The sequence below is a fragment of the Bos mutus genome, chromosome 6 (assembly GCF_027580195.1).
Source record: "Bos mutus isolate GX-2022 chromosome 6, NWIPB_WYAK_1.1, whole genome shotgun sequence".
NCBI classification, from domain to species: Eukaryota; Metazoa; Chordata; class Mammalia; order Artiodactyla; family Bovidae; genus Bos; species Bos mutus.
In genome coordinates, this window is record NC_091622.1 from 69,694,139 (window position 1) to 69,765,456 (window position 71,318).

General features: G+C 44.9%; 1 protein-coding gene across 4 annotated transcripts; it reads left to right on the top strand.

The window, feature by feature from the left end:
• Window positions 1-6,190: 6,190 nt before the first annotated feature.
• PDGFRA (platelet derived growth factor receptor alpha) lies at window positions 6,191-53,698 on the top strand. 4 transcript variants are annotated; one of them, XM_005907633.3, is made up of 23 exons: window positions 6,191-6,373; window positions 15,649-15,709; window positions 17,185-17,502; window positions 21,394-21,654; window positions 22,981-23,111; window positions 24,950-25,121; window positions 25,214-25,403; window positions 27,917-28,032; window positions 28,952-29,078; window positions 30,304-30,497; window positions 31,193-31,287; window positions 31,498-31,630; window positions 33,808-33,912; window positions 34,289-34,399; window positions 34,655-34,808; window positions 35,823-35,989; window positions 38,836-38,951; window positions 39,305-39,427; window positions 40,520-40,631; window positions 42,269-42,368; window positions 42,479-42,584; window positions 43,833-44,074; window positions 50,639-53,698. In XM_005907633.3, the coding sequence occupies exons 2-23, from the start codon at window positions 15,661-15,663 to the stop codon at window positions 50,784-50,786; spliced, it is 3,270 nt and encodes a 1,089-aa protein (XP_005907695.2). In that variant the 5' UTR covers window positions 6,191-6,373; window positions 15,649-15,660; the 3' UTR covers window positions 50,787-53,698. The 4 variants fall into 4 exon arrangements, with proteins under 4 accessions (XP_005907695.2, XP_070228516.1, XP_070228515.1 ...); XM_070372415.1 differs by lacking the exon at window positions 6,191-6,373 and adding an exon at window positions 7,075-7,539; XM_070372414.1 differs by lacking the exon at window positions 6,191-6,373 and adding an exon at window positions 9,723-9,996.
• The last annotated feature ends 17,620 nt before the right edge of the window (window positions 53,699-71,318 follow it).

The following is a 71,318-nucleotide window of genomic DNA, read 5'->3' on the forward strand; positions in this document are numbered from 1 at the left end:
TGTTCCAGCCCTGGGTCAGGAAGATCCCCTGGAGAAGGAAACAACAACTGCATTCCAGTATTCTTGCCTGGAGAATCCCATGGACAGAGGAGCCTGGTGGGCTACAGTCCATGGGGTCTGAAAGAGTGGGACACGACAACAAGCGACTATCACACACACACACACACACACACACAAGCTCAGGCCAGGCTGGAGATCCCAGTTGTACACATTGTGGAGAGTTCGGGGGTGGGGTGGGGTGGGGTTCTGTGACCCATGACTCAAGAGGTCTGCCTTCTTTAACCTTCTTCGGAACAGTCTCATGAAAATAATGAGTGCTATACTAATGGGGCCCCTCTCAACACCCAGCAGTGAGGCTGCAGCGGTTGGGGTGGGGAGCACTGGTAGCTAGACAAGAGTATTGTAGCAAATTCCCTCATGGCAAAGACCATATCCATTCTGTTTGCTACTGTAACCCTAATGCCTAATAGAGAGCCAGACACAAGGCATATGTTCATTAAATGTTTTTTCAATCAATGAATCAACTCTTTCTCTCTCTTTTTTTTTTTTGGCAGGGGAGGGGGGCGGGGGTCACATGGCTTGGATCTTAGTTCCCTGACCAAGAATTGAAACTGGTCCCACAGCAGTGGAAGTGCTGAGTCCTAACCACTGGATCACCAGCGTGCGTGTCAAGTTGCTCAGTCATTTCCGACTCTTTGTGACCCTATGGAACTGCAGCCAGCCAGGCTTATCTGTCCATGGGGATTCTCCAGGCAAGAATACTGGAGTGGGTTCCCCTGCCGTCCTCCAGGGGATTGTCCCGACCCAGGGATCAAACCCATGTCTCATGTCTCCTGCAATGGCAGGCAAGTTCTTTACCACTAGTGCCACCCAGGAAGGCAAACCAGGGAATTCCCTGAATCAACTCTCTAAAGTGGAGAGCAAACTCTGACTGGCACATGCCACCGTTTTTATAACTTACTTAAATTTTTAAAAAATATAGTTTATTTACAATGTTGTGTGAGTTTTAGATGTGCCATAAGGTTTAATGAATTGAAAAACTGGAAGAGAAACTTCCAAAATCAAGGTTGGAGGATGTCTGGTGGAGGAATGTGACCATGTGTTAGATGCAGGCATGGCACACTTTGACCTACCAAGTGTATCCTCTCAAAGTCTGGGTGCCTGGTGCACAACCTTTCAAGACACCCCAGAGGCTCCCCCACGGATCCTCACTGCAGGTTCCCTGAGACTGAGGCCTCAGCATCCCTTCTACCTGACTTTCTTCCTGATCCTCTCTTGGAGGTGTCAGGCCTGTCTTCTCATTCTGGCTGCTTGTTCTGGTTCTTTCTGGCTCCCTGCTGCCTTCTGGCCTAGAACCCAGTTTTTGAGAGGGCCTGAGACATTGATGGGTAATAGCTAGGAATCAAGATAGCCCTGCCTCACCTTTAACTGAGACATGAACTAGAAAACTAGACTGGCATTCACCCAGTTCTTGAGGCCAATCCAGGGGAAGCAGGGACCTGGAGACGAGTATGTCAGTGACCCTGCCTGTGAAAAAGCCTGAGGAAAGAAGAGAAAGAGAAACTTTATCCAGTGCCTTCCTGGGCTTCTCCTGCCTCATATTGTTTAACCTTCTCAACAATCTGGGGACAAAGTGCAGACATGCCCATTCATACAGATGAGGAGACTGAGGCTCAGAGATGTGACCTGTCTTGACTAGATCACACTGGAACTGGAATCCAGGACATGGTTAGGCAGAAACTGGCACTGCTGTGCACAAACTGCTTAACCCCTCTGACTTTGTTTGCTCATCTGTTAATTGGGGGTAATCATGCTCAACCCACAGGGTTGTTCGGGGGATTAAATAAAATAATACCCTGATTAAATAATGTGGCTCACACTCAAACTTCTGTACTATAATTAATGTAGTTGTGGATCCCAGGTTCCACTGGCTTTGCACCGCACAGTTTCTGCTGGAAGCCTTTCGCTTTTTTTTTTTAAACATCATTAGCCCTTGCCTTACTCCTGGGACTTCCTGAGGACAAGGCCCTTTCTTCAGTCAAGCTGACCTAAACAGAGCCAGCCCTCCTGCCCCTCCCAAGCCACAGCTGTGAGTTGGAAAGCTGGATGCTGAGGCCCCTAATAAAGAGCAGACCTCCCAATCTCCTCCATCCCTCCCCCTCCCCTCACATGGCTTTCAAATTAAAAGTAACTAAAAGCTAAGGTCTAACAGAAGAAAAGGGGAATAGGTGGAACAAAAACCTTTCCCTATTGGGAAAGCCAGGCTCTCTCCCTAGGAAGAGGGTATCCAAGAATCCAGACCCAGAGGGGTCTAGTCCCACCATGTCTTTCTCAGCTCTGAGGAGCTTAGTCCTTCCCTGCGCTTGTCAGGGTGGGAAACAGAGCTCACAGTCTATGGTCCTCGGGTCACCAAGCAGGCTGAAGTGTTAGGAACCCTAGCCCTAGCAGAGGCGCGTCTGGTCTCCAGCCACGGGGAACAGCTTTGGACTTCTCTTTGGAGACAAATCTTTGAAGAGAAAGCCTCTAGGAACCCAGAAGAGACGCTGCGCCCTTAGTCAGCCACCAGCCAGAAGACGAGGTGTGTAGGGGGTCCCGGAGAGAACTGTCGCCCCAAGTTACACGAGCCCGTCTGTACCCTCTTTCTCCTCTTTTAATAAGACTTGGGCCTCTGTATTCTGAGCTGCAGAGACTAGAGCAAGCTTCCAAACCTCAGCTGGGACAGACCCGAGGCAAGGGCGGGGACCCAACCATCCGCAAGCCTCCTCGGAGCCTTCCTCACTAAGGTCCCTTCGCCGGCCCAGGGAGGCGTCTCTTCCAGGATCAGACAAGAATTGAAAGAGGGTGGGGAAAGGGACAGTTAGCGCCTCCCCCCGCCCCCCAGCCACCAAATGGCCATTTATTTTCAATCCAGAAAGCTAGGGAAAAGAAAAAAAAAAAAAAGCTAGGCGTCCCCCCTCACCACACACCCCCAACTTCATTTGAAAAAACCAACTGCGACTTGGTTTAAAGGTGATTTTCGCTACTATCGGCTTTGATAAATGCTGTAATCAGAGGTCTTCCAAAGCGCAAGAACCTTCTGAATTCTCTGAGGAAAGCAGAATTGGGGGGTGGAGCTGGAGCGCCGGGAAGGAGAAGAGAAACAGAAAGCCAACTCAGCGGGGAAACGCCCACGAAACTCAAAGGTGTGACCCGGGGCTGCGGCCGGCCGCGGTCGCCCGGGAGTGGGGTGGGCGAGCCGGGGAGGCAGAGCAGGGAGAGATTTGGGTTTTGTTTTCAGGAATCATTTGGATTTGGTTTTAAAAACTTTGGGTAGGGGGCTCTTTTTGATGGCTGGCTTTGCTCCATCTTTTGCTTCCAATTTCCTTGTCGCTTGAGGGCCTAGATGCGCAAGGCCACGCCAGAACACCGCGCTCCCCTAACTTCCCCACGTGGCTCATCTCTCTAGTTGGGCCTCCTTCCCAGAGGGTCGCAGCCGCCCCGACTGCGGGTTTGGGGAAAAAACCCTCATTCGTAATTCCATGATGATCTCTCAAGGGAAAAACACAAGAGGTGAAAATCAAAATCCGGGTTGAGGCTGGGACATTCGCTCAACTACCCAAGCCGGCGAGGGTCACTCCTCCGGGAGCTCAGGGTGGTGGGTCCCCCGCAATGCCCCGGGCAGAAGCAGACAGAGAAGAGACCTCTCAGTTCGCCTCGGCCAGGAGGCATTTCTTGCCCGCTGCGGCTCCTGGACCACCCAGGACCCCGGGCATCAGGGGAGCAATCTGAAAGGATCTTAGAACAACACTGGGAGAGGGAAACGGCTCGCCCCACCTCCCCGTGACGCCCCTGTTGATAGACGCGCGCAGTCAATCCGCGGAACCTCGGCAGAGGGCGGACGGCAAGATTCAAACCCGCCTATGAGCAGTGGGAGGAGCGGGTGGGCAGAACTCGTTTTAAGGCACTAACCGCCTCTTTCCGTGGGCCTCCAGCCCCGAGGTTGCTCCCGACTAGTGGGTTTATTTTGCTTTTGCTGGGGAGGCAGATGTTGACCTCCCTCTATCTGCTCGGCCCAGGCTCGGGGCAATCTCCCAACCATTTGCTTCCCTTGCGCCACCCCCCACCGGTGTTCCATCCCCGGAGTCAGCTCCCCAAGCCTTTAAACCTTCTGGAATGTCACACATGGAAACCTTTAGCAAATGTTTGTTAATGATCATAACAAAGGCATCATTCAAATTAGGCAGGTAATTACTACCAGAAGGACAGCTGAGTGCTTACTTGCTCATCCGTTCTCTCTGTTTTAAACCCGCGAGGAGTTATGGCCCGAAGACACCCCTGCCCAGTCCGCTTTTCGGGTCCCTTTAAGCGTCTCTGAAAGGAATTGTGAAGTTACCATTTGTGGGCGGGGAGAGTAGAGGCCTGCGTCCTGGAGATCCCGGCTTGACCAGGCTGGCAATATCCTAGCAGCAAAGCAGGCCTTACCGGGTAGGCCCTGCGCTCTGCCTCGCCTCCTACCCTCTCGAGTCCTTGGTATAAAAATTTGTATCTCAGCTGGATTTTATTATTAGCATGAAAGCCAGCACCCGCTTTCCCCCTATTATTCCGCACTCCGATTTTGGGGGGTTCTTTAGTCCTCGTTCGTTATCTACAAACATTACGGTATCCTGTTAGCATTCCGAACAAGGGGCTGTTCATATATTTGCCTTCAATGATTTCCTGAAGGAACATGTGGAAGTAATAGTGAGCAGTGCAGTCACCCGAACTGAAGATGCACGGGAGGCGGTTGCGCAGAAGGACTTGGGGAATGAGGCCCCTAGCCCAGCCTCAGGCGTCTTCACGAACCTGACACCCCAGGAGCCGGTCGCAGTTCCATACAGCACCCCTTCGAGTACTTCTCTGTGAGCATCCCCTGCAGGCTGCTCCGTATCCACTCTCTTAAGTAAGGGAGAAGGTGATGGCTGTTCCACATTCCAGCCTAAACCAGGCCGCCCTGGCCACTGTCAAGTGTGTGTTGGGGGGTGGGGGTGGGGGGAGAGTCGGGGGTGGTGGTAAAGGTTGATCCCTCCACCCAACGAGAGAATTCGAAATTAGAAAAGGTTGGGAAGGCAAACGCGCTCCCCTCCCCCGCCCTCGCTGGGAAGCCCCACTCTGCCCAGGTCTGGTTCCTGGAGCGTCAGCGCCCCCTTTCCTTCGCGAGCAGGATCGTCCTCTCCCGGCTTAGTCTCCTGCCTGGCGCCCCAGGGCTAGGGTTGGGGGCTCCCCTCTTATCCCTAGTGTACCCGTACGGCCCGACCCACGCGGCGGGAGAGGGTGCGGGGAGAGTCAAAATTGTACCCTTCCCCTGAACGCGGAGGTGGCAGGCTGGTTGTAGAAGATTCCCCAGACGATCAAGTCTGAGCCTTTTTGTGTGCGTGATAGAAGCCAGGACAACCTCGCCCAGATAACCATGAAAACAAAGGCAAGACAAGATAAGTGCTTTAAGAGAGTAAAGGTCGTTCTGTTGGAGAAAGTTCCAAACCTACGGCAGACCCTCGACTCTGTACCCTACTTCAATTCTGTCTTTAGACAAAATCAAACCAAACTAAAGCAAACCCCCTCCCCGCCCAAGAAAAAAACCACCCATCATCTTCATATTAGACTCAACAGCTTGCCTAATCCCATTAAAGGATTAGCAACTATATGGCACTTTCCTTAAAAGACCCCAGGTTCAAAACAACGCAACAGCTCGGAGACCTCTCCCGACGGCCCGGATTCTAGGTGGGTTAGGAGTTTCTACAGAAAGAACACTTCTCGACTCCAGATTTATATTCTCTCTGGGCATTAACTGCAATTTTACGTGTTCCTTTTCTTCCTTTCAAAGAAAATACAAAGCAACGTAGCAGTGTAGGAAACTGTCCCCCGAAATCAAGAGGCAAACTCATTTTGGAAATGATGGGCAGTTTGTATTTTCACGAACCTCTTTCCCGGCAGAGCATCAACACCTCCCCCTCCCCCCCACCCCATCTGGTCGGCTTCTCTCCGCCCCCCAGTTGTTGTCGAAGTCTGGGGGTTGGGGCTGGACCCCCTGATTGCGTAAGAGCGAAAAGCGAAGGCGCAATCTGGAGGCTGGAAGATTCAGAGCGCATGGAGTTCGAGGGAAACTCTTATTTTGAAGAGGCCAAGGGGAGGGGGGGGCTTCATTTCCTGACAGCTATTTACTTAGAGCAAATGATTAGTTTTAGAAGGATGGACTATAACATTGAATCAATTACAAAACGCGGTTTTTGAGCCCATTACAGTTGGAGCTAGAGGGAGAGAAACAGAGGAGGGGACTGCAGGAGAGGGCTGCAGGCCGTGGACACACTTTTTCCTCCTCATGTAGGATTTTCATTGCGAATTGACATTGGAGGAGAAGGTAAGGGAGGAGAAAAAGGATTTTTGTTTCTAAAAGAAATCTCTAATCAGGCTCTTTGGGCTAGAAGTGAAGTAACTTCAAACTTTGGGCGATGAAAAAAAAATTGGAGTCGAATTCTAGTTGTATGTCCAGAGAGTAATTTATTTTGAATAAACTTCACTTGGAGGGAAGATAACCATAGAGTTCGAAAGTCTAGGGGTTTAAAAAAACACATTTTCCAGACCTATTTTTAAAAGCAGTATTTTTCTAACAACTCTATGGCCTCCCAAAGAAATTGTTGAGGCTTACATTTTTGAGGTTTCTTTTGGGGGTTGGGGGTGATATTCCTGTATACTGGGACGAGCACCAAGCAGTGTTGGGAGTGGGGGCAGAGGTGTTTGCCCTCTTCTTGGCATGGAGTCCTGGAAGGCTACAGGTTTTTAATGAGTATTTTCATTCCTCGCCCGCGGTTTGGCGGGACAGCACTGTAGCCGGCGGTGTGGAGCGCGACTGGTGGACCGAGGGAGGTGGGGAGAAACAAGCGCGGAGTGGGGAGCGGAAGAGGTTGAGGGGAGGGGAGGCGTGAAGGGCTCGGCTGGAGAGGGCCGGACCTGGGGTGCCCACCGGGTGCACATGGCGCCGACCCAGGACGCGTAATTACTGGACGGTGCTGCGCCCGGTAAGGGCCAGACTCAGTACAACCGTGGCGGCTGTGAGACGAGCGGAGGGGGCGCCGATTTGGGCGAAGGTTTGGGGATCAGTGGTTTGCGGGAATCAGTGAACTGCGAGGGAGAGAGGGCGCCAGCCCCGCAGCGCGCTCGGGTTGCGCGCTGTAGCGCGGGGGCGACGGCGGCGCGGGCTGGCGGGCAGGCAGGCGGTCTATGGAGTAATGACAAACACATTTGGCCCCGAGTGAAGAAGTCGTCGTCGCCTCGCATTCCAGCAACTGGGATTTGAGGAATTTCTAACTGCGCTCCAAGGGGCCCTCATTGTGCGCGGTGGTCTCCACCCCCAGCAATCTCTGCGCAGCCCCTTCCTCGGTGGAACCGTTTTTGCAAGCCCGGAGCTCTGCTGCTCCCAGTCCCGGCCGCAGGAAGGAAAGAAGGAAGGTCGCCAAAGAAAAAAAGTGGAGAACTTGTTGTGGGGGAAGTTAGGGACAACTCGGAACGGAGAAACTTGGTTCCCAGGTAAGACAGATACATGGGAGGCGAACCGCCCTCACTACTTGCCTCGGGGTACCCGTGCCCCTTTCCACACGGGCGTGCGGGGCACTCGCCTCCTGCACTGGCCCAGCGCTGCTTCACCCTCTCCAGTGTCCCTGTATCTATTTCACTCCCTGTGCCAGCCTCTGTTCGCCCCGGAGGGGTCTCCTCGCGCCCCACCTTCTTCCATCGTCTATCCCCATGGAAATAGGCTTTTATACATGAGATTAACTTCTCCAGATAGCGCCAAGGGAGCGGGCAGCTTCCCCTTGGCTCGGAAACGACTGGGATCAGCGGTTCAGTTCGGAAAGGGTCTCTGTCAGCTCAGAGCGAGAGGGAGTGTGGCTCGACCGCTGCCTAAAGGGACCAGGAACCTCGGCCTCCTGGCCAGGTGTGAAGTAGCCTGGCCAAGCGTCTCAGCCTTGTCTCTCCCGCAGCCAGAGTGCCCTCCCCACACTTTGTTCCCCCAAGCCCTGCTAGGACTCCAGGACGTGCAGAAAGAGTGCTTAGAAGAACTTGCCACTTACTCCATCTCCAAGGGTGAGAGACCAACGGAGGATGGAGAGGGAGCGCGAATGACCCTTATCAGGTCCGGACTGCCCCGCGCCCGGCCCGGCCGCCTAGAAAAGACCCGGGCTGCGCTGTGTGGGAAATGGCTTTTTGGCTCCTCAACCGAATTGCTCAACGTTTTGGACCGACTCGCCTCCGCACTGTCGCTCTCGAACAGAACTAGGCAGCTTTTTAGAGCGGGGAGAGACATCCGGGGCAAACGGGGAGCGACAATCAGCCGCCCAGCTCACCAGACTAACACCCCAGAGACCGGCGAGCCTGGGGACCCCTGGAGGGGAGGAAGGGACTCCCCGGACGTGCGCACCTCATTCGGTGACGCGCTGGCTCTGGTTCTAACATTCCCTCCCACCCCCAGCCCCACCTCCATCTGACCCAGCCGGGCCCTGATGCTGCTGCTTTGCTCTTTTACTTCTCTCTTTTTTCCTTTCCTTTTCCTTCTCTCTTGGTTTTCTCCTCTTCACAATCCTCTCGGGAAAAGGGGCCCTTACTCCACTCCCCAACAGGCTCACTGACACCCTTGTGAGTCCCTGCTGGGGGCTCTTGAACAGTCTTACTTTGGGTTTGACCCAAGTGTAGCTGGACTCCAAAGCGACGGGTCGTGGCGGGTGGAAGACAGAAAGACGAGGTGGGAGAAGGCACCGGGAAGCTCCAGTCTTTAGACCGAGAGGGGCTCGAAGCGGAGTCCCGGCTGCCGGCCCCAGGTCCGCTTTCCTCCCAGGGCGCGGACTGGGGAGGGGTGTAGGGGGAGGGGCATCGGGGCCAGGCTTTCCAGCTGCAAACGCGTCTGGCGCCGAGGCGGCCCGGTTTTGTGCCTCCTGGGGACCGGCCGTGGGCGGCGCGCAGTGCCGGGACGCGTTCTGGGGACGTGGTGGCCGGCGCCTTCCTGCAGAGCCCGGTGGGTGGGACTCCCTCTGGCCTCCAGGGAGCCGCGACTGTTACATGTTGTTGGTGGAGAAGTGGCAGTTCTAGGAGGAAAGCTAAAAGCCTGCTTAGTCGCCGAAAGGTGCGGCTCTCAATCTCCCTGGCCTCTAGTCTAATAGGGTCGGCGCGCAGCATCAGCCGTCGGGGTACGAGGGGAGAGGGGAAAGGTCTTGCGATCTTCTCTTCTGTGGGATGCAGAGCTGGGGCAGATTGCGTTTCCCCACAGTGCTCTAGGGCTCTGCTGGTGCTTGTATTTTGCTGAAATGGATCGGTGGCATTTTCCTTTTGTTTTCAGCTGAGCAGTGAACCAGGGGTCCGTTGGAAATATAGATTGAAAGGGATAGAGGACCTCGGAATTCCCCACCTATTGCAGTCTACCCCTTCCCCGCGAAAGAGGAGCGAGAGGCGCAGGCGGAGCGTGTGTGCCCAGGGCAACCCGGGCAAAGCGAGCGTCGGGCGAGGGGGACGCAGTGGGTGAGGCTGGGTTCTCTAAAGCGAAGGGAGCGCAGCCTCAGCTCCACGCAGCCTTCTCCGCGCAGCTGTCCGCGGCCGTGGCGCTTTCAGGCCCATAGGAGGCGCTGGCGTGCGACTGTAACCCTAAACCCCTCGATCCTTCTCCCTCCACCCCGTCCGGCCCCCGTCTCAGGTCTCAGTCGAAAACAATGCAAACGCCGAGCGTCGAGTCTAGGGCGCAGCGGCCGCCGCAGCTCTAAACTAGGAGTGCGGCGGATGAGGACGCTAAACCGGGGGGCGGGCGGTCGTTGTCCCCAGCCTCAAGGTGACTGAGCGGCCGAGGGCGTGGACCGCAGCCAGCTCGGGGTCTGTGGGGGCGTGGTGGGGCCGGACCGTGCCAGCGCAGATCCTCCCCTGCGAAGGTGGGCGAGGCGCGGTCCCCGCTGCGCTGTCGGGGACCCGGAGCCAGAGCGACCGGCGGAGGCGAGGAGTGAGCCGGTAAGATTCGCGCGGCTGCCGCGCCCTCTAGCGGGTGTCCGGCGCGCCGTCCGGCTCCCCGCCAGCCTCGGGAGGTCGGCGCCGCGGCGGGGTCGGAGCGCAGTGCTGGGACCCAGGACTCGACTAACCTCGCTCACCTTACCCACTCCTGGAGCCTCAAAGTGACGCCTTGCAGGCACTTTGTCTGCCCTGGAGGCGCTGGGTGTGCGAGAGGGGCGGAGGTTCCTGGGTTTGGTGATAAGGGTGGGGGTGTCATAATAGTGAAATGTGGGCGAAGCGGAGGATATAGGGTCCTGGGCACTCCTTTGGAGGGATGGGGCGACTTTTGTTTTCTGGCCCTTCGAAAATCCTTCTGCGCAGGCGGCCTGTTGCTGTTTGTTTGTTTTATGACCCCGCGTTATTGTGCAACGGGAACAGTCGTTTCCAATCAGCCCGCAATTCCCAGGCTGCGTGGCAGTCGCGGCCCCCGCCTCGGGGTTTACGAGGCGGTGACAGTGGCTTGCGAACAGACCCGACAGCTCGCGCCCGGCTGCGGCGTCGGGGACCCCACCTAGCGCGGCCCAGGTGGTCTGTCTCCCCTCAACGGGTGGAGACTGCGAGATGGGGAGAACATTGGCTAAACAAAACCCTGAACCACTCGAGCTACTCCCGAGTGGCTTTTCCTGCTGAACCTTCCAAACCTTTGCGACCTGGAATGGCAGCGCCATTTTCCTGGCTCCCGAAGCTCAGTCGCCCCGGACGACCCGCGGGCAGGGATGATGCTGACGGTGCTGGTGATGATGTCTGGCGAATTCTCTTGGGGCCCAGCGGAACGTTAAGCCTTTTCACCGGCAATTGCCCTGCTTCTATTCTACGGGCTTGGAACAGAGGGCACCACGAAACCCAAACGTGCCACCTAATTAAGTAGGAGATTGGAAGATTTGAGATATGTTAACACAGGACTTGTAGCAGCATTTACGTCCCCGCGAAACCAGAGGACTGCCTGTCTCTTGGACCAATACTGCCACCTGCTGGTTTTATATGAGAACTGCAACGATCCTTTGCTGGCATCGGCTTCGCGGAGATTTTAAGCAAGTCGTGGCATCAGGAAGACGCGTTTTTCGGTCCAGTAGGACCAAGTTTTAGTTTTCTGTGAAGCTACAAGAATCACTGGACTGACAGCCCTTGTTTTATGGACTTTTGGGGTAGTCTTTCGCCATAGTTGTTAATCCTTTGTATTTACCTAATAAGCCAAGTGTTGGCCCACCACATCGGGTTATCAGAGCAGACCTGTGAAGAAGATAGGCCAGTTTTTGCGTTTCCTTTTACAGTGAAGCCCTAATGTTGGGGATTTGGTGAGCCTCAAGTGTAGTACAAGCTGCTGCACCTAAGGTTGTCCCATTGGGTGTCACACCAGTTTGGTGACAATCAACAGGAAGTGACATTTTAGACTCCCCTGGTTAAATATCTGGTACAGGGGAGCAGAAAAGTTTATGAGCTCAGATTGTCCCATAAAATGTTCCCATGTAAAAATACTCCAGCTCCCACCCAGCACTGGAATGTCTAATGGAACTCAAGAAGATAAAAACAACAAAACAGGTTCTGGTGAGGTGCAGATCCCAGTAAACACTCCCTCGCTCAAGTTGCCACCAGGGTGAACCAGCTTTTGGAACGCCTGGACTGAAGTCACAGGAACGTTTGTCACAGGGAAGAAAAACAGCACATGTAATTTTCACAGTTAGAATTAACTAAGGAGACCTGAAATTAACTGAACCTCGGAAATCTGAATCTTGAAGTCGTCAGTGGCTTTTGGGACTGTGAGAGAGTCTTCAGTGGCCTCTAATCATGCCAGGGTGGGGTGAAATTCAATATTCAGCGGCTCTGCAGCGGGCTGCATTGAGCAGTTGGTGATCCGGAAGCCAGCCCTCTGGGTTTGTGAGAAGAATGCCATGCTCTCTCTTCTGGAAATAGTGCCCTTGCGTTGCTTGCCGTCTGTTTACTCTCTAGCTTAGCATGTTGGTTTTGATTGTAGAGTCATAGTTAATGGCTCTTCACTTCTGTTTGCAGGGACGGGCATGGCAGTGTGTTAAAGAGAAAGAATAGTGGCTGCAAACAGATTTTTTTCTCTGTTTACATGACTGTATATATATATGTATATTGGTTCAGCTGGGAACAGTCTTGATAGCTACATCAGGCTTCCCTGTATCAGAGTTCAGACCCAATTCTCCGCTAACACTGGTGGTGCAGAGCCAGTCAAGTGGCCTCTGGTTCCTGACTCTCTCAGTAAATAGATGTTGAAGTAGCCACTCTGATGTCCCTCTTGGCTAAGACATCTTTGGAACCTATAGAAAAAGAGGCAGCATGAAAACCAACAGCTGCAGTTTTTGCAGCCCTTTTAATTAAACTGTGTGGAATTTAGTCTTTATAATAATGCATTAAGGCAAGCCAGCAAATGAGGTATTCTTAGTGCTGATTTACAGAGAGAGACTGAGGTTCGGAGAGGTTAGACTGGGTGTCAGATGTGGGATCAGAGCCTAGCCCAATGCCATTTCTATCATATCAGCATCTATTGAGAGAAGAAATGAATGAGAATGAGGGGTGGAAGGGGAGGCCACAGCTACTTGCCTCAGAGTGAACACAGCAGAGATCTTTTTTTCTCCGATTGTTTCTCTAACCAGTGGCAGTAAGCTGTGATTATAGAGGATTGTGACAGAAGTCCAACATACAGTTGGCATGAGAGAAATGATTATGATTAAATTTTTTTTGGATGAAATCCATCATTCCACCTTGCAAAGTGATTTATTCTTGCTGACTCATAGCATGCCATGTTTGTCTGAATCTGCAACCTCAATTATATTTGCACGTCTGACTTTTGGATGAGCGCTGGGATAGGGGTTATTGATTCTGGAGGAGCATTTATTCCCAGAGTAGAAAAGCAGTGGAAACAGCAATACCACTCCTAGAGATTCTCACTCCAGGGCCAAGAGGCAGGGAAAGCTCCGTTCTTCCCAGTTGTTTTCCATCACCTCCCTGTAGGGCTCACAGTCTGCAATTATTCACGAGTAAATTGTCTGAGTCACAGATGAGTAATGACATGAAACTTCACAACTACGCCTGGGTTTCTAGCCAGGGAACCACTCTTATCAGAGATGGGAGTTTGAAATGGTGAGCAAACACATGTTGATTTTCAGTATTTGCACCGTTATCGCTTGCTCGGAGGTCCTGTTTTCATTGCCCACTTTGTATGTCAGTAAGTAATCCTCTCTGGCATTGGGTCCCCAGTATCTGGATGCACAGAAGGAAGTCTGGTGGGGCCTGGCCAGGGCAAAATGCCCTTCAGAGCCTGCCTTGTAAAAGCAGCGAGCCCCTCTGTCGAGCTTGGGAATGCTTTAAAAGTGCATCATTGGCAAGCCCCACTAGAGAAATGCAGCATATAAATGTGATAAAACCCAAGCTGGCTGTGGAGGGCTCCTTTGAAGTTCGCTAAGTGGATTATCAGTGGGAGGCTGATATTTATATGTACAAACACACAGGCCATGTGGTAAATCAGGTTGGCCAGCCTGGCTCTGGGGACCCTGTGCCTGTCATTGCAGCAGTGAGGAAACCCTGAAACCTCCAGCACATGCCAGGATCCTTGGAGACTGTCATCCAGCCAGCATTGTGCAGATTGCTCTCCGGTTCAGAGCGCCTTGTGCTTCTCTCGCTGTGGCAGTGAGCAGAGGAGGAAAGCAGGGCCCCAATTTGCATGAGGAAATAGTTGAGGGTGGGGGAAGCCCACAAGGCTGAAACACTGACCTTCCCTTGAGAGAGACCATATGGTGGCTTGGAGAGAGCGTGGTTTTTGCATTACACAGACTTGGTGTTAGAATCCTGGCTTTACTACCAGCTGTGTGATATTGGGTCATTTGCTAAGCCTCTCTGAGCCTCAAGTGGCACTTTAAAACATCAGATATTTCAAAGAGTTATTGTTAACAAGCATGGCATACACATGACCCTTTTAAGCAAATACTGGTTTCTTGTTCTGCTTTGGAGAAATCAGAATTATCATCATTTTTTTCCTGTCTAACTCCTCCCTCCCCATTATCAGCATTCCATCTTTCCCCTTTCTTCCTCCTCCATTTAACTGGTAGACTTTAATGAGGCAGAAATCTGATGTCTGTGAGTAGGCCAGTTCCCAGATTCAAGCGAAAATAAATGATCAGGCTCTACCCAAAACTACTAGGCTGTTATCTACTGGATCCTCTGCAACCGAAAAAAAAGGAGGAGGAAACAAGGACTAAACACAGGCATACATTGACTGTATTCTTCTGTTTTTTAGACAGTTTACTCAGGAATCATGCACACACATCTTCGTTTCCAGAGTCAGTTGTGGAACAAATTAAGTGCTATGAACTCGTTCCATTGCGTGAACTGGGGTTTTGAGCTGGGTGATCTTTTTAAGGATCATCTTGTAGCTTGTGCCACTGCCCACGACTCTCAGTGGAGCTTCTTTATTTGAAACTTGGGTGCTCAATGGCCCCAACCCCTGCAGGCTCCTTCGGGTGGACCTCAGGAAGATCATTTTCTCAGTTACTTCGTGTGGGAAGTGAAGGGGGAGATGATAAAATGTGTGAGGTGTACGTGGAAAGAAAAGGATAAAGGGACCTTCTCAGAAGGTGGACCAGAATAGACTTCCATGGTTTTACTTCAGGGCAGCACAGGTCCCTCTTCATTTTTCCCTCCCTTACTTTTCCTTATCCTCTCTTTCTTGGCCACTGCTTTTCCCTGTTTGTGTCTTAGGGACATTCGGTTTCAATCTCTCTCTCCACTGCTCTCCTGTTCCCCAGAATTTGCTGCAGGAGATCAGAGTGGAGAACTTGCTTTCTGAAGGTACAGGGACCTGTGTGATGAATTGTCCAAATTTTATCCTGTGCTTTACTGTATCCCTGAAACAGGAATTTAGCCACACTTTTCTCTCTCATTTCCTCTCACTTCTTTACTTCCTTTACTGTTTCGCCTTCTACGCCTGTGCCCTGGGCTTTCTGTGCCTCGTTTAGCCTGACTCTAAGTGTAGCAGGTCCTGGGAGAGCTTGGACTGGGGCCCCAGGCCTGAGCCTACAGATCGGCGTATGATATCCTCTAAGTGACACTGGGTGAGTGCAGCTTCTGGTACCCTCTGTACAGAATGGCTCTTAAGTATTAAGACATTCGTTGGCAGTCCAAGCATCTTTTCCAAAGGTTGCTGAGGATGCGACCGCATACTTTCTGTTAGCAAAGCACAAAGCAAATGACAACCCATTTTGAGTGAAAACAGCTCAGGTTTAGAAGTTGAGTAAATACACATGTTTATTTGTTTTTCGCAATCAATTTAAATGTTTTAAGAGGAACCGTTCTTCTGTACTTTTGGACATATTCCAAGACAATAAAGCGAGACGTTTTGGAATTTGAAAGCTGCAGGCAATCAAAAAGGGTTTCGACTTTAGCTGGCTCCTGTCATGGTCTTGGGCCCACACAAGGCTATATAACTCCTTCTTCTTAGGCATTTTACTGTTTTAACTGTGAATCTTACTTTAACCAGGATGTTGTTGACTGAAATGATGTCGTTAACATTTTCCATAGCACAAAGCACAAAGAGAACTAGGCTCATGACTAGTTGTTTTATTGACTAACATTGTTTCTGTTTGACTTTTTCAGTTTTCCAGAACAATGGGGACTTCCCATTGGGCACTCCTGGTCTTAGGCTGTCTCTTCACAGGTATGGATCTCAAGCCTCTCTGAGTTTGTTGTCGCAGGGGCAATCCCCGCCCCCCACCCGCCCACCTAAGTTCTGTGCTCTGGGGGTGTACTGCCTATATTCCTGCAAACAGTCCAAAAGAGTAAAGAGAAACAAGATGTTATCTAGAAGGACTACACACATTCAGTTCCCCTTGCTGTGTTGCGCTAATGCCAAAAAGAATGTTCTCTGGTGGCAATTTCAGTCTGTGTCATCATGGCATTGACATGCTGTTAGGAATAATAGTTTAAATTTGCCCGCCACCCTCTTCCGTTTCCTGGGTCATGGGTTTCCAGGAGAGGTGGGTCAGAGAAATTAATTCAAGAATGCTCAAAGGAAACAAAGAGAGGAAATTTTCATCCAGGAAATCATACGTGTCTTAAGTTACACCTGCCTTAAATGGAAGATGCTTTAATTGCTGCAAAATCTTTGAGTCACCTTTGGCCTTGAAACTGAATTACTCACTATCTCACGCTTGGGGAAGCTTACTAACTTTTCCACCAGGAGGATGCCAGCGGGGCCACGTGTTGAAATATTTATTGGACTTTCTTAGTTTTCATCCAGATAATCATGAATTGCAGATGTTCACCATGACACCAGTGTTTTTCTAGTCTGAGGAGTTAACTTAAGCCTATTAGTCTCTTTAGGTCTCACCTGGATGGATATGGCAACATTGAGCATGATCAGTGATTTAGGAGTTCTGAAGTCCATTCTGTATTCCTCACCTGAAGGACAATAGGGACTCAGGTGCACTTTTCACATCCCTCTTAACAAGCTGACCAATCAGAGTGCACACATACTGAAGTTGGGTGATTTCCTGCACCAGGCTTAGAAGGGGATTAGTGATCTTGAGTGCGTAATTTAGTCATAATATCACTTCTACCAGTTTTATAGACAGGGGAAGCTGAACTGACATTTTAGGTTCTAAGATGAACTCAAGAGTTTTCACTCTTGGGCTTGACTTATTCTTTTTGAATTGAAATCCACATCCTCCTACTTTGGTTTTGGAAGTCATTAGAGAGGAGGCACGCCAGAGTATTGTGAGAAACGGAAGACGCATGCTTCTTGAGCACAAAGCTGCCTTGTACTTTGTTCAGTCCGTTCCTCTGTCCATAGGGAACGCAGACAGTAAAGAGCCCATATGAGCTTGAGCTTATGCCATCTTGCGCTATTTCGTGGTCCCACATGAGAGTCTAAGATATGGAGCTGGAGTGAGAAGTCCTCTGTCCATTGGAGTGTTTGGAGGGGTGAGCCCAGCAGGGGCTGGACAGGGCTATTGAGGCTTTTGGAGCGTTTGCTGCTCTCAGCAGATGCGGTGCTGTTCATAATGGGGGGCCTTTCATGGGCATCCAGGCTAACGAATTTTTGCGTAGAAATGGTCATTGTTCACAGAAGCTGCTCTGGGTGAGACCGTCCTTTCGGGCTGCATCCTGTTCAGAGCGTGTTTCCTTTTACAGGGCCGAGCCTAATCCTCTGCCAGCTTTCATTACCCTCCATCCTGCCCAATGAAAATGAGAGGGTTGTGCAGCTGAATTCATCCTTTTCTCTGAGATGCTTTGGGGAGAGTGAAGTGAGCTGGCAGTACCCCATGTCTGAAGAAGAGTACCCCGACGTGGAAATCAGAAACGAGGAGAACAACAGTGGCCTTTTTGTGACAGTGCTGGAAGTGGTCAGCGCCTCGGCGGCCCACACTGGGCTGTACACTTGCTATTACAACCACACGCAGATGGACGAGAACGAGATCGAGGGCAGGCACATTTACATCTACGTGCCAGGTGAGTTGCCTGGGTCCCCCCGGACCAGGCTTGTCCTGTCTTGCCTGTTCATTGCATGAAAGTTTTTAGAAGTAGAAAAATAATAAATATTTATCAGAGAAAATTTGAAAACTACAAACACACAAGCTTAAATCAAGATCATTTGTCCTGTCATCATCCAGAAATATTCATTGTTAACATTTTAGAACTGTATTAAGTTTTGAAAACCATTTCATTGTGGCATCTTTTATTGGCATTGTGAGGAAAATCTGAAATGTACTCATTTCTATTCATTTTGATCTCTTACTTGCATGTACTGGGTATCAGGCACTGCTAAGTGTTGGGGACACAAAAATTAGTTAGATAGGCCTTATCTTAGAGTGGCTTATAGTTCATTATAATGGCTTCAAAATAACCATGATATTTTTCAAATTCAAGAAAACATATACAGGCACGCCTCAGAGAGACTGTGGGTTTGGTTCCCGACTCCCAACATGAAGTGAATATTGCAATAAATTGAGTCATACAAATTTTTATTTTTATTTTTGGTTTTCTAGTGCATTGGATGTTTACACTTCTGTACTCTTTTTTTTTTTTTTTTTGGCCATGTCATGTGGCATGCAGGATCTTAGTTCCCTGACCAAGGGATCAAACCTGTGCCTCCTGGATTGGGAACATAGAGACTTAACCACTGGGCCACCAGAGAAGTCCCACATTGTAGCCTGTTAAGTGTGCAATAGCATTATGTCTTAAAAAGCAATGTACATACCTTAATTTTAAAATATTTTATTGTTAAAAATACTAACCGTCATCTGAGCCTTCAGGGAGTTGTAATCTTTTTACAATAGTAGCATCAGAGACAGAGAAGGCAATGGCACCCCACTCCAGTACTCTTGCCTGGAAAATCCCATGGATGGAGGAGCCTGGTAGGCTGCAGTCCATGGGGTCTCTACGAGTCGGACACGACTGAGCGACTTCCCTTGCACTTTTCACTTTCATGCATTGGAGAAGGAAATGGCAACCCACTCCAGTGTTCTTGCCTGGAGAATCCCAGGGATGGGGGAGCCTGGTGGGCTTCCATCTATGGGGTCGCACAGAGTCGGACACGACTGAAGCGACTTAGCAGCAGCAGCAGCATCAGAGATCACCAATCACAGATCACTGTAACAAATGTAATGATAATGAAAACATTTGCAGTATTACAAGATTTACCCATATTTGACACAGAGTGAGTAAATGCTGTTGGGAAAATGGCACCAATAGATTTTCTTGATGCAGCATTCACAAACTTTGAATTTGTGAAAAATCCAGTATCCGTGAAGCACAATATAGCAAAGTGTAGTAAACCAAGGTGTGCCTGTATTTAACCTTGATGAGTTGGAATGGATTTTTTTCTTTCTAATAAAAATCTTGGTCAGTGTTGTGTTTTGTCCTCCAAGAAGCAAATGCCAGCATAGGAGTAAGGTGGAGTTAAATATGCAAGGGATATATTAAAGGAGAGGCTTATGAGAGAAGGGCTTCCCTGGTGGCTCAAATGGTAAAGCGTGGGAGACCTGGGTTCAATCCCTGAGTCGGGAAGATCCCCTGGAGAAGGAAATGGCAACCCACTCCAGTACTCTGGCCTGGAAAATTCCATGGATGGAGGAGCCTGGAAGGCTACCGTCCACGGGGTTGCAAAGAGTTGGACACGACTGAGCAACTTCACTGGTTCACTGGTTATGAGAGAAGATGAGGAGGGATCCGGCCGAGGCTGGGAGAGTTGTCTGCCTGCAGTGCAAGTGTGACCCTGAATGAAGGAGAGAAGGAAGGAAGTGGGGGTAGATGAGTCCTAGACCTCTGTGTAAAGAAGGTCTGGGAGTCCTCCAGTCTAGGGAGACCCGGTTCCACACAGTCTTTGTCTGGAAACATCTCTGGAGGGCATGGCTTAAGGTTGGGATGGATTTCAGAGTCAGGCAGAATGTGTGGTGCTTTCTGGCAGCAGCCACCCTAATCAACTAGACTTAGCCATGAGCTTGAGATGCAAGCTCATGCATCTCATTTGCTTTACCACCCACCTAGCATTCTCTGGGCATTCCTTTGTAATGATCTATGTTTATTTCTGTATCTGTGTCTGTATCTGTGAAAAGTGAAAGTCGCTCAGTCGTGTCCGACTCTTTGCGACCCCATGGACTGTAGCCCGCCAGCCTACTCTGTCCATGGAATTCTCCAGGCAAGAATACTGGAGTGGGTTGCCGTTCCCTTCTCCACAGGATCTTCCCAACCCAGGGATAGAACCTGGATCTTGCATTGCATAAGTAGTACTTGATGGTAGGGAAGACTTGAACTTTAAAGGAAACTCTGGCTGATGTGTTACAGATCAAACTGTATATTTTAACCTGAAGTTATTTTGTGGCTTTGTGTTTTGGAGTCTTTGCTAATAGAGTTCAGGAATTTGGAACTCTAAAAACAAATTCAAGTCATGGAAATTTTAGTATATAGATGGTTGAATTAAAGGGGAATGCAATTAGAATTTTGGTCTTGTCTTATTTAATCGCTAAGTTGTGTCTCTTTTGCGACCCTATGGATGGTAGCCCGCCAGGCTCTGTCCATGGGATTTTCCAGGAAAGAATACTGGAGTGGGTTGCCATTTCCTTCTCCAGGGGATCTTCCCGACCCAGGGATCGAACCCACATCTCCTGCACTGGCAGGCGGATTCTTTACCGCTGAGTCACATGGGAAGCCCCCAAACTAGAGTACTTGGCTTCAATAAACAAGCATATAAACCATTTATAGCTCTTGCCATCTGTGTTGTTTTAGCGGACATTGAGTAAGGGAGTTTCAGAAGTATATCTTCCTACCTTTCTGCTTTTTCAAGTTTTTAAAAATGGCTCCTTGGGACTTTCCTGGAGGTCTCTTGGTTAATACTGCGAGCTTCCACTTCTGGGGGCCTGGGTTTGATCCTTTGTCAGGGAACTAAATCCCTTATCTGCATGGAACAGCCAAAAAAAAAAAGTTTAAAATTGGCACCTTTCCCTGTCTTCTGTAACTATGGATCTAAACCCTCTTCACTTCTTTTCTGCCATTCTCATCTGTATCAACTTTCTTTCCTAACAATTGAAAAAAAATTGTTTCAAAAGGAATAGATATTTAGTATGTCACCCCTTGTCATTCTCACATAAATGCTCCCCTGCTTTGAAGACAGTGGTAGGAAGGTGGGTTTGTTAAACTGAGTCTTGATCTGCCTAAGATTGTCCAGAGATTTTTCCTATTTCTCCCTTGCCCCAGCACAAACATCATCCGGCCAGGCTCTGCATTGCTGGAGATTTTGTTTGCAATTATCTAGAGTTGTGTATCCTTTGTGAAACTGATGCTGGAAACTCTCAGTACTTATTACCAAGTAGTTTAAATAGCCGGTTGTCTTTTGAAAAGAAAAGTCTCAGGCTATTATACATTTGTGGAATTATACATTTTATTTATTATTTGAGAGGTTATTTTTTAGTAGATTTCTGTACTACTTTTCAAGTAATACAGCTATAGGTCATAGGCATTGTAAAAAGCATTTCATATTCAAAAATTATGAGTATTTTCTCATGTTTTGAGCAGACTTGATTTTTTTTCAGACTTGATTATTTTAATATCCATTTTGTTTTGTGTTTTGTAGTTTAAATTTTGACCTCCATTTCTGACAGTATTTATATTTGTTTTCAGTATTTTTTAAGAAGGCACGGGCAATTTGGTATTGTTCATACTTTAAAAAATCACCTTCTAGCTGTTAGGATGACAAATGTCAGTGGGGTGACACTTCTGGATTTATGAGTAAAGGTAAAATTCATACCTAATATGACTAATGCCAAAGAAGTAATTTTTCTGCATATATGTGTGAAGGTGAAATTAATCCTTAATGTGTTTTTCATTTTTTCCCCCAAATGTCAGACCCAGATGTAGCCTTCGTACCTCTAGGAATGACAGATTCCTTGGTCATCGTGGAGGACGAAGATTCGGTCATCATCCCATGCCGCACGACTGATCCTGAGACTCCAGTGACCTTACTCAGCAGTGAGGGGATAGTGCCTGCCTCCTATGACAGCAGACAAGGCTTTAAAGGAACCTTCAGTGTCGGGCTCTATATCTGTGAGGCCACGGTCAGAGGGAAGAAGTTCCAGACCATTCCATTCAATGTTTATGCTTACACAGGTACTTGTGTTCTCTCTTATCTTCTCTAAATAAGAGGTACAGGCAAAGTCATCAAATACATGTAGAATTTTCTTTTAAAATCCTAGTGCCTAGTGATGGAACCCCCAAATTCTGATATGGGGACTTGGCATTAACCTCCTAAAGGTAGATTAACCCCACCTTGAACCTACAATGTTAAGCTCATCTCTGTGGCTGTAATAATATGAAGCTTGGCATTACTAAAGGCAAAATCTTTCCTATCCATGTATGATCTCGTGTTTCAACTTCGTGTTTCAACTTCAGTATACTGTAAGGAATTTTTTTTTTCTTGCATAAGCCTCTTACTGTTTTAGTCGCATTCCTGACTACAAAGGCCGTAACTACAAACACACACCTGTGGGGGCTGGACTTCTAGGTTAATTTTTATAACTTCAGAAAAGTGATTTTGAGAAAAGCTGGTAGCTGCTGACTTCATCCCTTTGATGTGAGTGGCTAATGCAAATGGGAATGTATAAACCACGCTTGGGCCAACACATTTATAGAGCACTTACATGCAGTATGGTGTTAGTGAGAGTATACCGTTTAACTCTTGTGAAGGGCTTATTTTATGCCAGACTCCATGCTAGGTTGAGAAATGCTGAGAATAACTGGGAAGCAGAATGGGAGAGAAGAGGAGAATAAATAAATGATGGGATAGGAGCTAGTGGCTAGGAAAGTGAAGTCAGTAAAGCCTTGATCGGTCAATAAAAGTGATTGCAGTCATAATGCACCCAAATGCTTGAGGATGCGAATGTGGTCTTTTGGCGAATTGGAATTTATTATTACTATTGTTATTGTTTTGCATGTGCGTATATGTATATATGTGTATGTGTTTTCAGTTCAGTTCAGTTCAGCCGCTCAGTCATGTCCAACTCTTTGCCACCCCATGAACCGCAGCACGCCAGGCCTCCCTGTCCATCACCAACTCCCGGAGTTTACCCAAACCCATGCCATCCAGCCATCTCATCCTCTGTCATCCCCTTCTCCTCCTGCCCCCAATCCTTCCCAGCATCAGGGTCTTTTCCAATGAATCAACTCTTCGCATCGGGTGGCCAAAATACTGGAGTTTCAGCTTCAACATCAGTCCTTCCAATGAACACCCAAGAGTGATCTCCTTTAGAATGGAGTACTTTATACCAAATTATGTATGGCAGTGCAGATCAAGGCTTCTGAGATTTTCAAAATTTTGTCTTGATCAAAGTTGTTTGCAAATTATTTTTCAGAATCTTCTTTAAAAATTCAAACCTTGTAAGATCCTGACTATACTTTGGATATTTAGGTTCTTGTGTTTGTTCTTTTTTTAAATAGCAACATCAAAACTTGATCTGGAAATGGAATCTCCTAAGACTGTATATAAGGCAGGCGAATCGATTGTGGTCACCTGCACCGTCTTTAACAACGAGGTGGTTGACTTTCAGTGGACTTACCCTGGACAAATGGTAGGTACCCTTAAGGCCCCTGGTGGCAGGGAGTGGATCACAGTAGGGCTTCAAAGACCTATCGCTCATGGGGCAAAACACTGACCTCCTCTTGACCTTAGCTTTCCATCTCTGATACACACTCTGACAAGAGGACATTGTGGTTCTTAGAGCAGTGGGAGAGTCTGAGGTGATGATAGCTGAGCCAGGTCCTTCAGAATGCATAGAGATTTCACACTGAGTGCTCTTTTTTTCATCAGATAGGCAGGTTATATGGCTACAAGATAGTGACCAAAAAATTAGCAAAGCAAAACACAAATGAATTTTAAAAGTTTCTGATTGCTGAAAGTCATGAATTCTCCTTTTCTTGCCTCCCATGCCTTTGAATTTTAAGGCATTGGGTAATGTTTGCCTGCTTCCCTGCCTTGTGGACGCCCATGATACTCTGTTTCTTGCCTGCCTGGTCTTGCCTTTGTTTTAATATGAGCCAGAGTCGGACACGACTGAAGCGACTTAGCAGCAGCAGCAGCAGCAGGTCTTAATCTTTTAGTTGTGGCATGCAAACTGTTATTTGAAGCATGTGGGATCTAGCTCCCTGACCAGGATCCAACCTGGGCCCCCTGCATTGGGAGCACAGAGTCTTAGCCACTGGACCACCAGGGAAATTCCTTTATAAAAAAATTCATTTGTTTGTTATTTTGACTGTACCTCGCAGCCGCACTAGGGGTCGAACCCAGGCCCCTGGCAGTGGAAGCACAGATTCCTAACCACTGGACTGCCTGGGAATTCCCTGCCTGGTTTTTCTATGCATAACTTTCCTTCAGTGAACAGGCATAACTTGAATCATTCAGTAAAGATTTAGTGATCTTTGTTGAGTCCCAAGCACTCTGGTGGAAGCTGGCCCATCCACAGAAAGAAGAAGAAGGGAGGAGTGGAGGTGGGGAAGGGGAGCCGCTGTGTCATCTCTGGTCCCTGGGAATTTACACATAGGGTCTCATTCATCCTTTTGTTTATTTTATTGATGTATATTTAATTTACAAAGTTGTGTTAGTTTCAGGTGTACAGCAAAGTAATTCAGTTATATAAATATAAAATATATATATTCTTTTTTAGATTCTTTTTATTATAGATTATCATAAAATATTGAGTATAGTTCCCTGTGCTATATAGTAAGTCCTTGTTGTTTTCCTATTTTATATGTATTGGTGTGTGTATGTTACATCCAGTTCTCATTCATTCTAACCTATCATGGTAAGTGTGTATGAACTGTGTGTGAAAGGCTGTGATGGTCCCACGCAGAAACCATTTAACAGTATTTAATGCAGTGCCCTTATGGACAGCAAAAACCATCTATGTATAAGTAAATAAATAAATATATATGTATACACACACTCACACACATATAAACATATATGTGTATATATATATATGGTCTTTCCCCCTTCACTCCTAGTTTGCAAATTTCTGCTCCTTGCTCTTTTTTTGGCATCTGATAGTATCTCTCCTTTGTTCCATTTCTCTCCCCCATGCATGTGGGATCTAGTTCCCTGACCAAGGATTGAACCCAGGCCCCTGCATTGGTTGCATGGAGTCTTAGCCACTGGACCACCTGGGAAGTCCCTTTAGAGCAGCTTTAAATTCATAGCAAAACTGAGTAAAAAGTACAAAGATTTCCTGCATTGCCCCTTGGGCTCAGCACAGGAGCAGCCTCCCCCATCTATATCCCCACAGGGTGGTACACTTGTTACAATCCAGGAAGCCACATTGGTGTATCGTTATCACTGAGTCCATAACTTAGGCAGGGGTTCCCTCTTAGGAAGCATCTTGTTAGAGTCAGTTTTCCTCCTCTTCTGCTGTAGAAAGGCAAAGGCATCACGAGGCTGGAGGAAACCAAGTTCCCGTCCATCAAGTTGGTGTACACTCTGAGGGTTCCCGAGGCCACGGTGAAAGACAGTGGAGATTACGAATGTGCTGCCCACCAGGCCACCAAGGAGGTCAAAAAGATGAGGAACGTCACCATTTCTGTTCACGGTACACTCTGCTTCCTAAATTGCCCGTCAGCCATGCTGCTCGGGATCCACCATGAGGTGATCATTGTTTAATGGAAACTCTTCCCTGTACAGAGAAAGGATTTATTGAAATCAAACCCAACTTTAACCTGTTGGAAGCTGTCAACCTGCATGAAGTCAAGCATTTTGTGGTGGATGTGCAGGCCTATCCCCCTCCCAAGATAACCTGGCTAAAGGACAACCTGACTCTGATTGAGAATCTCACGGAGATCACCACTGACATAGAAAAGATTCAGGAAATAAGGTAAAGAAACACCCTTCTCAGGTTTGCCTTTTCTTTGTATTGTATATTCTTAGATAGACTGAGGTTTGTGTGTGTCTTATGACCCCAAACAAGAGTCAGTATAGAAAATTTAGCAATCAGAAATAGAAGATACCGGAAATCAGGTGCATTTCATGATAATGTTGCAATGCAATAATAGTATGTTGGTAAGTATGTAACAATGAAATGAGAAGAAAGAACTGAAAAATCTCTGCTCCCAATGAAAGACAGGTTCCTGGATTCAGAAAGGGGTGGAGGAAAGAAAGTAAAATTGGACCCACTTGGGTTTCATATATATTCCCTGATATCCATCACCCATATTGCAAGTAGACATGTATGGTGATTCCAGTTCCAGGGCAGTTATCACATAAGCCTACATGAAACACAACATCATTGGCTTAATTTGAAACACATTTGCCCCAGTGAGACTTTCATGGGAAATAAGAGTAGTGTCTGAGTAAATTTGGTCAGGAGAGAACGTACTATGGGTAGTTTGGATCCTTGCTCTCTGAGGAGCTGTAGACTGTTGTCATCTCTTAACTAGTGGTGGCGTTGTGTGTAAGTCACCATTCAGCCTCAGTTTCCTCATCTATAATGTAGGGTTAAGAATACCTTATGTCCTTCAAGATGAGGAACTGGATGATATTTTGAGGTCTCTTGCAGCTTTAAGCCCTGATTAGAATCCAAGAGCAGAAGATCCCTCTTGAAGGGCCCAGCTAATCCAGCCCTGCATCTTTGTTAGAAACCTTTCAAAGAAGACAAAATCCTCTATTTCAAGCCTTCAGGAAAGAGGAGAAGATAGAACCTCTGCCATTAGTTCACTTAATTTCAGGATTTGCTTCCTTCTTTCTGAACTGAATTCCATGTGTAACTGAGAAGCAACATCTGGGAAAATGGAATGTGACTACCTCTGTGGAACAGTGATAGAGATGGAAGTGGGACACTGAATCTGGAAGGCTTTCTAAGACACGAAATGTAGGAACACAGAGAAGTGTACAGGGTCTAACTTTCTACTAGGCTGTGAGGCCAGAGAGAAATAGGGTGATCCCAGCGTAGCCAACACTTGAGACACCAGGATTGTCTGCAAGCTACCATCGGTAGCGATGGTGGTTGTCCACGGAGCAGTCCAGGAGAGCTGTCTCTTAAGGTGTTTTTTGATTTCCTCCAGCACATATTCTGGTCCCCATGGCAGGCCAGGGAATGTAAGGATGCACACGGTGGAGGGGGGTCTGGTTTCCCTAAGACTCGTGGATTCACAGCTTCCTTGGCTGGACACGTGCAAAAAGTGAATGATGGCAGACTGTCTGGTCACTGGCAGCCAGGGGTGCTTAGGGGGCTCTAAAGAAATCCATTCCAGAGGTGTTCAGTTTGGTGCGGCAGAGGCAAGGCCAGCCCAGTGTGCTCATCACATCTCCCAGCGTCAGGTGTCTTGGCTAGAAGACTCGACGTTTGCCGGCTATTTTGGAGCCTCTGAAATGCTTTCATATAGATTATTTCATGTAATTAATTCTCAAAATGATACTACGCCTTGCATACAGTTATCCCATGGTGTACCCATAAGGGACCTGAGGCTTGGAGAGTTTCAGTAATGCCCCAGGTCTCTCCTTCCATGACCAGCGCGCTTCCTCTCACTCCGCTTGCTCTTCCACACTGTTGTAAAGGACAGTCAGATGGGCAATTACTTTATTGATGCACACACACACACACACACACACACGACTAAATGTCATTTATTATACGTGTAAGCATCTTTTGGAGAAACTTCTCTTTAATGAGGTATGAAAGCATATGTTTCTCTATTTTTTTTTAAAGATGCATCTTGCACTTCAAAAATATTCACACCTAAAGACAGTGCATTGTAAGAAGCCTCACTCCTCTTCTGTCCTCGTATGCGTTGGTACCCTCGCCTCCCCACCCACAAGGAATACTTTTATTAGTTTTGTTAGTAAGGTTTCTTATGAAACCTTCCAGAGTTTTTTAAGCAAATACAAGCAAGCAAGAGTTTTATACACCAGTGACCTCCCTGTATTAATACAGAGACAGTGTCTTTATTATTTCTTCCAAGGTTGTTCCAATATTTGGCTGAATCACTCATATGATGGATGTTAAGAGGAATCAAGTATTTGCTTTTATTTTGTATTGGCGTATAGTTGCTTAACAGTGTTGGCAAGTATTTTTTTCTTAAATATAAAAATCCAGGATTCAAATAAAAGGAAAGCTGGTAAGATTTGTTTTTTCCCATTTAGAAGTCAGGCCTTAGCAGAGCTGACTGCTCTTGTAGCCACATAAGCCATTGCTCATCTCTGGTCTTCTGTTTAAGAATAAAATGTCTACAACTCAGACCTTCAGTGCATAGACAGTATAAGGGAAATCCCAGGAAAGTGGTCATATGGACAAGATATTTTTTAACAACATTTGAATTGAAAATGGTAACTGCTTAACGATTGGAATTTATTGGGCTACTCCTTGCTGAAACACAGTCCTTTTCTTTTAAGTTATCGAAGCAAATTAAAGCTGATCCGAGCAAAGGAAGAAGACAGCGGCCATTATACTATTGTAGTTCAAAATGAAGATGATGTGAAGAGCTATACTTTTGAACTCTTGACTCAAGGTTTGTAAGAGCCAGATAAAGATAACTTCAGCTCGGTGGGTCTGAGAGTCTCCCGAGGAGAGCCTAGCCCTGTCCGCCCAGGTCATGGAGGGAAAAGCAACCCTTTCAGGGAGAAGCAAGGAGTGTGGGTGTCAGGTGTAGCTCTGTTGGACTTATGAATTTACATAATTCTGAAAAGTTCCAGGCTAGTCTGGAACTGTCCGACTTGGAATTCCTAGGCTTCAATCGCTTCCTTACCACCTGTTTCTCAATTAGGTACTTCCAGTTCTGGAAAGAGTGAAATGATATGTTTTGGCCCGGATGACATTAGGTCGTTCCAGAGTGCTTTGGCTTTTTGTGCCTAGCTTTCTTTATAGACCTCTGTAGAAGCCCCTCCCAGAACGGAGTGCCCAAGTCTGTGTATACTCCAGTTAAGCACCTATTCACTGAGTACCTACCATGGGCCATGTTAGGCTCTTTTGACCCTCAGAGTCAATCTGTGATACAAGTATTAGCATATTTCTAACATTTGATCACTGGTTACAAAAAAGAGTCTTTAAAATGTAATACTATTGCACTTTGGTAAATGCTGCTTTAGGCCCTAGCATTTAGATGAATCTGTAAGCTGATTCCCAAGCTATAATTCTAAGAGCCTCTTTGTCTTTCAAGTCAAATCAACACAGGGGCTTTTTGCTTTCTTTACACCAGATTTAAAACACCACAGGGCACAAATGCCGTAAGCATGCTCTTAACCAGTTGGATCTGTGCAAACTGGAGTGTTGTTATGCATAAGACTGGTCTCAGCTCCCTGCTGGGTGGTTGGTTGATTTATAGGTTCAAATGTTATGTGGACAAGTTTTGAACTCATATTCCACTTGGTAGTTCCCCAAAGTTCTGGTATGCCAGCCATCCAGTTCTGATTTCTTTTCACCTCCTGCAGTTCCATCCTCCATACTGGACTTGGTTGACGACCACCATGGCTCTAATGGGGGCCAGACTGTGAGATGCACAGCCGAAGGGACCCCTCTTCCTGATATCGAGTGGATGGTTTGCAAGGATATTAAGAAGTATGGAACACATTCCTTTCTCTTTTGTGGTCAGGATGTTTCTGCCTTAGCACAGAGACCCTCAAATGTATTTTATTTCTTTGGCTGGCTCTGTTTTTGGAATTTGTGATTCTTATTCGGCCTGGTCTCACAAACTACAAGATAGGGTTCTAAACATGGACCTTGTGTGTGTGTGTGCATGTGTAGGTATGCACGTGTGCTTTTGTGTTCTGAATAGCTGTAAGAAGAAGGTCTACAGCCTTCAGCATATTCTCAAAGGGTCTGCATTCTGAAAAGAGCATGAATTTAAAGACCTGCTCTAAGAGGCTCTTTCCTACCCTGGCCCACATTTTCATTTCACATTTCGTCTTTGATGAACTTTATTTGGTGGCTAGACTGGAGTGTGAACATGCATGAAGATACTGCCCAGGGGGCTTCTCTCTACCTGCTGTGTGGTGGGAGGTAACTCTCCAGTTCCTCCTTCACTGCTCATTCCTCGACCTTCTCCGTGGGCGTCTCCAGAGTACAGTGTTCTTGCACTCCTTCCCGGGGTGCCTGCTGTGCTCCGAAGCCTCTGAGCTTTTCTTGGAGGCTGAGACTCCTCCCCCCGGCACCCAAGGCCAAAAGGCACTGGACTTGGATCTAGACGGGCTGGATTCTAGGTCCAGTCCTAGTTACACTTGAGGGGGTCCCCACAGCGGGGGTGGAGAAAAGGGAGGGGACCAGGCCTCTTTTGGAGGGGTGGGACGTTGGCATACTTAAAACATTCTTGAAGTCCAGTTTGCTCAGGGGTTCAAGGCTTGTGATGGGTAGTTCTGTTGGATTGAACTTGTTTATCTCTGCTTTGCCTTCAAAAACAGTTAACTTAAACAATTTTTTAAATTTATTTGGCTGTGCTGGGTCATGTGCATGCGGCATGCAGGATCTTTAGATGCCAACTCTTAGTTGGGGCATGTGGGATCTAGTTCCCTAACCAGGGATCAAACCCAGGCCTCTTGCATTGGGAACTCAGAGTCTTAGCCACTGGACCCACAGGCAGGTCCCAACAGTTAACTTTTAATTACCCACATGTAGTTTATTCTCTAGGAGAACAAGTTTTAAGGTTAATCTGCACCTAAAATATCCATCTGTAGCCTTGCAAATGCAGACAGGGTCAGCACTGCTTGCTGTCTTAAATGATTCTCACTGCTCCACCCCCATGACTCCCCACAATGGGCTCTGTATCTGTGCCTTTTACTCTCTCCAGATGTAACAATGAAACTTCATGGACAGTTTTGGCCAACAACGTTTCAAACATCATCACAGGGGTCCACCCCCGAGACAGGAGCACAGTGGAAGGCCAGGTGACGTTTGCCAAAGTGGAGGAGACCATTGCAGTCCGGTGTCTGGCCAAGAACCTCCTCGGGGTGGAAAGCCGAGAGCTGAAGCTGGTGGCTCCCAGTGAGTAGCTCATGGGTTAGGACAACTAAGTCTTCAGCTGAGCCCTTCCTCCCTTCGGTGGGACTTTGAATCCCAGATGGGATCCTATAGGACTGAAGGTCCAGAGGCTCTTAAAGGATCTTCTCTGGGCACCTGTGTAGGAGCCTTGTCTTTTAGTTTCAGATCTCAAACTGCATCTTTCTGAGGCCCCTTGGTATTTTGTTTGTCTATAAGCATATAGCCACCTAGTCTCTTTGGTCTGGTATGGTGATGGAGGATGGGGAAGGAGGATCTTCTGCCTCGTTGGTCCTTGTAACAGTTGAGACAGGTTGACTTCTTAAAAAAGAAAAAATTAGCGAAGCCAAAAGCAATTTAAGTATACAGTAACCTTTCAAAATACACTGCACTTAACTTTCTGAACTAATGGCATCGCTCAGCCTCATTTATCAGTCTTTATAGTCCAGTTCACACCTTTGGAGAAAGGATTGTGTTCCCAGCCAAATTTTGTCCCTTGCCCATCCAAGGGGAGAGTTGGAGTAGTTTCATGTATGTAAATAATTGAGAGATGATCTTGTCCATTCCCCAAATGAGCCAGGCAGCCCTTATGCTTCTCACCAGTAGAGAGAGATTTCCAGCCCAGAAATGGCCACCCTGCCTTCCTGCCCTCCTGCGAATTTGTGCAAGTTCTCCACCATGCCCCATCTCTTGTCCTCTAGCTCTGCGCTCTGAGCTCACTGTGGCGGCTGCTGTCCTGGTGTTGTTGGTGATTGTGATCATCTCACTCATTGTCCTGGTCGTCATTTGGAAACAGGTAGATATTTTTTAAAGAACTAAAAATCCTTACTGATAAGAACAAGAAGAGCAACCTAGCTCAGTGCTTGGCACAGAGAAGGAGCTCAGTAACTAGATGATGAGTGAATGTTGCTGAATCCTTTCATGTCAGTCACTTTGCTGCTGTGGTTAAGCTTTGGTATCTTTGGACGTTGATAATTTGCCAGTTACCTGTCCTCATCATTTATAGAAACCAAGGTATGAAATCCGTTGGAGGGTCATTGAATCAATCAGCCCTGATGGACATGAATACATTTATGTGGACCCGATGCAGCTGCCTTACGACTCGAGATGGGAGTTTCCAAGAGATGGACTCGTGCTTGGTAAGCTCCTGCCCTGCTGGGTGATCTCCCAGGACTCCTTTTGCTTTGTCCACAACTTTACTCTTCACAGGCCTGTGGAGGAACAAAGGATCTGAACCTGTGCTTAGTAAGAGTGAGGCGTTAGAAATTGGCTTTTTTGGAAATATTTTTCTGCCTTTGAAAGTGAGTCAATCAGATCACTGCAATGATTTTTTTTTTTTAAACCTCCTTCCATAGCAAATTACAGGTTAAGAAAATTTTACAAAAGAAGAAGCGACTATAGGGAAACACCCATCAGAGTGGCTTTGTTTTGGAAATGATACCCATTGGAAATGAGATGAATTTCTGTGATGAAAAAGGAGCAGATGAAAAATGAATGAAGACAATTCAAAAATATGTTTTGACCCAGTACCTTCTGAGGATGTAGTAGATACTTCTTTAAAAATATAATGTAAAAATATAAGTTTTTACATTTTAAAGCAAAACATGAAAAACTTTTCAAATATTTTCATCTTGGGTTGAGACCAAGTACAGGAAACTTTAGTCAAGATATATATATATATATATTTTTAATTACATTCTAAATGAATGAAAATAGGACAAAGACAAATGAAGGTGAGAGCTAGAGGTTGTGTCATCATGAATATTCTAACAGTAGGTACTTTGGAGGACGCCGAAGGCATTTTTAAATTATCTACTTGTCTCATTCCAGAAAGCAGCCAAATTAGGTCTTCCTAGAAAGTTACTTAAACTGAGATCAAACAAGACACCCTAGCCTCTCTCATTCAAATACCTATGTCTGAGAACTAAGCTTGCTTTATTATATTTTCTCCCTTGTTTTACAAAAGGTGAGGAGCTTTGGGAAGTTAAAAAGTAATAAAATAAGGAGAAAAGGGGGCAACATTCATTGCTAAGAGGTGTTCCTGTGTCTCTCTGCTTCTGTGTACTGTCGAGCTGCTGGGGAAGTGGTACCTTTGCAGGAATAAGTTCTAGTCAAGCAGACGTGCAGTCAGCGGCACTATGGGCTCCCAGTGCCCGTTAGGAGCCAAGGCTTCCCCTGGTTTGATGGAAACGTCTGTTTTAGACTGCAGACTCTTTAAGAGTGGGCAACACACGGGAAGAAATACTTAGGGAGTTTGGGATGGACAGGTGCACACTGATATTTTAAAATGGATAACCAACAAGGACCTACTGTAGAGCACAGGGAACTCTGCTCAATGTTATGTGGCAGCCTGGATGGGAGGAGAGTTTGGGGGAAAACGGATACATGTATAGGTATGCCTGAGTCAGTCCCTTCTCTGTTCTCCTGAAACTTTCACAACATTGTTAATTGGCTGTACCCCAATACAAAATAAAAAGTTAAAAAAAAAATAGTGGGCACGAGAGCCTCCATTTCCTTTTGTATCTCCCAACGCGTGGCAAAGTGTTGCGCTCCTGGGCATGTTTAGCCTTCTCTCTTCCTGGTCCTCCTAACAGACAGACAACAGGAGGGCCAGCCTGAAGTTTGCTTCATCACTACTTGGAATTGATAATGTCCTGAATAGGGAAGTATTTCCAGTGGAGAAGCTTCCCTGGTGGCTCAGATGGTAAAGCATCTGCCTGCAATGTGGGAGACCTGGGTTCGATCCCTGGGTTGGGAAGATCCCCTGGAGAAGGAAACGGCAACCCACTCCAGTACCCTCGCCTGGAAAATCCCATGGACGGAGAAGCCTGGTAGGCTGTAGTCCATGGGGCCGCAAAGGGTCAGACAAGACTGAGCAACTTCATGTTCACTTTCACTTCCAGTGGAGAAAGGCTTTTTGTTGCAAAAGGTGCCCCTGTTTGTGTGGGGAAAACATAAGGGTAGAGAGCCAGGAGGTTTGGGCCAGAGCCACAGAGAACACGTGCCATAGAGCCCAGGCTTTGGCTCAGCTCTCCAGCCTGTAGATGAGTGCTCACACTAGGGAGTGCTGCACCTCCTTTCTTCCCGTCTGCGTTTTCCCTTTCCTTTGCAAATGTTATGTGACAAAAGCAATTATACTAATTTCCTTCCCTGTGGGCTCAATTCTGGTTTTGACATGATGACTTGGAGGAGTTATTATGCTTTCTCCATATGGGAAAAACACCACCCAGCTGTGCACCCATGATCGCTGGCCATGGTATATGAATTGGATGAGATGCCTGATTCTGTGTGTGTTGATGGTTCTGGTTGCCCACAGGTCGGATCCTGGGGTCTGGTGCATTTGGGAAAGTGGTTGAAGGAACTGCTTATGGATTAAGTCGGTCTCAACCTGTCATGAAAGTAGCAGTGAAGATGCTAAAACGTAAGTGCCCCTTTTCTGGAGATTTCTTGAACGTGGAGATATTAAACTCAAAAATCACACAGCCAGTAAATGTCAAATTTAGGACTAGATCTTAGTTCTTTCAACTCTAGGTTTTTTGCGTATTTAGACTCTTGTCAGTGAGGTTTATTTAGAGCATTCTTGTCACTTATATGTTGGAAAATCGAGTTATTTTTAGTAGCTTCTTTTTACCCTGCAGACTTGGGATAAGTTGTTAGTGTGTAGACTGAGTAACTAGCCATTTCCCCTTGAGACAATAAATAAAATGATACCTAGTTGTAGGGTTAGCCATGCTTTTGGCTTTTTCTGGGAAATAAATAATTCAGTTGAACTGATGTATGATTTATTTCTTCAACAGCCACAGCCAGATCCAGTGAAAAACAAGCTCTCATGTCTGAACTGAAGATAATGACCCACCTGGGGCCGCATTTAAACATCGTGAACTTGCTGGGCGCCTGCACCAAGTCAGGTAGGCTCGCTCACCTGAAAGTGAGGATTTTCTTAGAACACCTACCATTGCGAAGACTGTCCAAGCTTTTTAATCCCCCTACACTGTACCTCCAGCCACGCCAGCAAATGTCAGTCTGTTGAATGGGGTTGTGGACTGAGTTCCACTGAGGGAAGCTCCCTGTTCTTGAGCAGTGTCTTTTACCACTGTAGATACAGTAGGTTCATGGCTTCTCTGTTCTTCACGCTCATCTCCAACTGGTTTTGGACCCCACAGGCCCCATTTACATCATCACTGAGTACTGCTTCTATGGGGATTTGGTCAACTATTTGCATAAGAATAGGGACAGTTTCCTGAGCCACCATCCAGAGAAGCCAAAGAAAGAGCTGGACATTTTTGGATTGAACCCGGCTGACGAAAGCACAAGAAGGTAGGTGCAGAGACAGACGCTGCTGTGAATCACTGTCTTATGCGTGCGTTCGTGCACACTCAGTCGCTTCAGTTGTGTCTGACTCTTGTGGACCCCAGGGACTGTAGTCCACCAGGCTCCTCTGTTCATGGGATTTTCCAGGCAAAGATACTGGAGTGGATTGCCATTTCCTCCTCTAGGGAGGAAATGTCTTATGAGCCTCACCAATGTAGACAACCTATGTCCTGATGGAGGTCGTGTCTACAGATTCAGGGCCAGGAGGTAGCAAGACTTGAAGTCAACTACCCTGCTCCATCACCCTGTGACATGGTGCTGAGAGATACCCCATGTCTGTAGGCGTCTTAGACAGGATATCATGTTGGGGAAAGCTTTGCTGATAGGTTTGAATGAGAGGAGGAGTCGAAATCATCCTGGGAGCCAGTTGCTATTTATGTGTGGTCCACTTCAGACTTCCAGATGTGTCTCTGGCCAGGGAAGCCTTGGTGCTCATATCTTGTGAGAAACTATCTGAGGATTTACAAGTTTCAGACACTGGTCCTTGCTGAACCCGGGCATACCAGTCAGGCCAATGAAGTGATGACTGCCACTATCGATATCTAAAGTGACTGAAAAGATCGCTGTAGATAAGACGTTCTGCAAGATCAGAATGTGTGTGAATTCACTTCATATTAAATTACTCGATGGATACCAAATTGGTGTTAAATTTATTGGGTAGAAGGAATCGTCTGTCCAAGCCACTTGGTCACGTGGTGAAGCTCTCTGGCCTGTGACTGAAAAACAGAATAAAGAGAGTTGAGCTGAGGTGGTCTGTGTGTGATCCTTGATTAACGCGCATCTGCCCGACTAGACCGCCCACACGAGAAGGATGTGGGTGGTTGTGCTTTTGATTCCCCTGCCGCCTCTGTGCCCACCACTGCCTCACACATGGTGGGTACCTGGTCTTCACCTACTGAGTTACGGGTGATCACTCCAGAGGGACACCCTGGATAAGGTTCCTTTTTTCTGTTTTTACAGTTACGTTATCTTATCTTTTGAAAATAATGGTGACTACATGGACATGAAGCAAGCTGACACGACACAGTATGTCCCCATGCTGGAGAGAAAAGAGGTTTCTAAATACTCGGACATCCAGAGAGCGCTGTATGATCGCCCAGCCTCGTATAAGAAGAAATCCATGTTAGGTAAAGGTGTCTTTGCTTGTGCTTGGGGTGCTGAGATCTCCCAGTGGTTTAATATGATACTTGGAATACTCAGAAGGTGGTGAGCAGGCCTGGTAAGCTGGACTGTCAGGCCACATGGTCCCTAACTGCAGATCTGCACAGCTGGGTCTGTGACACGTTTTTGCGGGTCTGGCCTGTAATTTTTTTAACTAGAACTCATACTAGTTAAACTCTTTTTATTTATTTATCTGTGTTTGGCTGGGCTGGGTCTTCATTGCTGTGTGTGGGCTTTCTCTAGTTGTGGCGACCGAGGGCTGCTCTGCTGCGGTGTGCGGGTTTCTCGTTGTGGTAGCTTCTCTTGTTACGGAGTACAATCTCTAGATGTGCAGGGTTCTGTAGTTGGGCACAGGGGCTTAGTTGCTCCGAGGCATGTGGAATTTTCCCAGACCTATGTCCTCTGCATTTGCAGGCAGATTCTTAATCGCTGTAACACCAGGGAAGTCCTGGCTTGTGAGCTGAAAAAAGGAAAAGAATAAAGACAGAACTAATATAATGAATTTTTCAGATTTTAAGTGTAATTTTATTTTATTAATTTTATTTTGTCTGACTATATTGATATATTGAGATATGATTGACATACAGGGCTGTATACATTTAAGGTGTACAGTGTAATGATTCGACTTACAAACATTGTGAATGATTACCACGATAAATTTAGTGAACATCCATTTTCTCACATAGATACAAAATAAAAGAAAAAGAAAAATTTTTTCCCTTGCAATGAGAACTTTTAGGATTTAGCCTCTTAAATTTCATATATAAAATATAGCAGTATTAATTATATTAATAATGTTGTACATTGCATCCCTGAATTGTACATTTTAAAGTGTAATCATTTTAAAGAATTATTTATTCTGACATAATAGTATTCATTTTTTGGTTTAACATACCTTTTTTGCTTTAAATGAAGGTATGGTGGTAATTATTTTTTCTCAGTGCCCTTACTTGGTAACATTAAAATCTGGCAATCTTTTATTGATTCCTAATATTATTTTTAAAAATTCAATTATATAAATCTCTGATATCTGTGTTTAATCGCCCTAGCTGTTAGCTTTGCTAATGCCCAATTTGTGATAGAAACTGAAAAGTGGACAGTTTGAGGTATTTTATCTGACAAGGGTGTTGGGTGTTTCTACTCAATGTTGTTTGAAGGAAGATCCGTTTGTTTTCAAAGCAGATGAGCATGTGGCAGGGTTGATTGATTTATAAACTCCAGGGAGCCTAGCTGATGCCCATACCAGATGGACCACCACACATCTGGTGGGGGGTGGCCCCTGCAGGGTTCTAGTCTAATCACAGGCCTGGAGCTGGGAGGAGGCTTCAGGAGAGATCTGACCATGCTTTGTCACATAATTTTGTATTCCTGGGTCTGAGACCTCCCCTAGGTCCTGCCTGAAAGGTGTTGTGCTGCCATGGAAATTGTTTTGAAAATCACTGATGTACTCTGGATGGTTTCAGGGTTCTTGAATGAAAGGTATAATCATAAAAAAAAAAAAAAAAGAATGTGCTTGTTTTGCAAAGCGTAGTACATAATAATATTTTCCACTGCTGCAGCTCCAAGTTCCATTCACCTCTCAGTGCCAGCTGGGTAAACTTCCAAGCCCTTTTAAAAGGTTGGCCAACGAGACTTGTCGGAACCAACACTTCCGCTCCCCTGCTGTATTGTTAAAAATAGTTTCCATTGCTTCCCAGGCCGGACCTGGCTCCAGATGTCAGGAGAACCTGATTCATGCTCAGCCCGAGCCCGGTTGGCAGGCAGACCATTGCTTTCTGGCTGGAAAAATGTGAATGGCTGCAGCTACTCTGTACTTGCCTGAGCTTTTTCAAAAAGTGCTGAGAGCTGCTGGCCTAGATTGCCTCCTTCCTCGAAAACCCTGGGACCCTTCCAGGCAGGACCAACTGGGGAAAGTGGGCAAGTTACAGAGAAAGGAACTACATGCAAAGTCTTTGGCACTGAGCTTCAAGATTGCTACTCTAGCCTGATTGGTGGCTAATTTCATTCATAAAGTAAGCCAAGTACTATGAAGGTGGCTTTAAAAAGAAAAACAAAAGCAATTCCTAGAAGCTGCTTTTTCATAGAGGCTTCCTGTACATTCATCATAGAAGATGTGTGGGTGTGGTTGTGGGTGTGGGTGGGTGTGGATATGTGTTTTAAAAGTGGCTGAGGTGATTTGCTAAAGGAAAATTTGGGAGCCAAACAAGAACAAAAATATGTGTGAGAACCTATTAGACTAGTCATTATGGAGATATATATTTAAACCAAGTGTATGTATTTATGGATATATTTCTTTTTATTTATTTTTGAAATTAAAAAAATTATTTATCTATGGCTGCACTGGCTTTCTCAACTTGCAGCGAGTGGGGCTACTCTTCTTCGTGGTGCTCGGGCTTCTCATTGCGGTAGCTTCTCTCCTGTTGTGGAGCATGGGCTGTAGAGCACATGGGCTTCACTAGCTGCGGATCTAGGGCTCTAGAGCAAGAACTCAGTAGTTGTGGCTCACGGGCTTAGTTGTTCCATGGCACATGGAATCTTTTTGGACCAGAGATGGAACCTGTGTCTCCTGCATTGGCAGGTGGATTCTTTACCACGGAGCCACCAGGGAAGTCCGCAATTCTTTTTAAAGAGGACATTTCTGCATAGTGTATACTCATCTGTGAGGTCTAGACACTATGAGAACATGATCGTAGGTATGTTCTCTGGACAAGCCTCTGCAGCCTAATGAGTGGCCCAGCCTTGAGAGAGTGTCAAGGTGGCTGATGTTTCATGCTGTTCACTAGCGCCAACACATTTAATTTTTTTCCTGCAGACTCAGAAGTCAAAAACCTCCTTTCAGATGATAACTCAGAAGGCCTGACTTTGTTGGATTTGTTGAGCTTTACCTATCAAGTCGCCCGAGGAATGGAGTTTTTGGCTTCAAAAAATGTAAGTGTGTTCAGACAACAGAGACCTCTTTAGACCCAGGCCTTGCTCTGGGTGAGGTGAGCATGGAAGGAGAGTTGTGGAGGAGCCAGTTGCCACGTTGCTTCTCGATACCCCTTCCCAGAAGGTGAGTGGGCCCTCCGGCAGGATCAGGTGTCCACTTTTCTCCAGAGCTTTCTCCCTCTTGGGAGGCACTGGGTTGAAAGCCTGGGCGGGGTGAGCTCTGTGGGCCAGGACAGCCTTCCTGAGGTGTCCGGGCACCTCCAAGTGTCCCTGTTAAGTGGCCAGTCTTGCAGGGGGCGTGCTATCCAGTGGCAGGTGGATTGACCCCCATCCTGTCTTCCCTTTCTGTGCAGTGTGTCCATCGGGACCTGGCGGCTCGCAACGTCCTCCTGGCGCAAGGGAAAATCGTGAAGATCTGTGACTTTGGCCTGGCCAGAGACATCATGCATGATTCGAACTACGTGTCCAAAGGCAGTGTACGTGCCCCTAGCTCATTTGGCATGCTTGCCCTCCCTTACTTGAATCTTTGAAAGCAGATGTTGCTTCTAGCCATTCACAGCCTGGACTTTTAACATGGAGTCCATGACATTCATGAATGGGGTCCAGGGGTCAGTAGGCAAACCACAAGCTCTGCAGACAGACTGCCTAGGTGTGAGCACCGGCTCGGCATCTACTAGCGTAGGCACTCGGGGCAAGTGACTTGGCTATTCTGTACCTTGGTTTCCCTAACTGTATCGGGGGAGTGTTATCAGTACCTATCTTCTGAGTTGCCGTGGAGCATTAGATCAGTGGATTTGTGTAAAATGTTGAGGACAGTGCCTGGCACTTACAAAGCAGGAAAGTGTTAGCTATTAATATGTAAATTGTGCATTCATTTCCAAGGAGCACACCTTTGGAGATTATCAAATTTTCAGATGGTGTCTGTGACCCTGAAATGTTAAAGCCATTTGAGTTAATACATTTTAGAGGCACAATTTCCTTAAAGATAGTCATTCTGTTCTACATTTGAACCTTCTTCCCATTGTTTCTTTTTTTTTTTTTTTTTTCAATGCTATTCTCCCAAATCTCCCCACCCTCTCCCTCTCCCACAGAGTCCATAAGACTGATCTATACATCGGTGTCTCTTTGGCAGTCTCGTACACAGGGTTATTGTTACCATCTTTCTAACATCTTCCCATTGTTTCTTACGGTTCAAAAATGTAATTGGCTCTCAGTTCACTGGGTCTGTTCTTAATTTTGTTCCTACGAACACCTGAAAATAGGGGACAGGTCCACTTAAGGCTCATACCTTTGGGATAAAAATTCAGGATTAAATATCTTTGGATGTTACTCCTTGGAAGGGCATAAGAGACAAGAGTGAGCACCCATCATTCATAAGATATGTATATAGAGCACCTAGTGCTCTAGAAGGTGCCAGGCACTCTTCTAGTCCTGGGAGTACAGATGCTCATGCAGAGTGAAGTTCCTGGCACAAGTCGTTATTAGCTCCAAGAGAAGCCCTTCCTATTTTTGCTGCTGTAGATTATTGTTGCACATGCTGGGTTTAATGTCCTTCCCCTTCCCTGCAGACCTTTCTCCCCGTGAAGTGGATGGCTCCTGAGAGCATCTTTGACAACCTGTACACCACACTGAGTGACGTCTGGTCCTATGGCATCCTGCTCTGGGAGATCTTTTCCCTTGGTATGAGCCTAATAGCTCCGCTTGTTTGGGTTGTTCTGGACAACACTGGAAGGAAGACGCTGTGTTTTTCAAGCTTTGGGATGTACATAATGTTAAAATACCTGGTGTTAGTCAAGTGAATGTAGCTGATTAACATGTTGTGCACTTACGATGGCTAGTGTGTGTCCAAGCGGTCTGAGAAGGGGTCTTGGGGGGCTGAGCCCTTGCTCCTGGCTTTTGCCTCCCTCTTTCCTTTGGGTTACATCAGAGGAACTTTCTCCTACTGGAGATGCACCTGATGACACCCACTCACCAGTCGCTTCTTCACCTTGGACTTTGGGTTAAGTGGGTTCACCAGGAGAGAGTCCCCCTCCCTGACTCCCATCACTCATGGTGATGGATATGCAGAAAAGTAGTGCAGTGAGGGAAAGGGGATGGGGACTCCCTTCCTGGTCGTCAGTCTGGAGGGGAGAAACTTTCCAGTCAGTCAGGCACCAGGTACTGAACAACACAGCTGTCCCGTGCTACCAGTTAAGGGCCTTATAAGGGGATGACTGATGACCCTGACCTTGGACAGTTCAGCTGGGGAGATAAAACTTACACATTTAGTGATAATCTATGTGGTCCTGATTTTAAGTTGAAATAGAAGCCCAGGGAAAAGAGAAAGGAGTCCTGGAGTAGTTTTAGAAGGAGATTAAACTTGACCTGGACTTGGCCGGTAAAGTGTGAAATGTTTCATGAACCCACTGTTGTCCTGATGTGATAGTAAAGGACTTTTCCTGCTTGTTGCCTTTTTCTATTTTGGTTCATCCCTCCATGAATGTCACTGTGGTTCATCCCAGTGTGTGGCTTAACTGAGAGTCTCATATTCTGTTAAAAGCAGAGAATTAGCTAGACATCCCAAGACTTCTGCCTTAATTATTTGGACATTTCTGATGAAAATGACTTTTTTGGCCTCAGTGATTCAGAATTTCTCTGGATTTCTATTTTGCTTTGTATTCATAGACCCAGTACTCAGAAACGTTGAAGAACACTTCTGTGCTTTTTCTAGATGTGTAGAATTTTTGCTAGGGTTCTAGACTTGATCAACCTAGAAGTCTTGGTTAAATTTTTTTTTAATGATTTATAGGTTACATTTACTTTAGAAATAGGGTTATAAATGAAATACATAAGCAATAACTTAAAGAGTTGTTAAATGAATCCATGAATACATGAATGCTTGTCTCTAATCACAGCAAAGTTGAAAGTAGGCATTCTCTTTCAGTTCCCGCTAACTTTTAAAAACATTTTGCATAGAATTCCTTTGAGTAATAGCGGTTCATTTTGGCTTCCCTAGATAGACCTGAATTGCTTACAACATTTCCTTAAAGCAGCTCAACCTTGTGGTTTGTTAGGGAGGGTGGACTATTAAGTGGTGTGATGCAAGCAAGGCTTTGGTGTGTCCCTGTATGTCTGTTTGGACTTTCCCTTTTGGTTAAATTTAAGATTTGGGCAGGGCTGTGAAATCAAGCAGATGGTAACACTTGATTTCCTTGAAAGAACCGATACTTCAAAGTGGGGATCCCCAAACGTTTTCTAGAGGTGCTGTATCACCCCAGGTGTTTCAACAGTGTACCACATACTTGTCAACCCTGGTTGTCTTCTTCCTGGCCTCTCAGGTGGCACACCCTACCCTGGCATGATGGTGGACTCTACATTCTACAATAAGATCAAGAGTGGATACCGGATGGCCAAGCCTGACCATGCCACCAGTGAAGTGTGAGCCTCTCCCCATCCTGTGGGCCTGTGTTCATGCCTGATGGGTCTGTGGGGGTGCGGGTGCCCTGATCATCCTCTCCGTGCCCACTCTGAGTCCTGTGCTTCTCCAGCTACGAGATCATGGTGAAGTGCTGGAACAGTGAGCCAGAGAAGAGACCCTCCTTTTACCACCTGAGTGAAATTGTGGAGAATCTGCTGCCTGGACAATATAAAAAGGTTTGTGTGGGCCTCTTAAGATGGGTGGGTGGCAAGGGATGGACAAGGGGAGGAGACAACAGCTGGTTATGTGAGCGAACAGTATTGTTTTAATGGAACACTTTCAATGGAGGAAAAAGATTGTGTGATCCAGTGGCTGCGGCTTCATGCAGTGCTCCCCAGGCCCTTGGTAGCAGTGATGAATGAAAACCCTCCCCTTCCTGCACGGCTCCCATTCATCCTAAGTGTGCAACACCTGTAAGCACTTTATTCTCCAGATGTTTTAGTATCTGAAGCTACTGTGCAGTTAGAAGTCTCAGGGCATCCACAGCCATTAAATCGCTAATTTGAATGCACTTAAATCCATGCAAAATTGGCTTTTGCCAGCTGACTGGAAGGAACAACCTCAGCTGTTATCTGTGGTTCCAGCTGGTTTTTTGTGGAATAGGAAGCATTGTTCAAAGGAACAAATGTAATTTCATGGAACCAAGCAGGATATGATAATAAATGAAGCAACTTTCTGCTGAGATGCTGAGAAGGAAACCCAGGCACAATTTCTTAGATTCAGATTAGTTGCCATGTAGACTTTCCATACTTACTGCTTCTCTTCCTTCTTCTCAAGGAAGAGCCGTGTGAGCTGAACTGGAAGTTAAATACTTTTGTTTATTGATTATCTCACTGCCCATTACAATTGCCTTAAGTGAGGCAGCAGGAACGCAGAAGGAAGGAAGGAGATTAACCATAGGAAAGTCAAAGACACTCTGGTTGGTGAAGATGCATTGATGGGAACAGACTGGAGCGCTTGTTTATGGAACCTTTTTAGATCAATGGTCCCTAACTTTTTAATTAGATTTCTTCAGTGTATAGGGATCAAGAAAGTTTCAGGTATGTTGCTCCCAGGGGAAGCCCTAGTCAACTCTTATGGGAACCCATCAAAGCCCAAGAGAGACTATCTGATGGGGACCAGAAGGTTCGATGCTAACTCCAGAGAAGGGAATGTGTATGGGGACACAGTAGTAGCTCCAGACTTGCAGAATGGGTTCCTGGTATCTCAAGACCTACCAGCAGGAGATCTCTGGCAATGGTGGCCGTTTCTTCATGTTCCATATCTCTGGGGACAGTTGACATCTGATTCTCCTTCAGTGGTCCAAACCCCACATCTGTGAGGTTGTTTGAAAGCACAGTTAAACAATAGTAAGTTCTGAGTGGCTGTATTAATTTGCAGTTCTGTCAATAACCCTTGAGTAACTGTGAAATCAATGTTTGCAGAGTTATGAAAAGATCCACCTGGACTTTCTGAAGAGTGACCATCCCGCTGTGGCACGCATGCGCGTGGACTCCGACAACGCCTACATTGGCGTCACCTACAAAAATGAGGAAGACAAGCTGAAGGACTGGGAGGGTGGCCTCGACGAGCAGAGGCTGAGTGCAGATAGCGGCTACATCATCCCTCTGCCCGACATCGACCCTGTTCCTGAGGAGGAAGACCTGGGCAAGAGGAACAGACACAGGTAGGAGCTCCCAATGCCAGCTTCCGCTGACACCCTAAGGGAAGGAGCCATTGCCCCAGGAAGCCCTCCCAGTGGTCTGGTCAGTCTGTTTTGGGGGAGCCAGTGGCAGAACCCCAAGGGGTCTGTGAGTTTTGAAAATGTTTCCTAGATGATTCTTGAAAAATGTTTTGTTCTTTTAAATTTACTCAAGTGTAGTTGACTTACAATATTTATTAGTGTCAGGGTACAACATAGTGATTCAATATTTTTATAGATTACATGCTATATGAAGTTAGTATATTGACTGTATTCCCTGTGCTGTCCATTGTATCCCTGTGACTTATGTATTTTATAACTGGGAGTTGGTACCTCCTAATCCTGTTCACCTACTTTGCCCCTCCCCCCACCCCTCTCCCCTCTGGTAGCCGCCAGTTTGTTCTCTGTATCAGTGAGTCTATTTCTGTTTCATTTGTTCTGTTTTAGATTCTGTATACAAGTGAAAATATATGGTGTTTGTCTCTGTCTGATTTATTTCACTGAGCAAAATACCTTCCAGGTCTATTTGTTTTGCTGCATATGGCAAGATTTCACTCTTATGGCTGAGTCATGTTTCATTGTGTGTATTTATATGTACTGTATCTTCTTTATCCGTTCATCTGTTGATGGGCATTTAGCTTACTTTCATATCATGACTATCATAAATAATGCTCTTATGAACATTGAGGTGCATGTCTTTTTGAATGAGTGTTTTCATTTTCTTTGGATAAATACCCAGAAGTGGAATTTCTGGACTATATGGTAGTTTTGGGGGGCTTCCTTGGTGGCGCTAGTGGTAAAGAATCCACCTGCCAGTGCAGGAGACATAAGAGACATGAGTTCGATCCCTGGGTCAGGAAGGTCCCCTAAAGGAGGGCATGGCAACCCACCCTAGTATTCTTGCCTGGAGAATCCCATGGACAGAGGAGTCTGGTGGGCTACAGTCCATAGGGTTGTAGAGTCAGACATAACTGGAGTGACTTAGCACACACCTAAGAGTTCTATTTTTAATTTTTTGAGGAACCTCCATAATGTTTTCCATAGTGGCTGTATTAATTTACATTCCCACCAACAGTGTACTGCTAGGGTTCTCTTTTTCCCATATCCTTGCCAGGCTTATTCTTTTTTGTCTTTTTAATGATAGCCATTCTGACAGGCATGAGGCGAGAGCTCGTGGTTTTGATGTGCATTCCTCTGATGATTAGTGATGTGGACCATCTTTTCATGTGCTTGTTGGCCATCTGTATGCCTTTGAAAAGATCCCTATTCAGGTTCTGGGTCTATTTTTTAATTGTACTGTGTTTTTGATGTTGAGTTGTATGAGTTCTTTATTTATTTTGGTTATTAATCCCTTATCAGACATATTTTTTGCAAATATCTTCTTTCATTCAGTAGGTTGCCTTTTTATTTTATTGATGGTTTCCTTTGCTGTGCAAAAGGTTTTCAGTTTGATCAAGTCCCGTTTTTTAATTTTGTTTTTGTTGCTTTTGGCTGAGGAGACAGATCCAAAAAAATATTGTTAAGACCAATGTCGGCCTATATTTGCCCCCTTGAGCTGGTGGAGGTATAGGACAGGGAGGAACGTGCTTCCCTGATGGAGAACCTTTGACCTAAATCCTCAGGTAATTTGATCAAACTGACACAGCAGTTGTGATTATTGAAGTAATATAAGCCTCTCTTGCTGGTTTCTTTATTAGTCACTGGAACTGAGGAACAAGTGGAGAGACTGGTTGTTCTGGGCTATCTGATGCTGCGTCAGTGGTTCTTAATCCTAGTTGCACACTGGGACCACCTGGGGAGATTTGAAAACTACTGCTATACAAGCCTCGCCTGGACCAACATATTGTAATCTCAGTGAGGCCCAAGTACTCTCTGGCTGATTTGTGTTTTTTTTCCTGTCTAACTTTGTATTATGGAAAATTTCTAACATGCATGATTCAAGTAAAGTCGGGAACTGTGAGCTGCCCATCACTCAACTTCAACATTTTTGAACTCATGACCAGTCTGCTTGTATAACTTCCATAGCCGTACCTACTCCATCACTTCCCTCTAGATTGTTTTAAAGCAGATCCTAGACATCATATCATTCCATCTGTAATATTTCAGCATATATCTAAAAAAAATAAGGGCTCTGTTTTTTAAAATAACTATAGTTATTAGAGACAGCTCCAGTACCATCATATCACCCCTCCAAATTGACAGTAAATAGTGAAGAGCATCAGATATTCAGTCTGTGTTCAAATTCCCTTGATTCTCACAAATATTGTTTTACATTTAGTTTGTCCTATTCAAGACCCAAATAAGAGTCACACAACACATTGCCATTGGTTGATAGAGCTATATACATTCGTCCTGCCTCTTTTTGCCCCCTTGAATATTATTTGTGTAAAAACCAGAGCATTTGCCTGAAGAGTTCCCACTCCCACATTCAGAATTTTTCTGCTTGCTTTACTGTGTGTGTTTTATCATATGCTTCTGTCTCCTATATTTGTTGTAATTTGGTAGTAGTCTAGAGGCTTGATCTGACTCAGTAGATTTTTGCCAAGTGTCCTGCAAAGGTGGTGCTGTGTACAGGAGGTACATACTGTATGGCTGTCTCTCTTTTTGGGACAATAGCAGCCACTGGTGATTGTACCTAGACCTATTCATTCATTACCAAAGTGATACTAATGCACAGCCATGACCAGAACCACTGGTTCACATGGTCCAGATGGAGGGGCCATGCTCTAATTCCTTTCTCTCTTTCCATAACCCTTGGACAGAGGCAGGAGAAGATGGTGATATTGGCCCTTGGATCAAGGTCCAAGTTGCTTATGAGTTTCTCTCTTTCTCTCTATTCCCTTCTTCATTCAGGATATTTCTGTCTCTTCCACATTCAGTTGACTACATAAAAATATTTAAGCAGAAGCACATAGCATCGGAGAAGGCAATGGCATCCTACTCCAGTACTCTTGCTTGGAAAATCCCATGGATGGAGGAGCCTGGAAGGCTGCAGTCCATGGGGTTGCTAAGAGTCAGACACGACTGAGCGACTTCACTTTCACCTTTCACTTTCATGCATTGGAGAAGGAAATGGCAACCCACTCCGGTGTTCTTGCCTGGAGAATCCCATGGATGGCGGAGCCTGGCGGGCTGCCGTCTGTGGGGTCGCACAGAGTCGGACACGAATGAAGCGACTTAGCAGCAGCACATAGCATTATTATTTTGGAAGCTTACAATTGTGAGTTCTTAACCAATTTAGATGTAAGATATAGACAACCTTGTTTGTTTGTATGCACCAGGTAATTTTAAAAGTATAAAATTATTTTTGTTTTTGACACATGAGATTTGGAGATGGGGAAAGTGGCCTATCAGACTTACCTTTCTGTTTATCCTCTGCTTAGAACAATTTTTAAATGTGTTTGTATTCCTTTAGCAAGCAGTGCTTCTCCAAATTTTGGGTAGCTTTTGTTGAATTTCATGGGGATAGAAAGGAGGGTCTTGGAGCACTTTACCCCAGATCTGTCATCTATTTGGTTACACTGAGTTTGAGGGATCTGAATAGTTCAACTATAAAAAAGGGTTCTGCTTCTAAACAAAGTTAGAAACTTGCATTGGGATAAATAACATTAGAAAGATGCCAGGAACTGTCCTGGGGCGGGGGCGGGGCGGGGGGGTGTACACAAAGCTGGACTTAAGAATTTAGCACCTATTCCTATTGGTCTTCTTTGAATCACACAAAGTATGTCCCAAATGACTGCACTGGGTCAGTGAGACCAGTCCTGACAGGTGGGCTGAGATGGTGAATATGTTAGTTTGGGCTGCCATAACACAGTACCACAGACGAAGGGGCTTGAACAACAGGAATTTATTTCTCCCGCTCTTGGAGGCTAGAATTTCAAAATCAAGGTGTTTGCAGGTTTGGTTTTTCCTGAAGCCTCTCTCCTCGGCTTGCACATGGCCATCTTATCACTGTCTTCACAAGGGCTTTTCCTGTGTGTGCATCTCTGGTGTCTCTTCCTCTTTTTAAGACACCAATCCTACCGGGCTAGAGTCCCATCCTATGACTTCATTTAGCTTTAAGTATCTCCATAAAGGCTTTGTCTCCACATATGGTCACATTTGAGGGTTGGGACTTCAACATACGAATTTGGCAGGATACAATTCAACCTGTAAAAGCTGGGATGCTCTCTGTGTAGGCAGGCAGGAGTGAGCATGGTGGTCTTGTGGAAGTCCTTCCCCAGGCACAGGAGGCTTGGCCTTGGTTGGTGAGTGAGCCTGAGGAAGACAGGGCCTTGCTTCAAAGGACTTGGGGGTGCTAGGTCAGAGCCTATCAGGAGCCAGGCCCTACAAGGTGGATATTGTGACTCAGGAATCAGAAATAAATGCAGTCATCAGCATCAGGACCACCCTGAAGCCCAGTGAGCAGCAAGGATGATGTGGTGCTCAGTCTCAGTAGAAGAATGTGCCCGCACTCCAGCCACTGGCTGAGGTCCCAGGAACTGGGTCTGGTTTCCTGGGGGGAGAGGCTGCCAGGACTGGATAGTTATTAAGACCAGCCAAGGGGACTGGGGGTCACAGTGAGGTTCTAGAACCAAGGTGGGAGTGGGGGTGGGGAGGATGAAGTACAGACTGGGAACTGAGCTAAAGCTCAGTCTTGAGGAAGGGCCCGTGTTGGGGTTTGTGAAGGGGAACCTCAGTCCAGTAGCGCCGTCGGTTCTAAGAACTCTCTGGGCCACAGGGGCCCGGGGGTAGAGGGCAGCAGGCCGTTTCCTGTGGGCTTCTATTGGCCAGTCTTAGTTCTCTGCTTGGAAACTGATATGAAAAGGAGGGGAGAGAGAATGAGGGTCCAGCCTGGCCTGTCAGGCAGGAAACAGTGGAAAGGGTCGAGAGCCCCGGTTTGGTGTGCGTATGGGAGACTCCATCCTGTGGTGTGGCTGCCCAGCCAGTGGTAGGGCTTTTGTAACATGTGGAGTGCGGTGCTATATAGCCCCACCATGAGGAGGGGAAGCCACAGTCCTGCCTGTCAGCAGACGAAAATCTGCTAGAGCTAAGTGAACATGTCAGTTGCTCAGTTGTGTCTGACTCTTTGTGGCCCCATGGACTGTGGCCCGCCAGGTTCCTCTGTTCATGGGATTTTCCAGGCAAGAATACTGGAGTGAGTTGCCATTCCCTTCTCTAGGGTATCTTCCTGACCCAGGGATTGAAACCAGGTCTCCTGAATTGCAGGCAGATTCTTTACCTCCTGAGCCACCAGGAAAGCCCACTTGAAGCTAAAAGAGATACATAAAAATTTAGCAATACAAGGCAGGATACCGATAAGATAGTAAGAGTTCAGAGAAGGCAAGGCGCCAGGTGACAGTGACAGTCTGGAGGCCCTAAAGAATATTTTCTAAAAGTTTTGTGAAAAATTTTAAATATCCATAAAAATTGAAAGATTATTTCTACCACTTAGATTTAGCTGTTGTTAACATTTTATCACATTTACATATATATGATATGTATACATACATGTGGGCTTCCTCAATGGCTCAGTGGTAAAGTGCAGTGCAGGAGACACAAGAAATGTGGGTTCAATTTTTTTTTAAATATTTATTTATTTACGGCTGTGCTGAGTCTTCACTGCTACGTGCAGGCTTTCTCCAGTTTCAGGGAGCGTGGGGCACTCTGTAGTTGAGGAGCATAGGCTTCTCACTGCAGTGGCCTCTCCTTGTGGCGGAGAACAGGCTCTAGGGTGCTCGGGCTTTGGTAGGTGAGGCACACGGGCTCAGCTGCCCCACAGCATATGGGATCCTCCTGGACCAGGGATCGAACCAGTGTCTCCTGCCTTGCAAGGCAAGCTCTCAACCACTGGACCACCAGGGAAGCCCCCAGGTTCAGTTCTTGAGTTGGAAAGATCTCCTGGAGAAAGAAATGGCAATCTGCTGCAGTGTTCTTGGCTGGGGTATCCCATAGACAGAGGAGCCTGGTGGGCTGCAGTCCATGCGGTTGCATATGTGTGTGTGTGTGCATTCAGTCACTGAGTCGTGTCCGACTCATGCTTTCTGACTCTAAAACTCCCCTCTCAGATGCTCCTCTAGTAAGTAAAGAGCCTTCACCTGGACTCAAGGGGGTTGGATGTATGAGGAGGACATTCCTGGGTCATGGGCTGAGATCCTGAGATCACAGTTTGGACATTCAGGAGGTTGCAGGGCTAGTAAGTGACTAACTCAGCTGAACTTTGCCCCTGATTTCATCCCTCTGCTTTTTCTTCCCCAGGCCTTTTGCTCAGGCAGTGCTTGTTTTCTCTTCCACTGGAATTGAGTAGGGAGAGTAGAAACGGTCACAGCTTGTTAGCAACTCGGAAGATTTGGCAGAAGAGAAGGGAAGTTGAAATGACCATGTAGCCCACTGCAGTGGTGGGGGCTGCTTCTGGCTTGGTGGAAGAATCATGCCTGGCTGAGCAGCCTGGATTTGAAAGCCAAAGGATGTCACAGGAAGAGCTCCTTTGCCTTTGGGAGGCCACCTTGGAACCACCACTGTATTCTAGTTGGTCTGATCATGATTTTTCCTATTCTTTTCCTCTTCCAGCTCACAGACCTCTGAAGAGAGTGCCATTGAGACAGGTTCCAGCAGTTCTACGTTCATCAAGAGAGAGGATGAGACCATCGAGGACATCGACATGATGGACGACATTGGCATAGACTCCTCGGATCTGGTGGAGGACAGCTTCCTGTAACTGGCAGATTCGGGGAGGGGGTGGGACTTCCACTCCTGGACCCACCTTGGATCCTTTTAAGAAAACCACTTTATTGCAATGCAAAGTTTGAGAGGAGGACTTGGATGGTGTGTAAAGAGAAGTTCCCAGCCAATGGCCTCTGGGAGCCTTCTAAAGATGAATGATTGGGATATTTTGAAATGAACTTTTTTGGCGTTGCCTCTGGCAGTGTTTCAGTAGCATCTCATTGGTGTGTGAAGTTTGGAGGTAGATGGACAAGGAAATCATGGGCCATGGAAGATGGACTTTGTGTTTCAAGGGCATTGGTGAGATTCCAACGGACACAACTTTTACTGCAACAAAACTCCAGCATTGTAATTATGTAAATAACTCTAACCAAGGATGTGTTTTGATTTGTATTAACTTCTCTGGACTTCTGGAGAGACCACTCAGTCCATCCATGTACTTCCTGCTTGAAACCTGGTATCAGCTGCTGTTGAACTTTCTTGTGAAGTACATGCAAAACCACTTTTGAACCTTAAAAGGTACTGGTACTATAGCATTTTGCTTTTTTTTAGTGTTGAGGAGATAAAGAATAATTAACCAACTTTGTTTATTAGATTTGGGTCATTTATAAGCCCAACAACTCATATTGTAATCTACGTTTATAATAATACTACTGTTATCAGTAATTCTAAATGTGTAATATGTAACATGTTTTCCCTACAGAAAAAGCACAATTTAAAAAAAATCCTTACTAAATAGGTGACAAGTCTGACAGTTTTTGACATTCTATTAAATAACATGTTTCTCTATAAAATATGGTTATAGCTTTAGTGGAGGAAATTTAGTTGAACAAAATAAAAGTAGTGTCTTCTGAAGTCAGAGTTTTTAACTGTACTGAGTAGGTTCCCTAATCCATTGTACTAAAAACAATTAACTGCCCTTTAAAGTAATGAGATTTGAAATAAATAAATAAAACCCCTAGATCCTAAGGTCCTCAATATTAAGGCAGGAGTCTGTGCCTAACATGACTTCTCATGTTATTGTCCAGTGGAAAAGGTATTTATCAGCAAAAAGACTGGATTTGCAGAGGTTTGTTCATGCCTTGTGATAATTCTGGTGCATCTCAACACATGTATATATTTTTCATTTTGTGAATTTTTCAGGAAAAATTCAGAAGGATGCCCTGAACTGGAGCTCCCTTCCTTTGTCTCTTACCCTCAGGAGAAACGGTTTGAAAGTCTGAGACAGTAAAGGCATTGTTCAGTGAAGGTGCTGTGTGCCTTAGCCCGGACCCTTGGTCACCATTTGTAACTGGCAACCAGAATTACCAGATTCTACATCCCCATCCCAGAGATTCTGAATTGTCAGTTCTAGGGGAGCAGAGACCTGTGTTTTTATAAACATCCTGGCTGTTCTGCTCAGCCAGATCTGGGGAACACCGGCATAGATGACAGGAAGTTGCCATGGGAAGAAATAATTTGAAATTAGGAACTGGGCTAGAGATCAAACATGTAAGAAGCCTACTATTTAAATCTTTGCCTTTGGGTCAGTGACATTTAATGCCACATATCTAGTAATTGCTACCCTTAATTTTACTTTCCAGTCCTTGCTGAGACTCAGCAAGCCAAATCTTGGTTTGGCAGATCTTCTCCCTGCTTAGGGGGAACTGAACTCTCTTCCCACCAACTTCCCCTCAAAAGGCATGTACAAAAATGATGCTATTCAGTGTACCAAGTCTCTGTATGATCAAGTCAATATTTTGGTGAAATTTTTTTTTTTAAGTGTTACTGATATTTCGGGGTTAGATGGGAGGACAAATCGTCACATCCATCCAAACTGTCAAACTGGTCATCATGGGTTCATCAGCATTCTTTGCGATACCACTTAATTGCTGACACCCTATGAATGAAACATGGACTGTGATTACCGCAATCACTGTGTGCGCTCCTGGCAGGTGATGCTTTGGGAGATGTAGAAGCAATAACAAGGTACTTGACTACCTACTGGTGTAATCTCAATGCAAGCCCCACCTTTTTCACGGTAAGCGTGAAGACTGAGCCAGATTGGCCGATTAAAAAACAAAACCTGATGAGGTTCTGTAGAGCCACTTAGACTTGAAATACATTTGTGTTTCTAGAATCACAGCTCAAGCACTCCGCTGATCACTCCCTTTCCTCTTCCTCAAACAGCCTCCTTTTATTGGTGCTTTGCATTTTGATGTCCTCTGAATCTTGCATGATATCATGGGGCTGGATGAAAATTCTCAGACCAGCAGGTTCTAGTCCTAATGAATGCTCTCACCTTAGTTTTTATATGGCAGCATTTTTTTTTCTTAAGTAATGTTTTCAGTGTATCACAGATTTGTTTCCTTTTTGGCCTCCTGCAAAGACCCCAGATGAAAATTTGTCAATCCTTCCTGCTCTCTATGTTTATGAAGACAATCAAAGTTGGCCTGAGAAACACAATTTGTGATTTTTAAAAAAAATGATTGATGATGTCCTTAAAATGTGGTCTGCCAATCTGTACAAAATGGTCCTATTTTTGTGAAGAGGGACGTGAGATAAAGTGATGTTATACATCAATATGTATATATGTATTTCTATATAGACTTGGAGAATACTGCCAAAACATTTATGACAAGCTGTATCACTGCCTTTGTTTATATTTTTTTAACTGTGATATTCCCCACAGGCACATTAACTGTTGCACTTTTGAATGTCCAAAATTTATATTTTAGAAATAATAAAGAGAAAAATACCTAAACGTTCCCAAAACAGTGGTGTGGTGAATGTTCAAGAACTAACTCGGTAGGAAGGGTCTACCAATACAATTGTATTACAAATGCCCCTGTTCATTGTTTTTGTTTTAAAACATGTAAATGAAGATCTTTATATTTCAATAAATGAGATATATATAATTTAAAGTTATGCTAAGGTTTTAGCATTTTTGTCTTTAGTTTAACAGTATAAATGAAAGCAATCCTGTTTAATTTACTTTCTCAGTGACATCGCAATAGGACTCTGTATTATGGTTTTAGTGAAATTAGTAGAAAAGTGTAAACATTATTTGAGTTAGCTCTCAGACCCAGCGTTTAACCTAAAGTTGACTGGCCCTTGGCTCATCTTTGACCTTGTCTTGTGTTTGTTATAGAAGCATTGTAGCATTTTGTGCATTTTTGCCTGTACATGGGATACGGGACTGCATTGACTCTGGACACCATTCAAACACTGTAGACGTGCATAAAATAAAAGATTAAAGTCTTTTTTGACCATATCTACTTCCCTGTCCCTTCCCCATTTCTCAGAGGCAGAATTGTAGTTTTGTGTGTCTTCTTTGATCCTTTCAGTTCTCTTTTTGTGTATCTGCTTATATACATACACATGTACCCATCTGCTTTATATTTTACCTAAATGGGATTGTACTTTACATAATGCTTTGTAATGTGTTTTATTCTTTTTCCTTCTTTTTTTTTAAATACCTTTCATTTTTTAAAACAGCATTTTAAAATTCATAGCAAAATTGAGCAGGAGTACAGATTTCCTTCATACTCCCTCCCCCAACACATGCTTGACTTAGCTTCCCCCACCGCTATCCTCCCCCACAGAGGGGCACCTTTGTTACAATTGATGAACCTACACTGACACATCTTTATCAGAGTCCATGGTGTGTTTTAATTTTTTTAATATTTATTTATTTTGGCTACACTGGATCTTAGCTGTGGCATGTGAACTTCTTAGTTGCAAGTATGGGATCAAGTTCCCTGACTAGGGATCAAACCCGGGGCCCCCTGCATTGGGAGCTCAGAGTCTTACCCACTGGACCACCAGGGAAGTCCCAGTGTTTTTTCTCTAAGTGCCATCTTTTAGAGAGCTCTGTCAGAAGTATATGTAGATAGGCCTCCCTCATTCTTTATCAACTGCATAGTATCCCATGGTGTACATGTACCATAATTTATGCAATCATTTTCTGTAGATAGATTTATAGTTTCTAATCCTTTGCTATTTAAATGACTTCACAGACATCCTTGCACATACATCCTTGTGGACATATAGTAGTGTTTCGTAGACGAGATTCCTGAAAACAAATGGCTATGCTAAAGAGTGCAGGAATTTGAGGTTGAGCCCAAGCCTTCATATGATTGTCACAGTAAATGCTTGAACATCTGCATGTGAATCACCTGCTTTACTGATTACCTGCAGTTTGCTCGGGTTTCCTCTGCCTCACATGGCTCGCTGTGATGTGATACGTGTGGGAAGATGTGGGTTTTGTATTGTGAAGCACATGGAAACAAAAGACTTTAGGGATTAAAAAAAGGTGCAACTCACTGTATTTTCAACTCATGGATACTGGAAATTGATTATGTTGTTAATAATTGGAATATACTTGTTATGCCAACATAAATCCTTATTGCCTGCATTCAGGTAGCCTGCAGACTAAAGCCTTGGAGTTAAAGCTGAAAGGAGCTTGGCTGCAGGTTAGGTGTTGGCTCCACCTCTGGTTTCAGCCCCAGGAGGGAAACAGAGCTTCAGGAACAATAATTCCGCTGATTAAACAATAGCTGGCTAATCTAGCATCAAATCAGTGCTCCAAGCCTGCCCAGAGATCTTTTTGTTCTCCTTTTCAGTGTATAATTCTATCTCTTAATTTAATGCAGGCAATTCTGTCTACTTGATACAGTCATGATAATAAAATGACTTTTACTGTCGGAAGGTTTTAAAACTTTTCAGAGATCCTTGTCACCTTTACTTATGCTGAATCTTACAGTAAGTAGTGCTTTGAAGCAGGAAAGGCTTATAGCCGAGGAAACCACGTGATTTCTAAAAATCATACAGCTCAGTAATAAGAACACTGGGATTAGGAATTCCAAATATACTAATTCCAGTGTTGTTTGCAATGAACCGTGGAAAAGAAACAGTTACCGAGAAATGTCTGTATTCAGAAGTAGGTTGCTTTGCTTCTTGAAATGTTTCAAAGGACAAGTGAACTAAGCTGGCCTATAGAACTCTTCGGCGCATTTCTTTCAGGCTGTACTACAGTTCTGATAATGGACATTATGATTTTAATAGCTATGTGCTTCATAAAATACAGCTCAGGAAAATGGCTTAGACTATCCAAAGCCATCATAAACTAGGCAATTTCCCTGGGATAACAAGGCGATAGAAATGCTTCATTATCTCTGACTCCAAATACACATAAGGATTAAGTCCAACCACGGTTACAGCAAAATTAATGTACTGTGTTTATAACAATTTTTTGCCCTCATCATTAAAATATATGTGAAAATATGTATGTGGCTTTAATTAGCAGATTACAACATTCTGTTCCACCCAGTTACATAAATAGCATCCGTGCCCTAAAGAATAATGCACATATACTTCAAAATGTATTCATATACGGATAATGTTTCCATCACTCACATTCTTGTCTACATATAAAGCGATGGAGACGTCAAGGACACATGATCTCACGTGGCCAGGGGAGCATATTTGTACCCTGTTTCTGGTTTATAGGCTAATTGGAATTTTAAAAAGATTTGCTACATTATCCTGGCAGATGGTATTTTGCTTTATCATTATTCATGGGTATTAATGACTTCCCTCTGGAGCATGTGTATCCTGTCTATTTTGAATTTCATTACATTTCATGCTGACTGCTCCAAACAGAATCAGATCCAGTATTTTCTGTGTGGTGCTTAAGCTGCCAATTGTTCGGATGGTCAAAGTTTTAGACTTGATTAGGAATTAAGTAACTCTTTGAAATGAAGCAAAAGCTTTTCTGTCTCTGTCCTGAATGTTGCATCACATTTCTTATTTTGTTGAGCTTGCTCTCCTACTGGATGGTGTGTGATATCTGGTGTATATGAAGACAGTGCCAGAGTGGATGCATCTTTCATTAGCCTGAGATAATTAGACATCCTTTCTTTGCAGAAAGGTTGGGGTTTGGTTTCCTAGTTGGAGAAAATGCATGAGACCATGATGCAAATGATCCGTTTCCAGAAAGTCACTTTTTGATTAATTCCTTCAACAAATATATATTAGAGGACAGCCTTTTCTGTGTTTTGTTGATCTCTAGAATCAGTTCAGTTCAGATTATTTCATTCACTCAGTTGTGTCTGACTATTTGTGACCCCATGGAGTATAGCACACCAGGCTTCCCTGTGCATCACCAACTCCCAGAGCTTGCTCAAACTCATGTCCATCGAGTTGGTAATGCCATCCAACCATCTCATCCTCTGTTGTCCCCTTCTCCTCCTGCCTTCAATCTTTCCCAGCATGAGGGTCTTTTCCAATGAATCAGTTCTTCACATCAGGTGGCCAAAGTATTGAAGCTTCAGCTTCAGCATCAATCCTTCCAATGAATATTGAGGACTAATCTCCTTTAGGATTGACTGGTTTGATCTTCTTGCTGTCCAAGAGATCTCTAGAATGCTTACACCTAAATGAGGCAGCTGGCAGACTTGATTCCAACCAGCTAATTTACTCAAGGGGGATGTTGTGTGATGGTAGAGCAGCTCAGAGCAGAAAACTGGTAGGTGGAGGCCACAGTCCTTACCTGGGAGTAACAAAAGCCAGAGGAGTAGGATATAGATGGAGCCGTCTGAAAAAACAAAAGCTTTTCTGCAACCAGAGGACACAGGTGTTTTTGGAACATTTAAAAATGGGAGCTGGGGCAGGGTTAGCCAGACCTGGGGGCCTTGCTTCCTGAAATTCTTGTCTTTGCCTGATTCCAGACACCATGGCCACCTTCGCACCCATCCTTCCAAACTCCATCCTTCTATTCTTTGATGCTGTTGAGCTAGACTCTGTTTTAAGCCCTGAAATTCAAAAACTGATACAAGTGATGAGATCTCTGTATCATGGAAGACAGAGTATAGCTGATTTACAATGTTGTGTTAGTAAAAATACAATCATTCTTACTAGGAGTAGGAAATTGCCATTGTTTTCTTACTGTTTTCTATACAGTTAAGGTGCAATGGTTGGGTTGAACATGTATAAGAAGAGAGAATAATTCTAATTTATTAATATCCCATAACTCCACTAGAGAAGAGGGCAGATTTTTGGATGGCCAGTACTATGTCTCTTTCTGGGACAAAGGTTGGTCAGATTTGCTTGCAGTCCATTATAAGAGACTGGTATTACCTAAACTTAGGTTTCTTCAGCTGTGACACAAACCTGTTGCCCATGTACCACCCATCCAGGCCACTTTGCATTGCCCCTGTAGGGCTTGGGGGACAGGGAGAGCTGACATAAATGCAAGGTTCACGCTATTTACTGTATTATGACTAGGAAAGCCTTTTTTTTTTTTTTTGGCTGCACCATGAAGCTTGCAGGATCTCAGTTCCCTGCCTAGGGATTAAACTCAGGCCATGGCAATAAAAGCCCAGAATCCTAACCACTGGGCCACCAGGAAACTCCCACAAAGTCCTTTGTTTCTGACACAAGAGTCTTGTGTCTTTGGCAGCATCCATGAAACTGTGGGGGGCTAACTTGTTAGCTTGCAAATAGGATAAACTGTCAGACACCTCATAGTCTTGACACTAACTCAGCATAGTACCAGTCATGTTAAGATCTCTCTCATCTTCTTTATTTCTTCCCCAGATGATACCCTTCATCCAAACCTGGAGAGTCCAGAGGCAAGTGAGTAGAGGAGGAATAAAAAAGCTCTAGCTGAGGAAAATAGAGAAGACATTGATCATACTCATCTCTTTACTACTACAGCCTTTACTTCTTCAGGAGGTTGAAGGTGGAGAAGTAGAAATTAAAGCTGCATATGAAGTTCAGAGTTTATGGTTACTGTACTGGTGGAAGTAGAGAATATTTTATTATCTAAACATGACAAGGAGTATCAATGAGTTGACTAAATCTAAAGGGACAGAAAGAAGGAACTCTACAGAATAGGTATTTAGGGGGAGTTATGGGACATTAATAAATTAAGGTTATTTTCTGTTCTTATACATATTCAACCCAACCATCATACCTCAACTCTATAGAAAACAAAGAAACTAATGACAATTTCCCACTCCTAGCAAGAACAATTGTATTCTAGTGCCGGCGAAGGCAATGGCACCCCACTCCAGTACTCTTGCCTGGAAAATCCCATGGACGGAGGAGCCTGGTAGGCTGCAGTCCATGGGGTCGCTGAGTCGGGCACGACTGAGCGACTTCACTTTCACTTTTCACTTTCATGAATTGGAGAAGGAAATGGCAACCCACTCCAGTGTTCTTGCCTGGAGAATCCCAGGGACGGGGGAGCCTGGTGGGCTGCCATCTCTGGGGTCGCACAGAGTCGGACACGACTGAAGCGACTTAGCAGCAGCAGCAGCTGTCATTCAGCTGCTACTGTAACTCCTTTTGCAACCAGAGTGAGACTATAGCGATGGTAGAGTTTAAGAGATGTGGATGAAGTAGTGTCATCCCTGTCTGGTGAGGCTATGACTCTAGTTACGATTCTGGAAAAGCAGAGCCTTTCAAGCTGAAACATAAAGCATAAAAGGACATTATTTAGTGATCATTCAAAAGCCATTTTCCATGTATTATATTAAGTCCTAAGGATACTAATACCACTAATGTTCAGTGAACACTGTGGTAAATCAAATTATACTTTGGAACTATATTCCTCCCCGCCATCCTCATAGGAGTAGATATTCTCACTTCATTGATGTTGGCCTTGAGACCACCTTAGACTAACAGGATGTTAACAGACATCATACAGTAGATACCTGAAGTCTGCTTGTGTCGAGGAACTTTGCTCTTGATATCTCAACGCTATTAGTCTTCCAATCTGTTATCATGCTCTATCTCTGCATTTACTTAGGCTTTCTTTATTTTATCTCAGTTATATTTTGTAGTTTCTATGTACTTATATATATTTTATTAAGTTATTTCTAAATATTTCATTTTTGATGCTATTATAAATGGCAGTTTTTCTATTGCTATCTATAGCTATTTTGTAGAAATGTAATTGACTTCATATTATGCAATGTTATCTGTAAGTAAAGATGATTTTACCTCTTACTTTCTGGTTTGGATAACTAATAACTATTCATAGTTAAGAGACTTAGTACAAAGTTGAATGCAAATGGCGAGAGCTGATCATTTTTCTGCATTTGTTGATCATATTTTTATTATCGTTCTTTTTACATTTGTTGATATCAAATTGACTGATTACCAAAAGCCCAACATCGTTGCATCTCTGGGTTAAAAGTATCCGAATTTGTTCATGATAATGATGATCTGTGTGTTCTCTTTTTATTGATGATGTTGACTAGAAGTCTATCAATTTTAGTGATAGTTTCAAAGCTTCCCTGGTGGCTCAGATTGCAAAGACTCTGCCTACAATGCAGGAGACATGGGTTTAATCTCTGGGTCAGAAAGGTTCCCTGAAGAAGGGAATGGCTACCCACTCCAGTACTCTTGCCTGGAAAGTTCCAAGGACAGAGGAGCCTGGCGGGCTACAGTCCAGGGGGTCACAAGAGTCGGACATGACTGAGTGAGTAACACACTTTTTCAAAGAGTTCGCTTTTGTTTTCATTGTTTGTCTCTTCTCTACTGTTTGTCCTATTTCTACATTTCTGTTCCATTGATTTTATTTTCACTCATCTTTATTGCTTTTTCCTTCTGCTTACTTTAGGTTTAATTTGTTCTTTTCTCATTTCTTAAGGTAGAAGCATATATAATTTATTTGAGATCTTAATATTTACTAATGTAAAAAATTTAATGCTATAGCATTATTTTAGATGCATTCTGCAAATTTTGATAAAATGCAGTATGATATATAATTCAAAGTATTATCAGAGTACAGAGAAAAGAGCCTTTAATCAAACTAGGGAATGCTGCAGAGAAAGAAGCATTTGAGTTAGATTTTTTTTTTCCCCACCAGACAGAGAAGGTAGGAGCATTCAAGCCAAAATAACAGTCCACCAGGATTCATGAATTGGTCTTTCCTTTTTTTGTTTTTTTTGGCCTCACTGGCATGAAGGATCTTAGTTCCCTGATCAGGGGTCAAGCCTGTGCCCCCTACATTGGAAGCATGGAGTCTTAACCACTGGACTGCCAGGGAAGTCCTGACCTTTCCTTTATAAAGTGTGCTCATGAATATTTAATAACTGTAGTCTACAGATAGAACATGTCTTTGAGGGAGGGACAGATCCTGGCATTTCCATAAACTATAAGTGATCAAGGGACTGAATGTTTGGCTCTTGAAGTCATCTTAGTTGATACCAGTTTAAATGAGAATGGTATTGGTCCAATACAAGGTCAAGCAAAGGGCTGTCATGTGTGAAATTCTTTGGCAGTGCTGAGAATAAAGGTAAAAAGAGATACAAATGGAAGCAATAGAGCAGTCTGTTTGCAACACTTTAGATATGAATACAGAGTCATTAAGATGCATTTATTTATCAGAGAGACATTATTTTGGAAGCTCCAACTTCTACAGCTATGAGATCTTTATCTCTGTACAATTTCTTACCCTGTGCAGCCGGTACAAACTGGTTCACTCAATCTTTTTTTCTATACATTGTTTTTATTGCTTTTTTCTAATACAAAATTGGAAAGCAAAAATACTCAAATTCTTTTTGCAGCTAGGATTTGGCCATGTGACATGATTCTGGTCCATAAGATGTAGGTGTCATTTCTGAGGAGGTCTTCCATATTGCATTAAAAAAGGAAAGACCTAAGAAAAAAAACTTTTCATCTTTCTCACTTAGTCCTTCCCATATCTTCCTGCTTGGAACTTGAGGACACTGACTGGAGTTGCAGCAGCCATTTTTTGGACCATGAAATTAAAAGCCACACAGTAAAACAGGGCAGTCCACGAGACAAAGCCAGGCTCCTCGATAACATTCTTGTTCGGGTACATTAACTCTGACCTACTTACTTCCAGATTCCTTTTGTGCATGAGAAAAACACACGTTTAAATGACCAATTTCATGTTTTCCATCACTTGCAACAAATGCTTTCTTAAGTCATGCAACCTCTTTGCAACAAATGAAAATATTGTATAGACATGTTTGTAATTCCAATCTTTGATACACTTTCTTCACTGAGCTTCTAAGACGTCAGTGTCTCTTGGTTTTCCTCCTGTACTACTGGTGGCTTTTTGTCAGTCTCTTTGCTGCTTCTTCTCTTCTCCTGGCCTCTATTTATGTTGGAGTGGCCTAAGTCTGTTGGAGTGGCCTAAGGCTAAATCCTTGAGTTCATTTTTTTTTGGTCTCATCTATCCTTATGGCTTCAAATAGGATCTATATGCTAGCAACTCCTAAATGTATGTTTCCAACCAAGTCCTCTCTTCCAAATTACAGATTCATATGTCCAACTACCTGCTCAACATCATTTGTATATCAGAGTTGACCTCTGAATTTCAGAACTTGACTCCTACTTCTTCCCTCTAGCTGATCCACCTGCAAGCTCCCTCATTTCTGTTGATGGCAACTTGATAATCTCTCAGTGGCTTATACCCTTAAATCTCAGAGTCATCCTTGACAATTCTTTTTCTTTCTCACACTCTGCCTCTAATCTGTCAAGACTTTGGTTCTACCTTAAGAATATTCAAGATATATTTAGGATCTGACCACTTCTTACTACCTTCATGGCTACCACCCTGGGCCAAGCCACCATCACTTTTCACCCAGACAACTGCAGTAACTTCCTAAAATGTGTACCTTGCTTTGCTCTCTGCTCTCTACAACAGACATTTTTTTAATGTTTTTTTTTTAAGTCTTCTAAAAATTTTGCTTATTTATTTTTGGCTGTTCTGGGTCTTTGTGGCTGTGTGTGGGCTTTCTCTAGTTGCGGTGAGTAGGAGGTGGGGGGCGGCTGGGGTGGCTGTGTTTGCGGTGTGCAGGCTTTTCATTGTGGTGGTTTCTCTTCTTGTGGAGCATGGGCTTTTGCCGGGCTTAGTAGTTCTGTTGTACAGGCTTAGTTGCCCCAGGGCATGTGGAATCTTCCTGGACCAGGAAGATTCGCACCTATGTCCCCTTGCATTAGAAGGAGGATTCATTTTATATTTTTATAACTTTTTATTTTATATAATAGTATAGCTGATTAATGGGGCTTCCCTGGTGGCTCAGACAGTAAAGAGTCTTCCTGCAGTGCGGGAGGCCTGGGTTCAATCCCTGGGTTGGGAAGATCCCCTGGAGAAGGAAATGGCAATCCACTCCAGTATTCTTGCCTGGAAAATCCCATGGATGGAGGAGCCTGGAAGGCACAGCCCACGGGGTCGCAAAGAATAGGACACAACTGAGCGACTTCACTTTTTACTTTATAGCTGGTTAATAGTGCTGTGATAACTTCAGGTGGACAGCAAAGGGATTCAGCCATACATATACATGTACCCCTTCTCCCCCATACTCTCCTACCATCCAGACTGGCAGGCAGATTCTTAACCACTGGAAAGTCCCAGACTGTTCAATACAGCGTCCAGATTGAACCTTTGAAATGAAGTAGGATCATGGTCACCTCTTTGCTCGAAATCCTGCAGTGACTTCCCATTTTACTTGAAGTAAAACATAAAGTGTTTAAGTTCAGTTCAGTTCAGTCACTCAGTCATGTCTGACTCTTTAAGACCCCATGGACTGCAGCACGCCAGGCTTCCCTGTCCATCACCAACTTCTGGAACTTCCCTGTCCATCACTAACTCCTGAAGCTTACTCAAACTCACGTCCATCGGGTCGGTGATGCCATCCAACCTTCTCATCCTCTGTCATCCCCTTCAATCTTTCTCAGCATCAGGGTCTTTTCCAATGAGTCAGTTCTTCACATCAGGTGGCCAAACTACTGGAGTTTCAGCTTCAGCATCAATCCTGCTAATGAATGTTCAGGACTGGTTTCCTTTAGGATGGACTGGTTGGATCTCTTGTTGTCCAAGGGACTCTTAAGAATCTTCTCCAACACCACAGCTCAAAAGCATCAGTTCTTCGGCACTCAGCTTTCTTTATAGTCCAACTCTCACATCCATACATGACCACTGGAAAAATCATAGTGTTTAAAATAACTGTCAAAGCCTTTTAAGATCTAGCCTCTGCTGTCCCTCTAACTTCTCCCATTCTCTCATTTGCTTGCTCCCTTCCAACTTCACTGGCCTCATTGTTGTTTCAAGAACACAGCAACGGTACACCCTTGTTATGGCCTTTGGCTGACCTGCCCATGTGCATCAATCCAAAATGCCTGTGACATAAGGACTGTGTTCTTCTCTAGTGAAAAAAGGACAACAAACGTGATAGTGAAAGTACGGGAGGTTTTTAGGGGCGACATATCTGAAAAGTCCTGGAAAAGTGTTTCAATAGAGCTTCTCTTGAGTCTGGAAGGCGTAAACCCTCCATTGAGAGCCATTTACCACCATAATATCCTATTTGGACTAAGGGGAAGAATTACATTTGTATTTTAAATAAAACCCAGAGTTTTGCTGATAACCTGTTCAAGCCTGGAGTGAAGCAAAAGCAAGAAGAGCCAGAGACAGAAGAATTTCTGATCCCAAGCACTATAGGAATTAGGTATGTGGGTGGTCTTGGGTGGTGGCTATTTTCATAAGAAATACACTCATGTATTTGTAGAACTTGAGGTGAGTTTCTCAGAAACACTGACTTTTACCTCACGAGGACTGAGAATTTGTTCCACTTCAGGTATGAATAAGCAAACATTGTTCGCTCTCAATTCCTCTTCAAGTTCAGGACTCTGGTTAGGTTTCAATGGGGGCTACTTGGCAAGGAACCCAGACTGTTCGCAGAGGCAGGCTTCAGCGTGGAGTACGACACACAACAGTCTACATTATGATTATGCTACACGAGGGCTAGCCACCTGATGGAACTCCTCTGTGTGAATGCCACTACAGTGGAAATGCTTTTTCCTGAAGGGTGAGTGAAGGCCAGGAGGCTCTCACAGAGCTGAGAATTCCAAGTGCCTCCTTAAAGTGTGTACCCTAAGCATCTCGCCTGCTTGCCCTTGTCATCAGAAGCCTACTGTAATCAATTCTTATTCCAAAGCTATTGAAATCGAAATAAAATGCTCCAGGAAATCTAGAATTTCCTCAAGCTGAGGAAATTTTCTTTAAATAGTGTCACCATTCTTGACTCTGATTGTCTCTGGTCTAGGACAAGCGTTTCCTTGTTAGCATCTTGAAACTGTGGAGAGCTGTCTGTGGAAACTGCTGTTTCTTGGAATAATAGTAATACTATTTTCTGTTGGAAAAGGGCATTTTCCTCCTATTTCCCTCTTTTCCCCACAAACAGATTGTCTTTCCTTTCCCCCCAAAACATCATTTATTTCATTTGTGTTGCCAAATAATTGTGTTTACAACAACACTAATTAAGAATCTGATGGAAAGTTTTTTTTTTTTTTAATAAACTAGCAATTGGGTTTAGACAAAGGCTTAAGGGTCAAGTTCTGTTAAGATGGACTGCTGAAAAAGTTCTAACTAGAATGATGATAAATCCAGTTTTTAAAAATATATACGTTAAGGGAGTCATTTACTGATTTTGTCTTTTTAAATGCAGACTTCTGATATGATATAGCATTAAGAAAGACCAATCAATTCAGCCCCATGAAACTCTATATCTGTTGCTTTGGTCAGATCACATGAAATTACTCAGGTTATGATAAGAAACTCTGTATCTGCACAGGGATGATGCTCCTCGAATACGATTCATTGATCTACTCTATTGTCAGAAAAAACTCAGAAGTTAGTCTTGCTGGGGAAAGTTTCTAGCAGATCAGAGTCTTGAAGGCTGATGATAATAGTTATTTGCATGTAATATGGAAAGGCTGCTATCACATATCTTAAATAAGCTTCACAATAATCCCATGAACTAACTCATTAGGATTATTTTTATATGGTTGGACCTTCGAACAATTCAAGGGTTGGGGTGTGGACCTTTCACGCAGCTGAAAATCTGCACATAACTTATATGTGTGTGTGTGTGTGTGTGTATATATATATATACATACATATATATGGGCTTCCCTGGTGGCTCAGATAGTAGAAAATCTGCCTATAATGCTGGAGACCTGGGTTTGATCCCTGGAGAAGGAAGATCCCTGAAGAAGGAAATGGCAACCCATTCTAGTATTCTTGCCTGGAGAATTCCATGGACAGAGGAGCCTGGCAGGCTACAGTCCATGGAGTTGCAAAGAGTCGGACACAAGTTGATCACCTATACCTGAGGTTCCTCTAAATTCACAGTTCCACATCCACAGACTCAATCGACTTTGGATTGTGTTGTGTTGTAGTATTTACTACTGGTAAAGGTCTGCGTATAAGTGGACACCTGAAGTTCAAACCCATGTTGTTCCAGGGTCAACATTATTTTAGTTGAGTAAAGAAAATTCAAAAAATGTAGTAATGTCTAGAATAACAAAGGAAGAGGTGGCCAGGTGAGACCCAGGTTCAATCCCTGGAAGGGGAAGATCCTCTGGAGAAGAAAATGGCAATCCACTCCAGTATTCTTGCCTGGAAAAATCTCAGAGACAGAGGAGCCTGGTGGGCTACAGCCCATGGGGTCACAAAGAGTCGGACATGACTTCGCGACTAAACCACTGCCTTACTTTATAAAAGGGACAGAGAAGTTAATGCCATTGAAAAAAGATTTTTATTACTTACATTTCCTGAGAGGAGAGAAACACCATGCCATGTAGGACTGTATGGGAAAGTACCAGAGTTGATCAATAGGCAGGAGGAAAAGGGAAATGCATAGGTACAATCTTATTGAGGTTTCTGCCAGAAAGGCAAGACAAGCAGGTCAAGTGCTTTGGGATTGGCTAGTTTATTTATTTAATCTTTGGTTGTGCTGGGTCTTTGTTGCTGCACAGCTTTTCCTCTAGTTGCGATGGGTGGAAGTGACTCACTAGTTGCGGTGCACAGGCTTCTCTCTGTGATGGCTTCGCTGTTGCAGGGCACACAGGCTCAGGACTCAGCAGTTGCAGCTCCTGGGCTCTAGAGCACAGGCTCAGTAGTTGTGACCCACATGCTTAGTTGCTCCGCTGCATGTGGGGTCTTCCCAGACCAGGAATCAAGCCTGATCTCCTGCATTGGCAGGCAGATTCTTCACCACTGAGCCATCAGGGAAGCCCTGGGATTGGCTAGTTTAAATAATTCCAGCAAGTTGTGGGGCTTAGGGGCTGTCTCGAGATGTCTGACCCTGGGTTGATTTATGACAGGGGGATTTGATGTGTGTGAATGAGATAAAGGAGGTGGTTAAAGTCTGGGCTTGAGATTTGTTGGAGAGTTTGTAATGTAATTTTTGTGCATCTGATAAAACTGGATTGCAGGGGAGTTGTAAACTAATTTGGTCATTAGTTTGGCCCTGTGATGAATGAATGACAAATATAGTCCAAGAAAACACAATTAGAACAAAATGCATTAGAGCAAGAGTTTGACTCCAGATGTAAAGTTCTTCCCACAAAGCCATCTAAACTCATCAAATTCTCCCCCTTCTAGTCTCTGCATCTCTTGTTGTTGGTGTTCAGTTGCTCAGTCATGTCTGACTCTTTGAAGCCCCATGGACTGCAGCACTCCAGTCTTCCCTGTCCTTTACCATCTCCTGAAATTTGCTCAAACTCATATCCATTGAGTCAGTGATTCCATCCAACCATCTCATCCTCTATTGTCCCCTTATCCTGCCTTCAATCTTTCCCAGCATTAGGCTCCACTTCAAACCTCCCAGTTTGCAATATTAGTTAATCAGCCACTTGGTTGCTTTAGTTAGAAACCTAACCCCTCAGCTACATCCTTCAGTTCTACTCCTCAATATCTCTTCAGTTTGTCCTCTTCTTTCTTTCTGCCTTTTGGGTCAGTCTGCCTTGATTTCTCAGTCTCATCATCCTATGCCCACACCCAACTCAGCTTTCATCCTGTTTCCAGAATGACCTTTTGCAGATGACACATTTGATTTGATTGATCACTTCCTTGCTTACATTCTACATATATTCCTATCTCCTTCAAATTTCTCAGCAGAATATAAAGAGTGATGATTCACTCATCTGCTACTTATCTGTCCTACAAAAGTATGATATTGTGTCCATCTACTGACCTGAGCCACCAGCCTAGGGCTGATGTATAATGGGACCATCTTAGATGTTTGAAGAATGAAGATAGATAGATGATAGAGAGAGAGACAGGGAGACAGAGAAAGAGAGAGCTTGAAATTCTTAACCAAATTGGTTTTCTTAAAGAATTGAGTTTTATTAGTGTACAGGAATGGACTCGGGCTTCACAGGTGGCTCAGTGGTAGAGAATCCGTGTGCCAATTCAAGAGACGCAGGTTCGATCCCTGGTTCAGGAAGATTTCCTGGAGAAAGAAATGGCAACCCACTCCAGTATGCTTGCCTGGGAAATCCCATGAGCAAATCCCAGAGGAGCCTGGTGGGCTACAGTCCACGGGGTCACGAGAGTTGGACAGCATTTAGTGACTAAATAATAGCACAACAACAGGAATGGACTCATCGCTAATTTTATTTTGGTTACTGTTAACTTCTTCTCATGAGGTCTTTAAGATCCTTGTGCCTAGGATAGGAGTATAATGCGTTCAAGGTCTCAGTTTCTTATAGTTCAAATACCTTGCAGCTAACAACTGGAGGTGGAATAGAGGCAGTGGGCTGCAGATTGTTTCGAGTACCACAAGGGGTTGCTAGAGAGCAACAGAAGTTCTAAGAAACTTATTCAAAATTTCTCCTTTTGGCCACATCCTCATTTCTTTTGTCTTGGTAGGAATTAAGCTATTTTCTTCTGTTTGGGATTACATTTATTCAGTGGATACAGCTCTTCTGTGGATTACCCATATTTTTCTGCATGTAATGAGTTTCTTTGTGCCAATCCCTCAAAGAATTTTTTGTCTTCTCTGCTGCGTGGAGAGACTCCTAATATGCTTTCCTAGTCCTCAACTTCTTGAATGCAATCTAAATCGACTTGGTTTTCAGAAGAAAGGAAAGGAATGAGGTTGGCCCATACATCTACCAGGGAACCAACTAGCACAACAAACATCTTTGTATCAATTGCTAAAAGATACCTCCTCTGGATAACAAATTATGAAGAGCGCGACTGCTTCCAGGATGCCAGGCATGATGACGCCATGATAGATTTTTGGAAGTTAAGTTCAGGCTGAATTTCAACCCTCACTCACTCCTTTGGTCAGGCAATCTGGAGACAGAAGTCTAGAAGAATTAGTGGGAAAAAAGGAACCAAGAATAACATAAGTTTTATATAAGTATTTTTAAAAATTTTGTGCAGAATGAATGTACACCCCCTGCACTTTCCAAATTGTCTGAAATATTCTAAACATTGCAATTATTCAGTTAGGTCTTAGTCACAATGAGCACTATTTCTGTATTTCTTTCCCATACATGGAATTAACATTCCCTTATGATTCAAAGTTGCTCAATAACTAATAAAGTCCCATGGGGAGAAATTTAGGATGAGCTACTTTGGCCATTCCACTGCCAGTTCAAGACATTGTAGGAAACATGGAAATTTTCTCTGATGATGTATGAAAGAGCATTTTATTCCTTCATGCACCAGCCTAACCTGATTTATTCTTTCCTGTGCTTTCCTACACAGTCTCCTTCTTGAATTCACTCTCTTGTCTGATTATCACAAGAATGATCTATCAGTTAAATTACATTTGACTGCATAAATCACAAAATCCAAATACCAGTAGTTTATACAGTATAGACATTCATTTTTGTTTTTTAGTCATTCAGCTGTGTCTGACTCTTTGTAACCTCATAGACTGCAGAACACCAGGGTTCCCTGTCCTTCACTGTCTCATGGAGTTTGTTCAAACTCTTGTCCATTGAGTTGGTGATGCCATCCAACCGTCTCATCCTCTGTCGTCCCCTTCTCCTCCTGCCCTCAGTCTTTCCCAGCATCAGGGGTTCATTTTTAATTTCAATTCAGAGCAACCTGGAAGTCACCCAAACTGGTGTAGTAGCTCCACAGTCATCAGAGACCCAGAAACAATTTTTCTGTCTATTCTTTTACCTTTTGTGTGTGGCTTTTATCTTTAAAGTTACCTCATGGTCTAAGACGGCCCCTGGAGCCTCAGTCATCAGGCCCAAGTGCCAGGGAGAAAATAAAAGAAGTTAGAAGAGCAAAAGGTATAAGCCTCTTTGTTGAGTCAGCCCTCTTAGGAGTCTTATTCCACAACTTTCATATGTAACACATTAGTCATTGCTGCAAGGAGATCAAATAAGTCAATCTTAAATGAAATCAACCTCGACTATTCACTGGAGGGACTGATCCTGAGGCTGAAGCGCCAGTATTTGGCCACTTGATGCAAAGAGCCAACTCATTGGAAAAGACCCTGATGCTGGGAAAGATTGAAGGTAGGAGAAGAAGTGGGTGACAGAGGATGGGATGGTTAGATTAGCATCACCAAACACAACAGACATGAATTGAAGCAAACTCCAGGAGATAGTGAAGGACAGGGAAGCCTGGTGTGCTGCAGTCCATGGGGTCTCAAAGAGACAGACAGGACTTAGCAACTGAACAACAACAACAACGTCGTTCCTGTCTGCAGAGGATGCTGGGAAATGTAGTTTTCTAGCTGGGCACACTGAGATTCTTGACAATAATAGGAGTCTGTTATAAAGAGAAAATGGGTATGGGGTAGGCAGCCTCTACCGTGTATGAGAATTCAACTGTCTGTTGCCCAGGAGAATACAGAGATTAGAAAACAAAATGCAAGCGGAGTTACGCAAAGGAGTGTTAGTCGCTAAAGTCGTGTCTGACTCTTGAGATTCCGTGGATTGTAGCCCACCAGTCTCCTTCCTCTGTCCATGGAATTTTCTAGCCAAGAATACTGGAGTGGGTAGCCATTTCCTTCTCTAGGGGATCTTCCCCACCCAGGGACTGAACCCAGGTCTCCTGCATTGCGGGCCGATTCTTCACCCTCTGAGCCACCAGGGAAGCCCCAAAGTGAAAGTGTTAGTAGCTCAGTCGTGTCTGACTCTTTGTGATCCCAAACTGTAGCCCACTAGGCTCCTCTGTCCATGGACTTCTCCAGGCAAAAATACTAGAATGGGTAGCCATTCCCAAGTCCAGGGGATCTTCCTGACCCAGGGCTTGAACTTGGATCTCCTGCACTGCAGGCAGATGTGTTTTTACCATCTGAGCTACCAGGAAGCCACACAAAGGAAAGTTGTTGCCAAATGTCCCTCTACTAAGTGGCTGCTGGGTGGAGTCAGTCCCTCCACCTTTCTTATCTTGAACTTACGTAGCTTCCCTTACCATCAGTATATTCTCTACTTCCAGTGCTGCCATCTCTTCTGGGCTCCAGACGCACATAGACAATTACCCTGGGAAACAGGACCTTCAAGTTCAAAAGGTCCCCAAATGAGCCTGGAGCCCTGCTCCTCCTCCAAGTACTGACTGCTCAAGTCCCAGACCTGAAAGTCACCTGGACTCCTTCTGAATCTCCTAGTTCTCCTCCTAAGTGACTCCTGAATCCTCTGCTACTCCATCTCCATCTCCAAGGTCAAGCCTGCATCACTTGTCACCTGCATAGCCTCCACAGTCTCTTGACTAGTCTACTTCGTCCACTCTTCCTCCATTCAATCCACA

What these genes read in the sequence shown, in the direction of transcription:
- PDGFRA (XM_005907633.3), top strand. Translation starts at nt 15,661, where the DNA reads ATGGGGACTTCCCATTGGGCACTCCTGGTCTTAGGCTGTCTCTTCACA. An exon ending in CGTCACCATTTCTGTTCACG is followed by an intron (nt 25,122 to 25,213) that starts GTACACTCTGCT and finishes TTCCCTGTACAG; the next exon opens with AGAAAGGATTTATTGAAATC. An exon ending in GCTGAAGCTGGTGGCTCCCA is followed by an intron (nt 30,498 to 31,192) that starts GTGAGTAGCTCA and finishes CTTGTCCTCTAG; the next exon opens with CTCTGCGCTCTGAGCTCACT.